Source organism: Centrocercus urophasianus, unplaced genomic scaffold (assembly GCF_019232065.1).
Source record: "Centrocercus urophasianus isolate 14NV4802_14NV808 unplaced genomic scaffold, USGS_Curo_1.0 seq_9, whole genome shotgun sequence".
NCBI lineage: Eukaryota > Metazoa > Chordata > Aves > Galliformes > Phasianidae > Centrocercus > Centrocercus urophasianus.
The window spans coordinates 37286279-37344846 of NW_024885532.1; the positions used below are offsets into that span (position 1 = coordinate 37286279).

The 58568-nt window shown below is 39.6% G+C and overlaps 2 protein-coding genes across 2 annotated transcripts; one reads left to right on the top strand and one right to left on the bottom strand.

The window, feature by feature from the left end:
- Positions 1 to 1590: 1590 nt before the first annotated feature.
- Positions 1591 to 37489, bottom strand: CEP126 (centrosomal protein 126). The gene is made up of 12 exons (XM_042838724.1): positions 37353 to 37489; positions 36582 to 36707; positions 26471 to 26616; positions 25005 to 25110; positions 23340 to 23538; positions 10250 to 12353; positions 6877 to 7038; positions 5712 to 5836; positions 5308 to 5395; positions 4554 to 4763; positions 2638 to 2702; positions 1591 to 1680 (listed from the first exon to the last, which is right to left on the bottom strand). The coding sequence occupies exons 1-12, from the start codon at positions 37487 to 37489 to the stop codon at positions 1591 to 1593; spliced, it is 3558 nt and encodes a 1185-aa protein (XP_042694658.1).
- Positions 37490 to 40651: 3162 nt separating this feature from the next.
- On the top strand, positions 40652 to 54627 carry ANGPTL5 (angiopoietin like 5). Its single transcript, XM_042839105.1, has 8 exons — positions 40652 to 40750; positions 42527 to 42674; positions 43532 to 43635; positions 44194 to 44287; positions 45840 to 45940; positions 51791 to 51911; positions 52999 to 53184; positions 53563 to 54627. The coding sequence occupies exons 1-8, from the start codon at positions 40652 to 40654 to the stop codon at positions 53880 to 53882; spliced, it is 1173 nt and encodes a 390-aa protein (XP_042695039.1). The 3' UTR covers positions 53883 to 54627.
- The last annotated feature ends 3941 nt before the right edge of the window (positions 54628 to 58568 follow it).

Below are 58568 nucleotides of genomic sequence, written 5' to 3' on the forward strand. Positions count from 1 at the left end.
TGGTGAAGAGAGGTTTGGCCTCTTCTCCCAGGCAACGAACAGGACCCGAGGAAATGGCCACAAGTTGTACCAGAGGAGATTTAGGTTGGATGTGAGGCTTTTTCTCTCAGAGAGTGGTCAGGCACTGGAATGGCTGCCCAGGGAGGTGGTGGAGTCGCCGTCCCTGGCAGTGTTCAAGAGGCATCTGGATGAGGAGCTGTGAGATATGGCTTAGTGCTTGTGGTGGCAATGGTAGTAGGAGGATGGTTGGACTGGATGATCTTGTAGGTCGTTTCCAACATTGTGATTCTATGATTCTGTGATTCTTTAAGTTTATCAGCAAACAGGACAAATCCGTTGACGCGTTAATAGTCACACTACAAGTAAACTTAAAATCAAGGGACCAATGTACAATCTACCAGTCCAAGAGTGCCAAAACAGAACTGCCCTCCAAAATAACCTCTTACAAAGATAACTGCAAGTGGACCAAGCTCTGCAGAAGGTCACCCAGACATGTTCTTAGAATCTGTATGTCCTTATGCAGGACATATTCGTACTTGGCTCCAACTATGTATGTTAAGAACAGGAATGAGCCTCAGCTCTTAGTCTGTTGTCCCCGCTTTTGGTGCTTGTTACTCCGCTAGCATAGAGACTGTGTAACATGTAACAAAGCAGGTGAGGGAAACAGAAAAAAAAAAACCTTTTGCTGAAATACGATGCTGAGGGTACAGTCAGCTTGAGAGCCATCACATGTGCCTACTGAATATGGGCAACAGACAGCACACAGCAATTTGCAATGCTGCCGCCAATATAAAGAGCAAAGGTGAAACTTTAGGCATTATTGACTGACAATCAAATAATTTGACGATTTATCACTTACAGCTGTAATAAAATATATTAGGAAATCTTAAAAAAAGAACACCAGGAAATTAGGAGAATAGTTTACACATAATCTTAGTAGCAATTTTTTCCCCTTTTTTAAATTATGGTTATAGGAAATTTATACTACCAATACAAATGCTGAAAATATGAGAATATTTTCATTCTTTTAATATGCAGTACTTCAAATTACAGTTCAAAGTAAAATAGACTTAATTATCCTAAAATGCTTACCAATCAATTAACATTTATTATTTAAATTCCTGCATTCATCTTTATTCTGTGCCTAATTTTACAGTGTCAAATAATATACAGATGAAATACTAAAGCTGCAATATCCCAGAGCAGCTTGTAGAAAACAGTATTTCCTGCACAGCTGCTAGCTGATGTATTCTGGTACTGCTGTGAGGTTACTGCAGTATTCACCAAGGACGAGGAAATATACTGCCAAATACTCTATAAGAATGGAGAATGATGAGAAATACAAATGTAAAAACAGAAAACAAGAAACCTCCTTTGATGATTTTACGTGATCTGTTTTCAATTACACATGAACAACTGTCCAACCTCTGGATTTAAATGCTGGCTTTAAAGGGCATAATGCTATTCAGATGAACATCCATTCTTTATCTGGATGCTCTGAAACTAAGCTGAAAAAGATGGTCCTCACAATGAAGAAAAAACTGAAAAATTCCATTGCTTCTCATAGCATAAGAGTAGACAAAATCTCAGTTACCCGTTTTCTGCAGCTGGGAGCTTGCACAGCAGAAGTTCACTCGTCATCAATAGTTCCAAGCCAGTACTTGAATACTGCTTCTGTATCTACAGGTAGACACAGCTGTTTGAATGCTGAAGTACTTTTACACTCGTACACACTTGTTGAGAAAGAAGGCTCTTAAAGATCCATCGGAGAACTTCGAGAGACTGGGCAGCCTGAGCAGTACTTAGTGTTTGTATCTTATTCCTGCAGTCATGTAGCTGACAGATTTGTGGGAGAAAGCCTTGTCACAAATCAGCCATCCAAGTCTGACTACTGCAAGACAGGAAAATACAGTTGTGTGGAAAGCAGCCATTTTTTCTAAAGTAGGACAGGCTTTGAAAAAATCCCCAGAGATACCTATGGGCTCAAAAATACTTCCGTACAGGTCCAATAAAGGCAACTAAGCTACGTTAACTGCTGAAAAACACACTTTTTTTTTTTGCTTGTTCAGCCATAAATTTGTAAGATAGGAGGCAGAGGAGGTGAAACTGAGGTTCCATTTCACATCTACTAAGACCCAGAAGCACAGAAATAACAGTGAGTTGTGTGTACTTTTTACAGCCCCACTTTAAAAACAGGCAGCTGTTTTGAATTGGTGGCCCTCAAAACTTTTCTTTTTTTTTTTTTTTAGTTTCAAACTCTGAGAGCATTTTTTCTAATATTTTTTGTAACAATTTTTCCAGTACAGTATTTGAAGGATGTAAAAGTAAATTAATAAAGTATATGAAATTGATGAAAGACTCAACATGTGCCAGCAATGTGTGCTTGCAGCCCAGAAGGCCAACTGTATCCTGGGTTGCACCAAGAGAAGCGTGACCAGCAGGATGAGGGAGGTGATTCTGCCCCTCTGCTCTGCTCTCGTGTGACCCCACCTGGTGTCCAGTTCTGAAGCCCCCAACACAAGGACATGGAGCTGTTGGAGTAGGTCCAGAGGAGGGCCACAAAGATGATCAAAGGGACAAAATAAGCCATCAGGTCAGTTTGCAGGACAGTTGAACTAAAACAAGTTAAACACTTACAAAAGGGGTGATTTTCTGTAAAACTCCTGAGACGGATGGATTTCTGGCCATAGCTTCTTGAACATCTAAAAATAGCATCAAAGTATATGATAAATTCTATTTAAAGCAAACATTAACATGGAAAAATGATTCCACCAAATATTCAGCACAAACGTTCCCAAGATTATAGAAATGTAGTCTAACAGAACTGTTCTTCCTTCCTCTGCTAATATCTGTTCAATATATGCCCACTGCTATTTTAAAAGATGTGCAGCTAGATACTGGTATCTGAAACATACTAACAAGTAAATAAATCAGCATGTCTGCAAAGAAATCTAGAGCTATGGGAAAGAGTGTGAGCTACTCTAAGCTAGCAGCAAAAATTCTGGGCTTAGACTGGGCAGTGATTAGTTGTCGTTCATCAAAAGTTACTGCGATGGAGCACAAGCTTGGGCATTTAATTTGGTAACAGATGAAAAACGTAGTCAAACATGTCAGGTACTTCACTTCCAGTTTACTTACTTAGAGGAACATACTTGTGCTTACATATCTAATAAGCCTACCTGTAAAATTCCGTAGCTTCCTATGAAAAATTTTTCTAATAAAGCAAGCTAAATTTAAAATACATACATATGCATATCTCTTTAATTTGCGGTTATTTCATTAATAATCTTTAACTTCTTTCATTGTTTCTTCAATATTCCTTATGTACTATTCTTATAACTTTCAGTTTTACTTTTCACACTTCCTAAACTCCAGCTTTATTGCTTCCAGTTCCTTTGCTGAATTTACTTTTCCCTTTACTTTCTTATAATTTCCCTGTTATTCATACAGCAATTTCTTCTGCTTTTTTTCTTGCAATAAAGCTCATAGCTACTTTCTTAACTTGAATACATCATACCAAAACTCTTGTCTTACAAATGAAAGAATTCTTTACTTCTATTTGCTTCAAAAGAAAAGCAGTGAGGTGCGGTGTATTGAAATTCTGACCCACAGCCAGATGGGAGGAGGAATTGTCTGCTGCAGTTGCACAAAGTTTGTCAGTAGTCACAAAGTTGTTTTCTCCTGTGGTTGCATTTCACAGAAAAATGAAGTCTTTTTCCTCAAGGTCCAGAAACCCACTGTTTGATGTAGTGATGAATAGTGGGCAGGAGCTTAATGGCATAAAGTAAGCCCAGGTTTGTTATGATTCCGCTCAATAGGAACTATTGGGGTAAACTGGTTAACTAATGAAATTATACAGACTTTAAGAAAAATAAGTAGAATAGTAAAATAAGATCAGTGGACTTCAAGGAAGCAGAGTCTTGAAAACTTCCATAATTGGCAAGTGAAATCGTGTATAAAACAAATCCAAATAAAAAGGAAAGTCAGGGAGATTTGTCAGTTCCATAAAGGGCAAAAATGACAAGCAGAAGTTATTGCAATGATACAGAAAGCCATGCAGACCAATGAGGAGACTCCATGGACAGTTACAAGCTTCCCAGTGACCTCCAGTACAGGACCACAGAATCACAGAATGACAGAATATCCTGAGCTGGAAAGAATCCACAAGAATCACTGAGTCCAACTCGCGGCCCCACACAGGACCACATGGCTGAGAGCATTGTCTGAATGGTGCTTGGAAAGGATAGAGTGCACAGAATAGAGAAAATGTCCATCTACTGAGAATTTGTATCAAAGATCTGCATGACCAGAGAATCACTGAATTTGGAAAGGACCCTCAAGGTCAATTCCAACCATCCACCTAACGCCACCAAGTACACCACTAAACCGAGTCTCCAAGCAGTATATCCACACCTCCTAAATTTAACTCCAGGGACGAGAAGAAAAAAGATTTTATCACAAGATTCTTGTATTTAATTCACAATAACACATGACAACAAAATATAAAGTTACTTAATCACTTGATGTAGGATTCTTTTTATTATTAAACTTACTTCGTAGCCTTCGATTGAGACGATCAAGAGACTGGAAAATCTTCTCTTCTTCTATTGAAAGTGCACCCATGCCAGGCCGTGGAGCTGTGTTAAGCAGCAGGGGCTGTCTGGCTGGTTGCACACTTCCCATGGCTGCCAGGATTTCATCTTCTGCAAGTGCTGTACTTGTAAGTTTTTCTGCCATGAGAAACTGAGCAGTGCTTTCTGAAACTGATGAGATTACATGGTAAATGAGAAGAATGATGAGATTACAGAATAAATGAGAAGAGCTCATGACATTTAAATATACTGCTTGCTTTCAGGAGTATGAGTGTCTGTGAAACAAAATTCACATTATAAAAATCAAATAGGTGGCAGTCAAGGAGCAAGATATGTTAGAAAATGGTAAAGTTAAGGTCACTAATGTGTCCTACAGTGGAGATCACTGGGGTGAGAGCAAGCTCTACTAGCCTTGCTAGTATATACGTGTAATGACAGCAACCAGTATCTGTCCATATTATACTGCCATGTATCATACACACAGCTATCCTGCAGTCAGTTAAATACAGACTGTAGGTTGTAATGCATTTATAGAACTATTAATGTCATGACACATGATGCCATATCTTATGTCTCTCTGAAAAAATTAGACCTAGACAACAAACCACCTTTCTTACTTTGAAGCACTGCTGCCAAAAGATGCTACAAGAGATGTTACACTATATTAGGTCAGTACTTCATGTTTAGAAGTGATTGAAGAGAGATGTTACTATACCTTCCTCAGCCTTATGGGTGCCATTCATTTTTTGTGCTGGATCAAATGCAGACTGAACAGGACGCAGCTGGGCGGTACGTAACAAATTCTATCAAAAATATTTTCAGAGTTTTAAAAATGTAATTTAAGGTAACAGTAATTCTTTCTGACCATTTTAATTTATTACTTCATATTGCTAGATGTTTTCAAGTGCGAAAATATTAGTATATACTAATACAGTAAATGTACTGTAATTGGTTTTATTACTTTTATTAATTGTGATGGCAAGTTGACTTAGCACATCGATTCAAAATTCTGTGACATAGAACAAATATTTGATATTCCTGAAACTCTTTCAATTTTGAGGGTAAACAAGCCTTTTTTTTTTTTTTTTTTTTTTTTTTTTAATAGTATCCAATATTTACCTGTGTGTGATGAGCAGGCTTCCATCGTTTAGAATCTACAGTTTGCCTTCTCTGTCTTGTAAAAGCTCCGTGTTTGTTTTCAAAGCTGTTAAAAATCTGCCTTTGTTTTGCAACAGGAACAACACCTTAAATAAGATGCATGCAGAAATAACATAAAAAAAATGTAAAAACATGATAAAGATACTAGAAGCAAAACTAGTGATGGTGGGTAAATTTCTGTCTCAGAGCTTCAGAGTTCACCTTACGTATGCTTACAGCATATCTTGCTGAAAGTATTTTCTTAATGTGAAGAGAGAAACAGACAAGTCTAAAGCATGTTTAATTTCATCTTAGGATAATACTATAAAATCCAGATGTAGAATAGCATGCACTCTGTAGTCGTTTTCCTCAAATAGGAAAAGACCTGACTTAGATATTGAACCTCAAATTTATCTCCATTTTGTCAGTGCATTTTCAAAATTTAGCAATCAGGTTTCAAACTTAAAAATTAAGTTTTAAAATAAATTTCCATGCATACAAACTGGGGATGTAAATCATTATTTCCACATGCAAGTCAGGATCTGCATATTCAAGGATACATTACATTCTCATTAGTAAATACAGTTACTTGATTTTTACTTGGAAATATAAATTAACTATTTGTTCCTCTAATATCATGTGCAAATGTATGTACAAATCTCATGAGGAGCAGCTGAGAGAGCTGGGATTGTTCACTCTGGAGAAGAGCAGGCTCAGGGGAGACCTTATCACTCTCTACAGCTGTCTGAAAGGTCGGCCTCTTCTCCCAGGAACAGCAACAGGATGAAAGGGGATGGCCTCAAGTTGTGAGGGGAGATTCAGGTTGGATATTGAGAAAAGTTTCTTTTCTGAAAGAAAGAGGCATTGGAGCAGTCTGCTCAGAGATGTGGTGGAGACACCATCTCTGCAAGTGTTGAAGGACAGAGAATGTAGTACTTGGGGACATGGTTTAATGGACAACATTGGTGGTAGGTGGGTGGTTGGACTACATGATCTCAGTTGTCTTTTCCAAGCTGAACAATTCTATGATGCTGTGACTCTATAAACAGAAGTTTATGATTAGGCCAAGAGGTCTTTCAGTGATTTTAACAGAATTTTATTTCTTCACTTGTTATTATAGTGATATTTAACAATGCAGAATTCTTACTGTTTGCCTGGAAAAAGCCCCATTTGTTCATCCTAGAAGAAACTTTGAAACAAGTCTTCTGGCTGCTGTCCCCAGTGGGAATATGGGATACAGGAGCTTTACAGGGCTGGCATTTAGTTGGATGCGAATTGTTGTAATGTGACATATGATGTTGAGTGATACCTGAAAAGAAAGAGAAATGTAATTGTGTTACATTGTATGCAGGCAGAAATTTAACAATTAAAGAAACCTCTTGTTATATTAGTAATCATGCGATCTTTTCCTGAAAAATAAATTCCAAAGTTATTCTTAAATCTATTGATGCACATCAATCTTTAATTGAATCAGTTCACAAGGCATAGTAGGTCTGTGACCAGGAAATACTCATGTAGGAAATTTAATTAAAAATATCATAAGTAATAATATCTGTAAGGGCATGAGATACTGAGATATACCTGTTTATCTATAAGCATGTGAACTAGGGCCAGTATTATCATACAATCATAGACTCATTTAGTTTGGAAAACACCTTCAAGATCATTAAGTTTGTCATTAACCCGTCCTACCGAGTCTCATCACTAAATCATGCCCCTTATCATGCCCTCAAGGCATTATTTGTCTCAGGCTAAATGCTAAACACATTTTCAAACCTTACTGACTGAATATTAAAGAACTTAAAATAATTCTTGCGTTTATCAACAGAGAATAACTCATGTCAGCCAGGAAATACAGATTTTAAGCCTGGAACCACAATATGAGGAAGATCCGCATGTACAACAATTTTATTTACTCATCTTGCTCTCACTTTCTGTAGCCTACATGTGGGCACACACTGCAACAGATGACATTTTCTTATGTCCTCAGAGACCTCAGTGAGCTCAGCAACAGTGTCACAGCAGACAATTTACCCAAGAGCAAAGCAGCATTCATTCTCATAGCAAGCACTTCAGGACAAAACTCACGGTGATCCATGTGCATTTGCAGGCAATAGAAGAAATAACAGCCAGCCATTAAGAGTAATTTAGCGCATTTAAATAAATAAAGCTTTCAAACCACAAAATGTAAGCAGATACTGAGAAAGGGCCACCCGCCTATACCTTAAAGAGAGGTTTCTCAGCCCCTCCTCTAACAGAGCTGGAGCTCAGTGACACCGGGACCGCTCAGTGATCTGATGTGCAAATCAGGGCATCACCTCTGCTCCAGGCCACGTATGGTAATGGAAGGCTTCATTCATTTCCAACGTAAAATCAAACAGGTTAACTTAAATCACGCATAGTTAAGCTCATCTCTTTGCCTTTGAACTGAATGGACAAGGAGATAAAATTTCTCATTTCTCATCTCACTTCCTTCAGGCCAAGAATATTCATCTAGCTCTGTTCCCATCGTTAAAACTATGTGTTTACTGTAGATAAAATGAGAAACTTAGTTTCTTAATCCATGGGAATCCTAATTTTGCTAGAAAGTGTCTCTGAGCTGCACACCGATCACAGCACGGTACCGGTTGGTGCTGCGGGCCTTTCGGGAGCCGGGCCCCAGCTGCTGCCACCAAGAGGAAGCGCAGCAGAGCACAGCGCACATTGCAGGCAGAAGCTGCCGCAGCTGGGCTGCAGGGGAGACAGAAGGGAAACTGCAAGTCTGAAACAGTTCTGAAATGTAGAAACCAAGAGATGAATCTCCCACGGCTTTTCTTCACCTTCCCCATCACTCTCTGCAGCACATTGTTCCCAAGGTAATTCTTTTTTTTTTTTTTTTTTTTTTTTTTTTAAATAAAATGTGAGACTGGTCCTAAAATTTCTTAATTTTTGTAAATCCGTATTTTAAAATTCTTTACAAATCAGACGTTTTTCAAAACAGCAGCAGTTGTCTGGTAGAAGCTTTTAATTTTTTAAGTTTATATGCAATCTTTTTGAGCATTAATCATACTAATGAGGGCAAGATGTAATGATTTTAGGCATATACAGTGTCAGCATTATAAAAGCGAACAGATGTGCACTTCTTTCACTCTCAGCTGGCAGTGGCTGTCAGACTGCAAGCTGTGGTTCCCAGTTATCACAGAATCATTCCTGAGCTGAGCTGGAAGGGACCCATGAGGATCACTGAGCCCAGCTCATGGCGGCACACAGGACAACTAAAGATCACACCGTACGAGTGTTATCCAAATGCTCCGTGAATTGTGGCACGGGGGCCGTGCCCACAGCCCTGGGCAGCTGTTCCGTGCCCACCGCCCTCTGGAGCAGCCCCTTCCCCTCACCCCCAGCCGCCCTCCCCTGACGCAGCTCCATGCCGTTCCCTGTCGCTGCCACACAGTGCAGAGCTCAGCGCTGCCCTCCGCTCCCTGTGAGGAGCTGCGGCCGCCATCAGGCCTCCCCTCAGCCTGCTCTGCTCTGGGCTGAGCACATCCAGGCACCTCAGCCGCTCCTCATACGCCTTCCCCTCCAGGCCATTCCCCATCTTTGTAGCCTTCCTTTGGACCGTCTGTAATAGCTTTACATCCTTTTTGTACTGCGGCATCCCAAACAGCATTCAGTGCTGGTGGTGAGGCCACACGAGTGCAGTGCAGGGTGGGACAGCCCTCCCCGCCCAGCGGCACTCTGCCCTGGCACCACACGGTTTGGTTGCCCATCCTGGCTGCCAGGTCACTCTGCTGACTCCTATTCAACTTGCTGTTGACCAAGCCCCCCAGATCCCTTTCAGCAGGGCCGCTCTCCAGCCTCTCATCCTCCAGTCTGTATGTACAGCCCAGGTCTCCCCTTCCCAGGTGGAGAATCCGGCAGTTCCCTTGTAAAACTTGCTTATAAAAGGCCACTTCCTCTTATTTCATTATTTAGACCACCTGTCACGTCTGCTCATTACTCAGGATCTCAGGGAAACAACTTCATTTAATATTGTAAAGGACTTATAAAAACAAGGATCCACATTTTTGAGAGGGCCCTGGGCACCACTAGAACAGAAATGATGACAAATGGCAGAAATCTGTTAAAGCTGGCTGCTTGGTGTGAATGGATGACAGGCTGAGTGTTTTAACTGAGAACCAATCTGTGCAATTTAAAAATCTGTTCTTATGAATGTCCCCAACCCACAACCATCACTTTTACTCAACTCAAAAAATCATAACTTTGTTTTTTGCCCAATTCTCTCCCCTGAAGAAGTGAGACTTTGTCTTCCCATGTCATGTTGTCAATATGAAAATTTGAGACTTCCTGTTTTGACCTTTTTCCACCTCAAAAAAGTGAGATCTTGGGTTTTGATGTCATGTTTCCAATGCTAAAAAACAGAACTTTGGGTTATGCCCAACACCAAAGATCAGAACTTTGGGTTTTACCTAATTCCCACCCAAGTAAGTGGGATTTTGGGTTTTGATGTCCCATTCTCAATGCAAAAATGTGGGACTTACCAGCAGCTGGCTCCTTGGGAGTGAGGGCAATACACTCTCCTTTCCATGCAGTTGTTTCCTCAGCAGTTGGGATACGATCAAGATGCAGTCTGTTTTCTGTGTTAGCACACTGCTCAGCGCAGGTTACAGAACAGTGCTGGCAGCCAGTTGTTGGCCCACGGCTCACAGAACCACTATGTTTTGCCAGAGGTTCACAGGACGTGCTGCAGAAAGGTGTGGACAGCACAGTTGCCACCTCAGAACTACAAGTTATGCTCTCACAGCTTCCTGGTGTACTTTTATTTAAAATTTGATCTGCCAACAAAGCTTGCCTTTGATTTAAAGAGTTCCCATTTGTAGAGGTAGCTTGAGGACAGGAAGAAGGCAGGGGCTGTCTCGCAGCTGGGCTGGCTCTGGTTTTGCCATGTTTGCTTCCCGGCGCAGGTGCAGATGGTGGCTGAGGTGCCAGCATCCTCCCCTCAACTGCTTGGCCTTCAGTGGCTGACCGCAGTCGAACTGCAGTTCCAGGACCTCTGCTGCTCCTGGGCACAGAACATAACAGGTCTCTTATAGGTCTTGGTCTTCTGATTGTTTTTGCCTTATTTTTGTGTTGATTCTCTCTGTGAATTTCATCACTGTTACAACATTCTGGGGATTTGCCTTCTTCATGTTTCGATACCATCCAAACTTTTTTAGGACAAGAGGATCCAGTAGACATGAACGTATTCAGAGAGGTGCTTTCTTTATTTGATTTTGCAGAATTGACATTTGGTTTTGATATATGCAAATCTTTATGACGATTTTCTGTGCCCATGGTGTTTGAAGGGTGAGCACCCATACATGAATTAGCATAAGGACCATTACTTACAGTTTGAACACAGTGAAGCTGTGCAGAAGATATTTCACTGGTGCCCTCTTCATAGCGACTTTCATTATTTTTTGCTATTATTGAGTTAATTTGATCACACCATTTTAGCTTTCTACTGTTTTTTGTATTTTCTGCACTTTTCTTCTTACTTTTTGCAAGTTCTAAACTGTCTCTGATAGAAGACACAGGCCGAGTTCCAAACACGATCCCGTGGTTCATAACCACAGCTTTAGCTTCCTTCTTTAAGATACTTCTGACTAGTTTTGCTCTTTTTCTGTCATAAATGTTGTTTTTCTGGGAGTTGTGCTGTGCAAGAGTGCCAAAACCCAGCTCTGTGTCAGACACCCATGACATAGTTTCAACCACATTAGCCTTTTCTTTCTCTTTGTTATTCTGTTTCTTAACATTGCACAGAGCTGAGGCATTTGGTACATCCTGAAGCAAAAATGATCCTTGGTCAACGTCATCAATAGATTTAATGTTTTCTTCTTTTCTTCCAATCACTTTTCCTAAAGTATTTTTTAAAAAATCAATGCTGACATTTATGTCCTTTGGCACCACATCAGCTGGGCTGGAAATGCCAGAGAAACACCTCTGATTAGGAAGTAAGATTCTGGATGTTGCAATAGGTTCAGTGGAAGTTTGCACAGACTTACTTCTTTTTTGTGGGGTCATTTTAAAGCTCTGATTTTGCATCAGATCCTGAACTCTTTGTCCTGGAACAGAATCGGGGCTGGCCCAGGCTTTGCTAGAACTGAAAACAGGATTAGTTGCTAAAGTGCTACGAACTCCAGAAGATGAATCATTCCTCTCTTCTTTTATATTTTGCAGAAAAGGAAATGCTTTATTTGTAGAGCTTTCTTGGTTGCCAGAAGTAGAGAACTCTGCAACTTTTTTTCCAGATCTGTGAGAAACAGGTGGTTCCTCTTCTGTATCATTTGTATGTTCAGCAAGAGTAAGAACGTTACGTTTAGCTAAAAGGTCCTCAGTAGGTAAGTCATTGTGGTTGCTTTGGAAATCTAAATTTCTCTGACAATTATTTAGATGCAGGTTTTTAGAAGTATTTTGAGCTGCATAAAACGCATCGTTACTCCTAGTCTGTGACTTTGCTGGACTATATGGGGCACAGTCACAACCTGTAGTCAAAGTTGATTCACTCGCTGGAGTGTAATTTCCGTTTTGTTCTCCGGCCTCAAGACTGTCAAGACTTGATAAGCTTTCTGAATCGTCTGTCCTTTTGACTTCTTTATGAAAATTCTGCAATACAGACATAAAACAGGACTGCTAAATTTATCAGAAATGCTTGCTGCTTTTTTTTTTCCCCACTAATACTAGCTTTTCATTAATGAGAGCTTAGACCAAAGCACAATCAATAGTGTACCAGGTGCTTTTATGACTTAAGGGCATAGCACCAAAGCTTCCATCATGTCAAAATTTATCTGTGTTCAATTACAAAAGAAAATGATGTGCTTTGTGGATCAAACTGAGACAAATGAGCTGCACAGTTCAACAAGTTTAATTGCATGTATTATATCAATTCTTCAATATAAAAATGGAATACTATTTGGGGAATCTAAACAAAACTACTGTTTCTGGATTATACTGTGATACACAATGGTTCATATGGTCAGGATAAATTAATTCCAACATGCAAAGGAGCTTACAAAATGAAAGAGAATCCAAGAAAATAGAGATTTGTTATTGAATTTTCTCCAAACTAGATTTTTTCTAGACTGTATGGCTATGTTTATTTTTATAAAGACTGCCGCAAGTGAGGATGATTTAAACCTCATCATAGCAAACATGGCAGGCATCTCACAGCTACCCTAATCACACTGCTTAATCTCCTTCTTCTCATCTTTCAGAAAAAGGGAAGTACTGTTTTCTCAGTGAGAGCAGACCAGGTCTAAGGGTGTGGGAGATTCCACCCACTCCCCAGCCATTTCATCAACAATAACACAGTGATGGGTGAGAGTGACGGGCACTTCCGAACTGCCAATGTGAGCACTTCATGTATTTACTGTACAGCTAATTTCTTCACTAATACTTCTCCATCCAGACACTGAGATGCATGATATGGATGAAAATTGTAAGGTTTGAAAATGCACATAAACATCAAGGAAAAGAGCATTTTATCTATTTTCAGATTCCCGTATTCTCTCTCTGTTCCACACAGCTGAGCAGCTGAAGTATTTGGTATCACACACTAGAGAAAAGCCTAAGAGAAGCTGTCTTAGATATAAAACAATGACAGTTTTTTTATTAGTGACTTTAAAACACAGTGGTTGCAAGTAGCAAAGTCTGTTCACCTCAGTAAGAGATTATATACTCTCTGGAAATAACAACAGAATTAATGTTTCAAAAACTTACTAAAAAATGCATAAAGCTAACTAGTGCGTAAGAACATATTTTCGCAGTAAAACTGTTAATTCTGCCAAAAATGTTGTGCCATAGTATTGCATAGTTTATAGCTGCACAAATATTTTCAATTGCAGAATAAAAAGCTCAGTGAATCCTGAAAGACTTTTTATGATTGAATTAAACTGTATCTTGCATTAGGTGTTCAGAAGTTGCTGCAGTCCTCTACTACAGTTGTGATCTGAGATAAAGAAACTAAATACAAGAACAAAGAGAAAGATCTCTGTAGGGAATGTTTTCAAATTTAAGCTATACAAATCAGTGTCTTTCTAAAATAGAAGAATAAATAATGCTTCATTGGTTATTTATTAACTTTCATGTTTGGCTAAATTATATTTTTAACCTCTGCTTGAACTTAACCAAACAAGGAAAAACCACATACCCAGAGATTTCTGTACCAGGTCAAATTTAAGAACTAACTCTGGAATTCCCAAATGGGAAAAGCAAAGCCAACCAAACCAAACAGACGACAAAAAGAAGTTATCCATGTTAGGTTATTTCTTGTTTAAACTAGAGATTGCACCAGTAAGATGACTAGGTTAAATACAGGAGAAAAATTGTAATTGCTGAATAAAACCCAACTCTGTATCTATAGCAGGTAAGCTTAAACTACTACATCTAGAGGGTGTAAGAAGAGCTGCAACAAAAGACAAAACCAAAGCAATTCAAGCACTTTTGCTCCAGAGGTTGAAAACAGAGTTTATTCTGCATTGTATATGACTTTATTGTCCTTGTAAAACAGAACTCACGAGGACAAAAGTTCCAGTTGAGACAGCCTCCAGAAATAGGTTCAGAACAAAAGGATAAAGATGTCCTCCTTGAAATGCACAATCACTTTTAGCTACTTGTGTAAATTTAGTTCATATACATTTATTTTGTTGTATTGTGCAGTTTCATCATTTCACACAGAAAACGCCTAATCATTCCAATTACATAATTATGTACTTTGTTTTGTTTTTGTAGCTTGCTATGCAATGATAGCGAATGCCAAATTTACTGCTAAAAATGCATAACAAGTACTATGTATATAGACCTCAAAAAGCATTCAAGAATTATTAATTCTTTTAGTGGTCAATAACTGCTCAGAAATAAAACTGAAAATCCCAAACATTTCATTAGGTTTCATCTCTAAGAATATTATCAGATGATAAGGAAGCAAAAATGTTTGTAACATATATTATCTCTTTGTTTTCTAGATTTGCATATCTGTTCTCATAGAATCACAGAATCACAAGGTTAGAAAGGACCTACAAGGTCATCCAGTCCAACCGTCCTCCCATCACCATTGCCACCACAAGCACTAAGCCGCATCACGCAGCTCCTCATCCAGACCCCTCTTGAACACTGCCAGGGACGGCGACTCCACCACCTCCCTGGGCAGCCATTCCAGTGCCTGACCACTCTCTGAGAGAAAAAGTTCTTCCTCGTGTCTAACCTAAACCTCCTCTGGTGCAACTTGTGGCCATTTCCCTGTGTCCTGTTTGCCTGGGATAAGAGGCCAAACCCCTCTTCACCACAGCCTCCCTTCAGGAAGTTGTGCAGTGCAATGAGGTCTCCCCTGAGCCTCCTCTTCTCCAGACTGAACAATCCCAGCTCCCTCAGCCGCTCCTCATAGGACTTGTGCTTCAGACCCCTCACCAGTTTTGTTGCCCTTCTCTGGACACATTCCAGGGCCTCGGTGTCTTTCTTGTACTGAGGGGAATACATAAGTACAATTTATTTTATCATCTGCTGCCTCTATTAACTTATGTCCCTTATAGATGAAATCTAACCCCAGCCTATCCGCACACCTGGCACTTTAGGAAAGGGAATACTTATCAGGAGTTACAGAGGTCACTTGTATGTCTTAGGCCGCAGAACAGCTGTGGCAAACAATTTCATGTTGGTAACACACTAAAACAAAGACAAAACATGACCCCGAGGAAACTTTGATGATGACAGTGAAGGAACAACATTGCAGTAAGTAAAATTTTAAGAGAAGCTGACAAGTGAATTCTCTGCCACTGCAATCTGTCAGGACTCCATTACACCAAAGGGCTGCTCTGTGTGCATTTGACATTTTCTGCAGAAATGCTGACAGCTCACAGCTCCAAGAGGTGAATAAGGATGCTCGTCTGAAGATGAACGCTGTAGAAGTATTACCTGTTCTGAAAATCCAGGCTCCTCACTTCTCTCTTTACTTGCAATTTTTGGTGTTTTTGACTGTGGCTTATTTACAGGAGTTCTTTGTGTGTTATATGAAAATAATGCTCTCCCTCGCGTTCATCATGAAGCAGAAGACGTCCATGTTCATGATGATACAAAGTGCAAAGCCAATGGGGTACATAAACACCTTCACTGACTTTGAGCTCATCAAGTATTTCTTTTTCCAGTAGTTAGTTCATTTTATTCAAAGGAGATTGCAGTGCAAATGCCTTAGTAGCAATCATAATCACTTCATATACACTTTTATAGCCATATTAGAAAAGTGAACATTAATTAGAAGCTTTGTATTTCCACTATAATCATGACATTGTTTAAGCTAGTCATACATTTACTACTCAACATTTGGCATACATAGTAAGGAAGAGGTTATCAGAGAAACTGCCTCTTAGAAAGGACATGCTTGTGCTTAAAAGGGTTTAGAATTAACAGCTTTTCAACCTCAAAGTTCTGTTGTTGGTGAGGAGTGAGGAGTTCTTGCCACAACACAGGAAGGGAAGTTTCATTTAAATAAACTGTTTTAAATAAACTTTTGTAGTGGAATGTAGAAATTAAACCGGAATGGTAAAGTCCATTAGAAAATTAATAATGCTGCCAGTGCATGTTTGAAAGACATGTAAAATTAATGGCGCTACACTATGTCGATTTCACAGAAGATTTGGGCTGAGCCAGTAAAGCAAATCCCATTGAGGAAGGACTTTGGTGCTTGTGTTACACAAAAGATTCAGAATACTCCACCAAACCCACCAAAGAAGCTATGGAGCACAGGATGACCAGAGAAAAACTTCCTACCAATACCCTTGTCTTTCCTGGACTAATTCCAGCTTCTCTCTCCTCCACCTCATCTAGGAAACAGAAACTAGCTGTGAACTGATTATTTAACAGGACTTGATCTGTTTGTCTGAAAAGCTCTCAAAGGATGCTACAAACACAGTCTCTTAACTCCTTGCAATGAAAAGAACTCCTTTCAAAACTCTTAGGCCATGCAGCACTTCAGTAATTGATGCTGAAAGACTTTGAAGGCAAAGTGACCCCTATCAGGGTTTTGAATCTTAACTTACAGATGTAATGAAGTCCTGAGACAAGTGTACAAGACCATGTAGGGAACGTATTCAGCCATATATTTCTCTCTGTTGCTCTCTGTTAGCAAATACAGCATTCCTGTACTGAGTGCTTGTTCTCAGGATCTCTGCTCCAGATGCTTAATTATCTCATGGACTAACACAGTCCTTCAGCCCCAGAAATGGAATTTATAATACTACTTCTTAGATATTATTTACATTATCAAATGATTAAATGTTGATATTCTGGGGATCACAATGCAGGAGTTCTCTTTTTATTTCTAATCCATTCATAAATTTTATTTCAGGAAGTGGCACCTATTATGAAAATTTAAGAGAAGTCATATAAAAACTGTATGGAAAAGTAACCTGAAAACTATCAGAAGGCAAAATTTAGAAGAATTAAGCTCACATATGCAGCATAAATTGTAAGGCTACTTAACTCAGTTGCTTTATAGTTGTTTAAATGTTATACATAAAATGCAAGGACATTGTTTAATGAGCAGATTCTTAATTGTTTATCCATCTATGTTACATTATATTCCATGTCATTTTGGTTATCCCAAAAAGGAGAAAGGAAATCAACTAATTCCCATCCACTTACACTTTTTGGAATTTGCAGATTGCAGGATAAATGTTTTAAAAAAGATTTTGTAGATAAAGCTATTTCTAGACAGTATTTTAAACAGAAAGGAAAGCAAATAACTATAACAAATAACCAATTTATAGCAAAGAAATAGTCTTCTCTCTCTCACTTATGTTTAAGGTTTCAATGATGGGATATTTTCCAGAAAATGTTTCCATCGAGATCTGATGTGTGGTGAAAGGAGGGAAGAACAGCTGATGGAAGAAAGCGTTTCTTCATCTTCTGTAAAAATCAGAATCTGCCTTTGCATCCTTATTCGGATTCTGATGCAATGCATACAAATTAGGCAAAGCTGACAGATTGAATCAACTGGAGCTGTAACACCAGAAACAAATACAATAATACTATCTGAGCAGTACAGACACCTCCAAAAACACTCACAGCCATACTGTGTGTGAATAGCATTTTCTGAATTATTTGGAGTTCAGATCTCTCTGACTTGCAAAAAAATTACTATAAATTCATTATAAATTTTATTTATGAATTTAAATGCTATAAAAATGAGAATTACCCTTTCTTTTGCAAATGTAAATACATTGCAATGATAGAACAGTTTCGCACCTGTTTCCATACCATCTTGTGTACTTCACAGCAGTAGCCATGGTAAGAGGTGAGTTTACATCAGCAAATCCTAAAGGCCAGCTATACAAATGCTCTTCTAATACACATTTATGCCTCTTTAGAGACAAATTTATCTAACTAAATTTCATGTAATTGCCAGCACTCATGGCATGTTTCATTTATCTCATCACTTAAACTAGTTACTGTTACACATTACCTGCTTTACAAATCTGTTTTTTTATCAGATACTTTTCAAGTCAAATATTTCTTTTAAAAACTTTGCAGAATATGATTTATAAGAATACGGGTCATAGTTTTGGCCAAGGAAATGTAAAAGATTTCAGCTTCTACCTTCCCCTAAAAAAAGCCTACTGAATTCAAGAGCTGATATTTATGTGCTTATTTTGACACTATCTGAAAGCATAATTATGTTGTCTGTTAAGAGATCTGTCAGCCTCCTCGGACCCAGCTGCTCTGTTTGTTCCTGTCCTCTGAATTCGGAGTGTCTGGTTTAAAGCTTTGTCTCCCAGCTGGTGACTCATGCTTCCTTATGGAGATGTGCAACTACCAGGCATGAACTGCACATCGACCTCAAGCTACCAAGTCCTACAGTAGTGCTGCTAGGGTTTGATAAGAATTAATATAGTACTAAATTGAAAGAGGTGACCAAGTTGCTTGGTTCCTAGGCCACCATGAGCCTACCAGGATAGAAGATGAAAATTTGAAGAAAATGGTTAAATTTTACTATGCTTCCCACTTCACAAATAGGGGTTTATTTCTGGTAAAATGAAAAAGAAAAAAGAAAACCAAAGCACAGCTCTGTCATCTTCAAAGTCGAAGTTCTCCAGACAGTGATACTTCAATCTTGGTGGGAAAGCAAGAGATCTCCCAACTTTCCCTTGAGACACTGGTATATGCTCTTTCTGACACGACCAAATTATCATAATTAAAAATAAATGTCAGACCAGAATGCACAAATTTTTTGTTTTCCACTCCCATCTTGAAAGCAAACGTTTTATTATTGCTATAACTGAAGTAAACTACAGAGCAGATACTGATGTTTTTCCTTCTGTTCCTGTCCTTTTTCTACATTGATGAACATTTTACTTTATTCCAATAAAACAAGTCACTTCAAAAAGATTCTGAGGTATAGGAAAAATCACTTAGTGCATATCCATACATATTTGGATGCATGTGAATATAAAAAAAACGAAGGCATGGTAATGAACAATAGCTGTTCTTTTGAAAACGTCCATGCATAGAGAGGAGGTGCAGGTATATATTAGGTGACAATTCTCCATTTCTCTCTTTTTATGCTTTGTGATGAATGTTGTGTGTGTAACGATCACAATGTTCCCACAGAGTCCTACTGATGTATTAATCTACCACTGAAACAAAGCCTTTCTGTAGTGAAAATGCTGTTTCAGTACAAATCCTCTACTGCCATCAGTTAAAGTAGGGCTTTCTTGAGGCAAGGTGTTCTTCGAATCACTGAACAGCCAGATTGTTAGATATGAAGCTTCTAATGTCATTTTCTACAGCACCAACTTGGAACAAAGTACTACTTTACCTTAAAAAAGACTACTTGGAGGAATATATAACCAAAACAAGTCCAAGTATCCAGGCAGAGTAAGTTAGTCTAGAGATAAATTTCAATTTGATTAGCAGCCCTTACAGCAAATGTGAACTTATTTTGAATCAGGTAATAATGTGGAAGATAATGGTATGTTGCAATACTGGTTGAAAGCCAATAAAAACTGCAGCCCCTGATCTTGCTAAAAGAAAACTAGTAGGGAAATCACTTGAGTTTGTTATAAAATTCAAGTAACCAACGTAAGAGATGTTAACATTCACAGTTAAAAGCTAAAGATGGTCAGAATGTTTTGGTTTAAGGTGACTGCAGAAAACTTCAAGTCTTTGAATGGTCTCCCCAAAACAAATTCTGAATTCTACTCGGATTCCACTTTATCCTAACCCTCCCCTTGAAATCTTTTTTCCTGCTAACTAGCCCTGACCATTCTAGAATGTCATGACTCTTGGGAGAGATTTTGTACTCTGACACTCCTTTTTTCCATGCTGGCCTTGCCTATGCCTCTGAACAATTTGAATGATACAATACATAATGCAAAAGGAACCCTTGTTTATCTCATTCCAGTCATAACAGAAAAGCACCTGAAAATGAATTCAGTGATTCCATCAGCTCACAGGATCACAGAATTGCAGGGGTTGGAATGGACCTCAAGAGATCACCAAGTCCAAGTGCTGCTAAAGCAGGTGCCCTGTGCTTCTGCATATTACTTGATGCATTTTCATTTCACAGACACAGTCCAACCTCAAAAACCAAGGGACGCAAACAGCTAACACTGCAGGGCAGCTCATTCATGCAAGCAGGGCTATGTCCATACATGTCCAGTAGATGTCCAAACATCTATTGCTTTCACTCACTGTAACATCACAGCTATTCTTCTGTATTTCCCAGATGCTTACTTAATCCTACACATAGCATGAATAAACACATACCATATAAGAGAATACAAAATGTTACTGGATTAGACATAAGCCTCGTGGTTCAGTTTGCAGTTTCTGAGAAATTCTATGTGTTCAAGTCCCTGCTTCAATAATGAATATAAAAAAATAATAAATAATAACTTCAATAAACAGAGAATAATTTACTCCACGAGGAACCATGGAAGGACCAATAATGAGTACTTCAACGGCTGCACAATATGCTTGAAAACAAAAGGAGAACCAAAGTAAAATTTCTGTTTCAAATCAATCAGAAGAGGAATCTGCATTTGGATTTCACCGACCCTGCTTGAATAACCTAATTATAGTCATCCGGAGGAAGGAAAAGGAAAATGTAGTCTCCATCTTGTCATCTATACCTATTTTGTTTGTGAATTCATTCTTCCAAGTATTTTGTTTAAAAAGTGCAATGATAGAGATAAAATGTCAGTCAAACAATTTCTTCAACTATAATGTGCTTTTCTGGAATAACATAAAAAATACTAAACTGATCAAAACAGTTTTAGATGGTCACTGAATTGAAGAGGTGATAAAAAGACAAAGATACATGAATCAAATTATTCCTGAGCACAGCTGAACCATTCCGAAGGGAACTTTCTAAATTATTCAGTTCAAGGCAGGTGCTAGAAATGGAAAATTTCAACATGTACAGTTAACATTTGGCAAAATGATATGCAGTCGTGGGTTATGTCTTCCAGACAAAAGCTGCAGCAGCCTAGCTAAAGACACTGCTATCAGATCAAATTTAAAGATTTTATTTATGCCTGAAAAGCAAACAGAAAAGTACTGTGCAACAAAACCTTTGATTGTGAATGAACATTAATAATATTAATGTCTTCAAGATGGAGCATATTTCTGGACATAAATAATAATTTGATATATTGGCTCAGTAGTAACTGTTGCACAAAATATAAACTATCGCTCTCAATGTTTTAAGCTCAATAGTTTTGGAGAATGGTGGAAAAACCTTGCCTTACTGCTGAAACTGTACAGATCTTTGGGGTTGGAAAGCAGGGAACACACCAAATCTACTGGTAAGATTCTACATAGAACTTTATTGCCCTTTAGGAAAGAAAAGAATTTTAAGAATCCTTCTAATCCTGCTGGGCCTGTAAAAACAGAAACATAGAGGTCAAAGGATGTCAATGAATGGTTAGACTGCAAAGCATGTCTCAGTGCAATACTTTGACATCCATTTTGGAAAGGCAAGTGCTGTTGAAATGGCTTTGGACAACAGACAGTAACAAGGCTGCTGAAGACCATTCATGGCAGTAACATTAGGAAGAGCATTATAAATACTGCTTCAGTTTGCAGAAAGTCGTAACACACATGCACACTGCCCAGTCCCACTATTACACATCCAAACCTCAGACATTAGAAAAATGACAACAGCTTTCTTGACTATTTTTCTAATCTGATTCCAAAACATGAAATTTAAAGAAAGCACAAACGTTTCAAGTATAAGTAGTTAGAACTTGAAACTATTTGTCAGAGGGAAGAAGCTGAGCAACCCCTAGTGGTGCTAGAAAAAATAAATTCTGAAAAAAACAGCAACACTTTGGATAGGATCAAAGCATTTTCAAAAATACACAAATTTGAAAACACATTAATTTGTGAATTCCTATATTACATTCTGTGTCTAAAGCTGATTACAGAGCATAAGAATGAACATTAATCAACAACTTTTCTAGTACAAACTGTACCATCTGCCTCTTCAACTTTTCTGAAGTCTACTCCAGTTGAGTGAGATTTTCTCTATTGGCCATCACCTTCTCAAGGTTCTCACAAACACCCATTGGAACAAAGTGGGTACAATGTGCTTGGAAAGGCCAAGATCAGAGAACTCCAAATACAAGAGCTGCACTCAGTTCTTCAAAAGTTTTCCATACAGATGCATTAAAAGGAAAAGCCCTTGCTCTGTTGCTACTAAAGATCCCACATCTCCAGCCATTGTCAATGTAAAAATGATTGCTCCTCATTATGTTAAGGTGATTTCAGGTCCACAAATCCATGCACCAGTAGATAATATTATAGAAATATGAGTGAGATCAAACTTATATACTTGTTTTTGGAAAAAAAAAAAAAAAGTAACATTAAAGAAAATACTTCCAAAATCAAAGACAACATTGACTGACCTAAAGTCACACTTAAAAGCACAGCTGAAAGAAATTATTTTGAATCTCATTTATTCTTGATTTTCACTGTATTTCTAAAGTAGCTTTTGAAATTGATTTGCATTCTAAAAGTGAACATGGGCACAAAGTTAAGGAGTATTCTGGGCTTTTTACAAGAGCACCTGCGTCTGTATCAAAGATGACAATAATAGACTTAGAATCTCAAGAGACATTAAGTGAATGCACAAGAAATCACCACTGATCACTGGGAAAGAAAAATAATTAACTCAACCTTTGATCTACCATAGTTGTATTGCTATAGCACTGTAGCAACCAGCAAAGCAGAAACTTAAGTGTGTTAGTGGAAGCTGCCAATTTAAGGTTGGAGCCACCAGAGGACCCTGTACAGACTAAAGCCTAGCAGCTACTCCAGAGCCAGGAATTCTGATATACAAATCTTAGGTTCTTAGAAAAAGACAGCATGACTGACATCTTTGAGGTATTTATGGAAAAATCCTTACAAACATTTTTAAAGACTTCTGAATTCTCACTGAGTATTTGCAAAGTCATGCTATGAATTATCTATTGGTACAGCCTGGTGCAGAGCGCTCGAATTGTTAAGTTGTGCTTAACAGCTCTCATTTTTATTCCATTCAAGAAAGTTCATATTATATTTAAAAAGCATTCTTTAACAAGCCAGATAAAAATATCATACCTCCAAGTTGCTGAGACGCTGTTTTTCAAGCAGCTGCTGCATTTCTTTCAGATTTTTCTGGAATAGAAGTCGGTTATTATCCACACTTGTTCTGCTGCTCTCCTGCATTGTTTTGTCCAAGCCAACCATTGCTGAAATCTGCTCCTGATGTGAATAATCCTTCCTTGATGCTGATGAGTATGAAGTGTCATCTGTGGTTCTTGATGAAAGTGAAAAAATTATTACTTTGGCTTATTTCTATGTGCCAACTATACACTTTCAAGCACGTTGCTTTCCAAAAGTAAACATCATCAATAAATGCCTGGCATGTGAAGGACAGCGGAACTACGTGTAACTCCAGGTGGTGCTGTTTGTACTGTCCTGCGTTAAAACTGTCCAGCACTTTCCATTTTAAAGCTTCTCTAATTTATAAATTGTCAGAGTTGTGATTGGATTGTTGGGTGACTGCCTCAGGCTGAATTAGTCTGGAAAATGTCAGCCAACAGTTTGGTCATCTGCAGGACTGGAACGTGGAAGTCTTTTGGTTTTGTTTTTGTTTTTTTTTTTTTTGTTTTGTTTCTTTTAAGAAGGAAAATGGCCTTTCTTCTTGAATTTTTTTTTTTCTTACACGTGGCTGGTTTATATAGAGGATGACTATAAACTGATGCTGTCAGATATTCCCTTACTTCAAATAGCAAAAAGGCTTAACTGTATCTGAAGAGCCCAACTCTACTGATAACCTGCAATGGCATCAATGTGTGACATTAAGGAATTTGTATTTGCTACCTGAAATAAAAGTCCGCAGAGTAACTACTGTAGATGGGTACTGTGGTCAAGGTGAGCTCAGATGAGGATTGTGGAAATCATAGGTTTACAGAGGTTGAGAATTATCTAGAACCGTAGGTCTGGCTGACACTGGGAATTAAAACCAAGATGCATGGGAAACCAAATGACAAGTAAATGTGCAGTCAGAGACTGGGAAAGCAGGAAATCTATAGCAAGATACATTCAAGAACAAAATGTGGACAGAACTGGAACAAGGCTGGGTAAGATCAGTAGGAATAGGAATTGAGTCCTAGAAAATGACAGGCAAAAACTAGGTAGCTATCAAGAATGACAAAACCAAGAAACAAGTACCTTTAGTGAATAGAAAATGCAGGAGTTGGACTTGGTGATCCTTATGGGTCCCTTCCAACTTGGGATATTCTATGATTCTGTGATAAGGCAATGCATCTTAGAAAAAGTGCTCAGGGAGAGCGAAGTATTGATTTCAAATGGTACGTGATGTAAGAAGAAATTACAGGGGAAATTGTTATATGCAAACTGCACTATCTTTGAGTCCAAAGAGTAAAATCAGGATGAGAATAAGAAAGCAACCTGACAGAATGCTTTATTCTTCATAGAATAGCTTGGTGACAATGGCAGTCTGAGTCAGGCATAACTGAATGTGGACTAGGTTCACCCTGCCCATTCCCAAAATTCCCCCGAAGAGAAAAGATTTGTGTCATCAGCTCTTCTGCTATTTTATGTAGTGGATGCAAACAACTTAACGATGTTTCATAATATTTTCATTGGAACAGTCCACAGAAGCACTTCCTTTCCACAGAGGGAGTAATCATCTGCTGTTTTTCGAACACAGTAGGCAACTTACTTTTGTTGATCATCATAGTAAATGTTTATGCTTACCTGCAGGCAGTTTTATTTCTGCTTGGCAAGCACAATCCTGATGTTAAAACTGATCCTTTAATTTGTTCAAGAGCTTCCTTTAACTGAAAAGCTGCTTTTGTCTGGACTAGAGGTATTAACAGAAAAAACAAATTGGAAAACAATCTTGAAATTAGAATATTTAACCATGATGTTTTGGTTAAAATTCTTAAGTTTGGAGAGCCTAAATTCAGACTGTTACAATAAACTCAGGGTTTTATCATTGTTAGGCATGCTGGAACATCTCTAGTTTCTGTGAAACAAGGTACAGTCTGTTTAAATCTTTATAGTAATGAATTTATTCAGCAGTTCTGATATTTGGTTTTAGACTACACAATTGAGAAAGTAGGTGGTTAAAATATCCAGCACTAACTTTGTTTTTACACCATGATTATTACGGTCATTCACTAAGCCAAAGTTATGGCTTGCAAGCATTTTACAGAGGCCAAATTGTGACTTAGGAATTGAAGCAGTGGAGAAAGAAAAAGCCCAGATTGGCCCAAGGTGTTGCTTCTTACAAATAAAGAAAGGTAAGACAGAAAGGGCCAGAGACAGAATTACTATTAAGAAAACCAACAAAAAGATTGTGATTCGTCATATTGCTACACAGTCCAGTCTGTGAGGAGAGCTCCAAAGAAGCCCTAAAACAGTACTGTCCTGTTTTGTTATTTTATTCTGACATTTGATCTTGAAGTCAGAGACGTTACCTCACAGCTGGCACAACTGCAGTTGGAGGAGTAAATCCTCCAACTGGAGTTGAAGGATTACTAAGTATTATACCATGTCTTCAGAGTTTCAACACTGGAAAGTTGACTGGAAGTCAGACTTGGCTGAAGCTATTCAGAACTCCTGCCAATCTGCACTCATTCCAACAAAGAAAGCAGGAATTGAGTTGCAGTGATCACTTCTTTCCAGCAGTGAAAGTACAGCTCAAAAAGCTGACTAATTCAGCAAAAGTTATATAATACATTAATATACACTAGGACTGCCTTTTCCTAATGATAAACAAAAGGCATATGCTTGAATATTTTGTATTCAGGGCTTCAAATAGGGAACCATCCGAATAACTCACAATGACTTCTAACATCTTACACAAAACTCTGAAATTACAGTGTTATAAGCAATAAAGACCCTGCAGCAAAACAAGTGAGAAAAAAAAGGGAGCTGCAATACCTCTGGGAGATGATTGCATGCTGCGATTGGAATGAGGTGAAATATCTCAGTTTTTAGAAAAAAAGAAAACACCAGCCCTTATTACTTCATTTGTTTTACCCACTGTTGTTATACATATCAAATCCGTGCTTCTTGTCACTTATGTTCTGCTGACACTAATTAATTCAATGAATTTGAGTGAAGTTGATTGTTCTATTTGGTTTCAATAATGTTCTATTAATTAAAAAAAAAACAACACACTATACTGTGAACAATGAACATTTTCATTTACAAACCTATCTGCTTGTGTTGGGAAGCAGGAAGATGAGCACGCTGAAACTTCTCAGTTGTTTCCCAAAATTTGATTTTCCTTTGTTGCAAGACTTGTTCTCTAAATCTTCGTTCTTTTTCTTCTTTTTGCTTCTGTCTTTCTTCAAAGGCTCTGTATTTAAGAAGAAAAATTAGATGATATTTATGCTTTCTAATTACATTTGCAATAATATCAGCAACTTGTCTATTATCTGGTGGTGTTTGAACAAAAGCTTGTCCATGAATTAAATGCTACAAACCTCAACACAACTGAATTATTATAGTCAATATGAACCTGAATGGGACGGTGGGTGACAAAGAAATGCACTATAATATTTTTATTTTCTTAGCTTCAGCCAGAGATGTAATGATTTCTTATATGGGAATTAACATGCAGGCTCATTCAGCTCATCACTGATATCACTTTCACCACATTCCTTACATTACCACATAAATGTGTAACAGTGGGCAAACACACAGGATGATGAACTTCAACTACTGTGTGTCTGTAACTTTCAAGAGCTTAAGAGTTGTTATCCAGAAGCAGCACACAAGAGCAAGAGCTTTAACCTAGAAATATGTAGGAATTGTACTGACTTCCAATTGTTGGGAAAGACAGTCAGTTCAGTAGGACAAAATGGGATCCAAAGCTCTAATTGATCCTCTCGGTTCTCAATACCATACATGCTTAAAATGTGTCCTTCTACTGACTGGAAAGCAAAGCAGGATCCAGTTGAAAACAAGCATCACCACAAAGCTTACCTCCTGTAGGCACAAGCTTGATGAATGTGGAATTTTCATTCCTGCTGACAAATGCATCAGCTTTTGCTGACAAACTTACATTGGCTCCTTGAATGAAATCTACCCTCTACCTGTAACCTTATTGGCACAGTGCCTGCATAGGCAAACTATTGCATAAACACATAACTTATCAAATTCAACCTCTACAAAGTCTGCCATGCAGGGATCACTACAACAGAGCTACTCTGTGACTCAGGCTTTTTTATTTATTCTTCCTTTTTCTTCCAAGGGAAAAAGTTTGAACTGGGAAAACAAACAGAAAAATAATTTGAAACAGGTACTTTTTGTTTTTAGAAGCTTAAAGGCTGTAATTGCACAATAGTAAAAAAAAGGAAAAGAGCCAACTAATTCTCAAATACTCCCTTTTACAGGCAGATCCTCTTTAGTGCACTTGAAAGACAAAGCGTAGCAGACATTTCTGCTATTTTGAAAATTTCTGTAGGTCTGGTTGTCAAAACACACTGAAACTAAAACCAAATCTCCCAGTTTTGTGGACCAATTATTGCATTTTGTTAGTAGAAAGTGATGACAAAAGATGCACTCCTATAAAATTGGAAAAGCACTGTGAAGAGATTCCATGCAGCTACCCAAACCTGAAGTCACATATTTGCTTTTCTGATACCATGGCTATAATTATAAATGCACCTTAACACTCTCCCCCTATGATGAGGAGAACAAGAGGTTGTTATATATGATCTTCCAGCAAGGTGGACTGAGTTGACTTGAAGCATGGCATGAGGCCCTAACAGCAGTTATCCAAGAACAGACCAAATCTGCAGAGAAATACAAGCATAAAGGACACAACAATTTGGTTCAAGCTTCACAGGAGCTTTAATTGTTCATACACTCCAGAAATTTCAGTACTAGAACTAGAATTTACTGTCAACTTTTAGTATTCTGATATTCACTAATGGTAAATACAGAAATCTATACTATTGAAACCCCTTATCCTGACTGAAAATATAGGAAAATCACAATAGAAGAAACAGATTTGCTTATCCTAGGAAGTATTTTAAAATCATTCTTCTACGTCTCCTTAATTTTTCCAGAAGTTGCTCACTAAGGCCTTCAGTTGAACTGTAGCTGTCAAATTCAGATGTGGGAAATTATACAACTTTGTGCCTGGAATAATTCCAGAGTATAACTCCAAAAAGGAATGAGTAAATTCTGACAGAGTCTTTCACTATTGATTTTTTTTAAAGGATTCTGGAATATGACATAGCTGCACTGTTTCACATTCCTTATATTTGGAATCACCGCTACTCATCATGATCTCTGTTTGGCTTGAGTAAGACACGAGGCAGAAATGCATTAGAGATATTCTATGAAGTCTGTGTCATTAACTTCTTGACCTCACAGAATGTAAGTTGGGAAATCCAGGTGCATTATGTAAAAGAAATAATTCTACAAATGCACAGTGACATCTTACAGGAAAGTACTGCAAAACAAATGTTTGTTCATCTACTTGCCTTAAGCCACCAGCTTAGGTAACACTGGCAAAAGAAAGTAGCTTTAAGATGAGGAGTTACCACAAGAATTTCCTGACTGGTGTTCTTTTAACCTTTTTTTTTTTCTGTCCTATTAACAACCCAGTGGTGCAGCAATTTCTGCAATGGCTGCCCCAAATGTTTATAGCAAATGTGGAATATAAAGCTTAAAAGATTTAGCAGTTTCGCATACACAGACATCACGTGGAAAGTATTTTCAAGCTAAAACCAGTATAACCAGATGGTGAAACTATTTCCTTGTTAATGTAACTAACTTATCTTCACAGTGAACTGATGGATGCTACATTTGCAGGTGGACTGAATGCTTATTACCACCTAAATGCTTATTTCTACACAGTGCACGTGGAATGCTATGAAATGAGTTGTTTGATGCCGAGATGATATTCATTGGGATACAATTATTCACTGCCATAGCTTCTTTGCAGATCAGTGCATGTTAATTTTAAAATGGGTATGCATACAGTTGATGATGACTACGGCAAGATCAAGAAAAGGGCAAAATGGGATGTTACACTCTAAATCTCAAGTGAAATACTTACCAGGACCATAGGAACATAGATTAATTGTATTTCCTCATCTCCTCTGATTATCGTATGCTGAATAAGGACTGCCCAAAATTGCTGTAAGGGCTTCAGAAAGATCAACCCTGAGGGCTCACAGAAAGCTGTCTTCCAAAATGCCCTAATGGTTCACAGCAGAATTGACCACACTACCCAGCAATTTGTTCCACTCCAAATCATATTTACTAGCAAAAAGGAAACACTCCTCACATAAAGCCAAGATTTTTGTTGTTGTTAGCAAAATTCACATCTTAAGGGACTAAACAGGTCTAATTGTCACAGAAAAATAAATATTATTCTGGAATATTTCTAGCCGAAGAAAGCCTCAATAATGGTTATAATAGTTTATAGTTTTATTTGTACTCTTATTTTCTCCTCCTTTTTCTGATATGCTCATTCTTCCAGTGCTCTTCTGGGTCCCAATACTGGTAATTGCATTCTGATGGTCTTGGTGTGTTTCAGTGAGTTGTCAGCATCTGGAATCCCTTCTTCAGAAGCAATGAGATGTTCATATTCATGTTTTCTTCTTTCTCACCTCAGGACCCCCTTGGAGTCATTTTTATGCTTCCTACCACACTTTTACACCTTTGCTCTTCTTTAACAGATCCACAGGTTCACAGTCCATCCAAATATTTCACACAGGGTGCCTTTAACATTAATTTACATGCCACTTCGTTGTTCTCTTTGTTACAGCCAGTTTTGTCAGATCCAGGTCTGCACCTCCTTAACAGACTAGTGGTGAGTTGTTTATAGCTAAGGGGTCTTCAGTACCAGACCTGCATTCTGTCCACTATCATCTGTGCTTGCACTTCTCTTTGCCACGCTCTGTGCTTCCAGTTCTCAAGACCTCTGCTCTTGTACCAGGCTTGGACTACTCTGCGTCGATACATTAGTCATAAATATTCCATTCTACATAGGATTATAGCCTGTAACTGCTGCCTATGTAAAACTATGATCATACAATAAAAGGATAAAGAACAGAAAATAAATTAGCTACTGGCACCTGATCAAACTAGAGAAATTGCTATTATCCCTAAACCAAGGAAAACAAAGGTCTGGGAAGGTCAAGAAAAGTTCAGGCAGAGAAAAGACAGTACAGTCCTGTGGCTGGCAACCAGCAGTGGCAATTCTGGATTAGAGGTCTGTGTGGTTACAGTCACCACTGCCTTCTGAATTTTCATTCTAATGTCGAAGGCAGCACCGAATTCTTAATACTCTTCCTTCTCTGTTTACCAAGTGCTAACATCTTTCTCCTGTCTCTTGCACTAGCCTGCTTTTTGTCTTCTCTCAAAGAAAGATGTTGATGAATAATTTAAATAATCAGTGATAATCAGCCAGTAGGTGGAGCACAAAGCTTGTGCATATATGTTTTTATTCTTCTCTTTCTTTAACAAAAAAAGAAGCAGTGAATAGATTGAAAACTGATACAAACTTGGAAAATATTTCCTTCCCAGTTACAGCAGATGGATTAGCTATTCAGATTCAAGGTAATGCAAAACACTCAGCCAGGGCAGCTGACTGTAAAGTTTAAAAATGCATGCAGACAATCACAGGAGATTTTGTGTTTCCTGAACCTACCATCTACCTGCAACCAGTAACACCACAGTGAAACTCAACACACGTTTAGCACTGAGCAGTAACAGCAGGATGCTGCACTTCCAACAGGGTGACAGCTGGTATTTAAAATGCACTGAGGTGTACGAACACAAAATACGATACTCTATTCATCTGTATCAAGAATGTGCTTAGGCAGTGCCTCATACTTCATAGAATAGTAAAATCATTAAGGCTGGAAAAGGCCTCCAAGGTCACCCAGTCTAACTGCCCGCCTACCACCAATACTCACTAAACCATGTCCCTAAGTACTGCATCTACTGTTTAATGAAACATCTCCAGGAACAGTGACTCCCCCACTTCTCTGGACAGCCTGTTCCAATGCCGCACCACTCTTTCAGAGAAGAAATTCTCCCTAATATCCAACCTGAACCTCCCCCTTCAACGTGGCACAACTTGAGGCCATTCTCTCTTGTCTTATCACTAGTTATATGGGAGAAGAGGCTGACCACCACCTCGCCATAATCTCCTTTCAGGTAGTTGTAGTAAGCAATAAAGTCTACTCCGAGTGTTCACTTCTCCAGACTAAATTTCCCTCAAATGTTCCTCATAAGATTTGTGCTTCAGACCCTTCATGAGTTTTGTCTCCCTACTCTGGACACGCTCCATGGCCTCAGTGTCTTCCTTGCAGTGAGGGACCCAAAGCTGGCCATAGTATACAAGATGTGTCCTTGCCAGAACTGATTACAGGGGAACGATCACCTCCCCAGTCATTCTGGCTATACTGTTTTCGATATAAGCCAGGATGCCTCTGGTCTTCTTGGGTGCCTGGGCACACTGCTGGCTCATGTTAACCAAGCATCAACCAACACTCATAGATCCTTTTCCTTCAAACAGCTTTCCAGACACTCTTCCCCAAACCAGTAGCTCTGCGTGGGGTTGTTGAGAGACCAAAGTGCAGGACTCAGTAACTGCTCTTGTTGAACTTCATCCCTCTGGCCTCAAGCCCATTGAACCAGCCTGTCCACATCCCTCTGTAAGGCTCACCTACTCTCACTGCAGGTCAACACTTCCCCTCAACTTGATGTTATCCGCAAACTTACTGAGAGTGCACTCAATGCCCTCATCCAAATCATCAATAAAGATATTGAACAGGATGGGTCCCAATATCCACCCACGGGGAGCACCATTCGTGACTGGTCACCAGCTGGATTTAATTCCATCACCAGTCTCTGAGCTCTGCCATCCAGCCAGCTTTTTATCCAGCAGTGACTGTGCCTACCCACTCCACAGGCTGCCAGTTTCTGCAGAGGAATACTGTGGAGACAGTGCTTTGCTGAAGTCTAGACAGGCTACATCAACAGCCTTTCCCTCATCCACCAGGTGAGTCACCTGGTCATAGAAGGAGATCAGACTGGTCAGGCAGGACCTGACTTCTATGAACTTATGCTGGCTGGGCCTGATCATCCGGACGTCCCACACATGTTGTGTGATCTCACTCAGCTTGCTCTGTTCCATAACCTTCCCTGGCACCAAGGTCAGGCTGAAAGGCCTGTCATTCCCCAGATTCTCCTTTATAGATAAGGATCACGTTAGTAAGCCTCCAAACCTCTGGGGCCTCTCTGATTGACCAGGACTGCTGACAGATGGTGGGAAGTAGCTTGGCAATCATGTTCACCAGCTCAGCATCCTCAGATGGATTGCATGTGGCCTCATGTACTTTTGACAGTCCATGTGGAGTAGCAGGTCTCTAACTCTCTCCACCTGTACTGTGGGGAATCCATTCTGCTCCCATATTTCAGTACAGGCATCTAAGTCATAGAGGTAAGCCATTATGTCCGACATAATGGCTTCTACCTCCTCCTGCTTGTTGCCATGCTGTGTGCACTGGTGTAGAAGTACTCCACCTGAGCCGTTAGCCCTGCACCCAAACCTGGCACTGTCTCACCAGGCTCATCTCTCACCAGTCTCATTTCGTCTCCCCCCCCTTTCATACCTAGCTTAATTTCTGGAATGCTGTTATTTAAACAATATCTGTCACCTACTGCCACAGAGGATGTTTGACTATTAAACTGATCTTGAAATTGCAACTTCATGTGTGAGACAATTAGTGAGACGATAAAGGAAGGATTTTATTGTTACTCAGGAAACTTGTGTAAAGGTAATCTGGCTAGTTCATAATATTGAAGTGCTGCTGTTAATACAAATTCAAGAATTCAAGATGCAAAGAAACTGATGCTATCAGATATGATATAGATATGAACACTGATTCCTTTAAGCCTTCACCTTGAAGAAGATCTCTGATTTTTGCTATTGAGATTTTGCTTTCCAAAACAGTACCTGCTTTTTTATATGCAAGTGAACTTTTGTTTTTCACTAATACATTAATTAACTGAGCACATCTTGTTAGGATTTGAACATTTTTAATGTTGAGGCTGTTGCATTTTAGAGGTATTGTTTGAAAACAAAAGACTTCAGTCTGCATCCTGTCTGTATATGGAGTTCTCATTAGCTTAAAAAGTGCATAAAACAAGACTGAGAACAGAGCAGAGGTTCTGCTACATAATTCCTAGGTCTGTTAGAGGAAATTCACTGCTTTACTTTTCAAGAGAGGCTTTGTAAATTTAAGGCTGGCCTTAAATCTGGTCATGCTCAACCAACTTTGCAAGCTTCTATGATCAAATGACCAGCTTTGCAGATAAGGGGATAGCAGTGGATACTGTCTACCTAGTAAGACAGTAAGTCTAGTAAGGTAGACAGTAAGACTCTAGATACTGTCTCCCATTAGATCCTTATAGAGGAGCTGTTGAAATATGAGCTGGATGTGCAGACAGAAGGGTGGGCTGAAAACTGGCTGAATGGTTGAGGCCAGAGGATGGTTACCAGTGGCACAGGAAACTAACCTCTTTTTCCCAGGAGTCAGTACTGCATCCAGACCTGTTCGACATCTTCACAAATGGCCTGGTTGATGGAGGAAAGTGAACTCAAAGCAAGGTTGCAAATGACACTAAACTGGAAGGAGTGGCTGATAGGCCAGAGGGTCCTGCTGCCATCCAGAAAGATCTCAGAAGGCTGGAGAAATGGGCTGACAGAAATCTCATGAAGTTTGACAAGAAGTACAGATCCTGCACCTGGGGACGAGCAACCCCAGGCATAAATATATGCTGGATTGCATCCAGCTGGAAAGGAGAATAGCTGAAAAAGTCCTGAATGTCCTGCTGAACACTAAACTGAATATGAGCCAGAAATGTTCCTCTGCAGCAAAGAACCCTAACAGTGTAGCATTAGACAAAGTACTGCCAGCAGGGTGAAGGAGGTGATCCTTCCGCTCTACTTGGCATTGGTGAAGTCACACCTGCAGTAAAGGGCTGGACTCCTCAGTACAGGAGAGACATGGACATCCTGCAGAGAGTTTAGAGGAGAGCCTCCAGGATGAAGAGGGGACTAGAGAACTTCTCCTGTGAGGAGAGGCTGAGTTGAGCCTGTTCAGCCTGTACGTGAGCAGGCTCTGGGGGATCTCATCAATGTCCAGTAATACCTGAAGGGATGGTGCAGAGAGGAAGAGCCAGACTCTTTTCAGTGGTGTCCAGTGCCAGGACAAGAGACAATGGTCACAAACCGAAACACAACAGGATCCTTCTGAACACCAGAAGCACTTCTGTGCTGTACAGGTGATGGAGCACTGGCACAGGCTGCCCAGAGAGACTGTGAAGTCTGCTTCTTGGAGACCTTCCAAAGGCACCTGGATGTGGTCCTGAGCATCCTGTTCTGAGGCAACCTGAGCATGGGTTGGACTAGATGGCCTCCAGAGGTCTCTTCCAACCGCAGCCACTCTGTGTGAAGGCTAGAAGTAGCAATTAAATTGCTGTATTTCACACAGTACCCATCTATGCTGCATATGTTGAAAGAAAAAAAAAAAACATTGAAAGGAAATCCCAGTTTTGAGAATATAAGGGAGCAGTGCCAAGAATAATTTTTGATGCTTGCCTATAAGTCCTGCCGGAGCATATTTAAGGTGCTGCCATGTGAGAACTTGGAGCTTAAGGAAGTCACACAATCCTTGAGAAGCCATCATCAAAGCTAGCACCTTTACAATATGTTACAAAGATAGCATCTCTTGGCTCATAAGCAGAGTTGAGACATAACCTGATGGCTGAACCATTAGAAGACAAATCACTTCCTACCTGCATAACTTTCAGGAAAAAATATTCAATTTCAACCAACTTTTAAATTCCAAACCACTTTTCACTATATATGCTCTTGGTTTTGAATTTTATATCACAGTTTATTAATACTACATGCACTTAATACCTTTCTAACATTTGACAACTACCTCATTTATAGCTAGCAGAATACTTGTCCTCACAGATTTCCATCTGAACTGCTTATGACACTTATTCTCAAATATCACAAATGGAAATAATTTTCTAATTTTTTAACTGACTCACTTAGGTAACTTGGATTTATACTGCATAATACACTTAAGGCCATAATGAAATTCATATGGAAACGTATTTATATATCAACATGTATTAGTTTAGCTACTTCAGTCTGTCAAAAATATGCAGGTTGTCTGCTGTTTGCTTTTCCATCAGCGCATATATCAAGATCAGTAATATGATAAATAGCATTCATCTGAGAAGAGCAGTGTTACAGTGGTGCTGTTCCATAAAACTAAAGAAGATATTTAATCTTTCAACTGAGGCTTGGTATATTATCTGCAAGGGTTGTGGGTCTTTAATCATACCCAAGTGATACTTTCTCTTCATTCTTCTTTTTATTTCAAGATGTGTGCTGACAGCACAGCACGTCAATCTTTTGTGAAGCTAAAACAGCAGTATAAATAGTGTCTGCTGCCCCTGATGACTTATCATCTTATCATCCTATCATCCTATTTCAGGAAATAAATGTTGTACAAAAAATCACCTGATATGGAACTAAGGGGGAAGTGTGTTTCAGGGAGTTAACAATGGGCAGAAGTTGGTTGGAGGCTGAGGGCTTCTTCTGAAAAGACTTCAGTAGGAGCCCATCCATCTGTATGTTATACAGAGCCACTCTCCTGCACATGAATGCTAGGGAAATGCCTACTACTTACACCACTGCACTCAAAACCTCAGTGTACGTTTTACTCAACCCACAGGTTGTAGAATTTTTCATGACTTTGCGCTTTCACATATGAGGAAATGCTGAATATTCAAAGCTCTGTTTAAAATGTCAATACACAATAACTCCATTACAAATATACTTCTTTTCTAGAGAGGCTTAGCACTGCCTTTACTGGGAAGTGGGAACACCAAGCCTTATCACAGGGGAAGCTGTGCACTGTCATTGCACGTGCTCAGAAGCACATACACTTCAGCAAGCAGTGACAGCTGCCTGCCTGCCGACTCCTGGATGCCTGAATTCATTTGTTACAACCCATCAAAGATAACAGAAATGGAAGAGTAACATAAATGCAGGTCAGAGCCATGACGTGTGGTTTTGGTTCAACAAATAGCAGCTTGGAATGTTGCTCCCTTATAATTTATTTTAGGTTTAGTGAATTTTTTAAGCCTAGGAAAAGCAGTGAGGCTGCTTAGCAAAGTGAACATGCGCATTGTAGAAACACACTGACCTGTCTCAAACTTCTCACTCTGCTTTTTCTAACCTCCCACAGCACAGCCCTTGTTACTCACCTCCTCCTTCTGTTGGTCTCCTTTGAATACTTCCGCGCTCTGCTCCGACACAGCCTTTGATCTTCTTTCAGTGCCCAGCGCTCCTCTTCTAAATCCCATCCCACAGGAAATGCTAAAGCTCTGTCCCTGGCGCTGTGTTAAGGACAGTGCTGGTTGTATCTCCAGAGCTCACGACAGATGCAGAAGCTGCTGGATGGACTTCACGCACCTTTGTGAGCAGCAAAGGTCAAACTTCATCCCATTACATTCAAGATGCTGATAGACTGTTTGGTTAATCACACAACAGATGCTACCATAAATATGTATTATGGTCATAACTCATTCAGTGTTCATCTGGAAAAACATGTACTTTACTGTTTACAGTCATTTTAACACATCACAGAATCACAAGATTGAATTGGATGGGACCCTTAAAGGCCATCTGATCCACCTCCCCTGCAGTGAACACGGACACCTGCAGCTCCACCAGGTGCTCAGAGCCCCATCCAGCATCCCTGGAGCGTCTGCAGTGACGGGCACCACCACCCCCTGGGCAACCTGTGCCTCTCACCATACAAATGGCGCCCCTTATCCCCCACACTGTCAAAACCGTTTTTCTTCTACCCAGAAGAGAGAAAAAAAAAAAAAAAAGGTTGGGGAACGCCGGCTGCCACACCGCCGCTCCGCACCCCCGTCCCCACAGGGCCCCACCCCGCCCTTCGGCGAGGAGCGGGCAGCCATTCCCGGGCAGCTGCCTGCGGGCGGCTCGCGGAAGGATACGCGGAAGGATACGCGCACGGATCCGCGCCAGCGCCGCGTCCCGCCGGTTGCTGGAGGTCCCGCCGCCACAGCGCTCCGCCGCCCGTCCCGCCGGGCTCCACGCAGCGCCCCGGCACTGCCGTACGCTCCTGTGGCCGCACCGCCGCCATCATAGCAACGAGAGACGCCGCTTCCTTCGCGACGGGGCGGGGCGGCGGGGAGCGGCCGAGGGGACGGCCGAGGGGCGGCGGTTTGTCCCGAACAGCCCCGGTTGGGGTTCGGGGTGGCGCGGGGGCACGACGGGCGCTGGTGGAACGGCGGGAAAGACCTGGAGAGAACTGTATCAGCTAGATCTGTATGTGAAAAGTTCTGCCGCCTTAAGACGGAGAGGATATGCTGGAATGGAAGCGCTTCACCTCTAGTTCAGAGGAACAGCTCCAGACTCACCGCTCTGCCCAGTGTTGCAGGCAGAAGGCTGGTTGTTACTTCTCTGCCTCCCAAGCAGACCTCTTCAGTTCTTTTCACACTCCGAAGACCCCAGTCTGTCTGATAAATGCGGTGTTTTACTGAGGAATAGACTCGTTTGAGTTGGAGAAAACCTTTAAAGGTTATCTAGACCAACTCCCCTGCAATGAACAGGGACACCTACAGCTCCAGTGTGTGCTCAGAGCCGTCCATAACTTCCAGTGTCCCAGGGATGAGGCATCCAACATCTCTCTGGTCAGCCTGTCCCAGTGCCTCACCACCATTACCATAAAAATATTTCTTCTTATATCCAGTCTCAATCTCCCCTCCTTTAGTTTGAAACCATTTTCCCTTGTCCTGTCACAACACACCCTGCTAGAGTCTGTCCCCTTTAGATACTGAAGATACTGCTCTCAGGTCTCTGGAGCCTTCTCCAGCCTGTACAGCCCCAGCTCGCTCAGCCTGTAAAGGATACCTTAAAAGACTTTACTGAGAACAGTCGTGCAAATGGGACAAAATCATAGCTGTGAGACAGCTACCAAATTTGAGCTTATGTCATGCTTAGAAAGAATTTAAACTTCTTAGGCTTACTGTGAATTTTGACCTTAGCCAGCAAAACTCGTAACTGAATTGTAGTCATCTTCTGAAATTCAGTATTAAAAATGCCTTTAAATCTTTCTCTCTCTCTCTCTCTCTCTCTCTCTCTCTCTCTCTTTTAACAGCTTTTTTTTCTTTGTTCTTCTTCATAGCCCCACTTTGTAGCTCCTCCAGGTCATTAGCTGCTTTTCTTGGTAAATAAGCTGAGCACCATGTACTGCAGAGCTGTATGGTTATTCTAGGACAGCAAACAGCCTGGTCTCAAGTGGTTACAGAATGGAAGATCCCACTCTGGCAGCTGATTTGGAAGAGGTTTCATAAATTTTAATGTGAGCTAGTGACTGATATTCCAGTAAAGGATAAAGATCAACTTTTAAATCTTTGTGGGACAGACTGAATTTATTACTAATCTGATTTGAAGGCTGGAGCACAGCTATGCTGCTGCAGAAACACATTTTTCTTTCCTTCTTGTTCCAGAAGGGATTCATCTGCTAATGCCCTTTAGTTTTCCTCCAAGCTTCAGTTTAACTGTATAGGGAAGGGGTTCAGCCAAGGTTCTGCCCATCATAACCATTCCTTCCTGAAATTTGCCTTCTCTTCCTACTTCTGCGTATAGGAAGAGGAGTGAAAACCATTTGTTCCTCCTTAGTGTCATATGTAGTTAGCAATGAAAATCTTTTCTCCTTAACTCCCTGAGTCTGTGAAACAGATCATAACCTGTGACTTCGTAAGCAAGCATCAACTGATGCACTAGTAACATTCCAGAATTCTTGCCTTGGAAAGCTACAAAGTACTCCAGAACAGGTTAAATATTTGATCACATCAGATACTGACTAGCAGAAGTTGCTAAAAACTTCACAGAGAACTTCGTGTGTGCTGGCAGGGGCCAGTTATGGGTGCTCAGTGCCCTGTAGCTACCAATTTTGAAACAAAACATTGCATTAAAAACATGGTACAGTATGTAGATTTAATACTGAATTTATCCCCCTCTTGCAACTGCTGTTAAATCTCTATTAAAGGCAATTTCCAGTGTATGCCAGCTTCGGACAGGGAGGTGAACACAGCACTGAGACCAATGTAGGGCATTGGCTGTGCTAGTTTGAGGTGACACTCAGGAGTTTGTTGTGAAAGTGATTCAGACATGACATATCCTGGAGGTGTGGTACAAACTGAGGTTTAGAAATAAGCCATATCTAGTATTCTGCCACCCCACCAATGAAAACACCTTCAGTTTAATGATAAAAGTCTTTTAAAAAGTTAGAATCATAGAATCACAGAATCACAATGTTGGAAACAACCTACAAGGTCATCCAGTCCAACCGTCTCCTCGTCACCATTGCCACCACAAGCACTAAGCCATATCTCACAGCTCCTCATCCAGATGCCTCTTGAACACTGCCAGGGACAGCGACTCCACCACCTCCCTGGGCAGCCATTCCAGTGCCTGACCACCCTCTGAGAGAAAAAGCCTCACATCCAACCTAAATCTCCTCTGGTACAACTTGTGGCCATTTCCTCAGGTCCTGTTTGTTGCCTGGGAGAAGAGGCCAAACCTCTCTTCACCACAGCCTCCCTTCAGGAAGTTGTAGAGTGCAATGAGGTCTCCCCTGAGCCTCCTCTTCTCCAGACTGAACAATCCCAGCTCCCTCAGCCACTCCTCATAAGACTTGTGCTCCAGACCCCTCACCAGTTTCGTTGCCCCTCTCTGGACACACTCCAGGGCCTCAGTATCTTTCTTGTAGTGAGGGGCCCAAAACTGAACACAGTACTCGAGGTGCGGCCTCACCAGTGCTGAGTGCAGGGGGATGATCACCTCCCTGCTCCTGCTGGCCACACCATTTCTAATGCAGGCCAGGATGCCGTTGGCCCTCTTGGCCACCTGGGTACACTGTCAAAAATGTTGAAAATTGATACCTTTTTTTTTTTTTCTTTCAATGAGCCTAAATCACTCACTACCTAATACAAATACCAGGGCTCAAAACCAGTGTGTAAGAAATTGTCGTGCTTTTATCACAGTGCAGAGATATGTTTGGTGTGTCATGTGCAGGTAATGAGCAGGAAGTGCTCTCAGGAGACAAGCAGTGCATGTATATAAACCTACTGTGCAACAGAGCTGTGTTTTATTAAATGCAGGCATTAAAGGAGTGATGTGTTGGCTGCTCTTTGTGCTGTACACATTCCCGAATAGTTAGCTCAGCACTCTGTAGTGTACAATTCTTTCCGCAGAAATGTGAAACCCGTCAAAACATTTGCATTGCTGCAAGGAAAAGATGAAGAGCTTTGGGGTAACTTCATTAATTTCTCTTAGTGTTCTTTTGTTGGGCTGGGGAGAAACTGTTATAAGTGATGTCAAGCCTTGTTCATCTAAGGTAAGACTTTCAATTACTTTGCTGAGATAAGGCAATGAATGTAACTGAATAATTTCTTAGACAAGCGACAGAGAAATAGATTGCTTTGTTCAGGATAGGTATGAGAATATGGAAGAATTAGGTATTTTCAGAGAGAGTGCATTGTAGAAATACAGTACAACAAGAAAACATTTTTGTTTTTACATCTTTTATAACAGTTTGGTTGTTGGGATGTATTTTTATTGTCATCTGCATCCCTGCAAAGACACAGTAACTCCTGGTGTAGGCACAGTCCAACCTGTGACAGGAACTCCCAAGGTCTGATTTAATGCCTGTTTCATTTTGCCTTTAGAAAGAATTAATACTGATTAAAGTATTTTCTTAACATTACTTAATTGAACAGCTGGTGGATAGCCGTGATAAAGCCCCGAACAACACTTGGCTCCACGTGGTCTATTTATATGTTTCAATTGGTCTTTTTAGAATTGTTGCTGTTCTTTTCTTCCTTTATTTTGTGCTTATTTCAATATCAAAGAAACATATTGTTTCTGTTCTCTAGCATTTATTCCTCTCTAGACACAAAGTGAAATCAAATTAATAATTCAGAAACTTTTTTTTTAAATCTGCCTGTTAACCATTTAATGTAACATTTATTTTCAATTTTAAAAGGCAAAAATCAGGAATAAACTGTTCAGAGCTTTGTCAGTGTAGTGCCAAAACCAGAAAGAGAAATCTGAAGCTGGAAAGGAGAGCAAGTAGTCAATTTGGTCAAGACTAAGTAAGTTTCCTTTTTAATTAGAATCTTTAAGTTTCTAAGGTCCTATTTACATCTACATGTACATGAAAGTACAGTATGAGCATGTTACAGTGCCTTGCTGAGATTATGGAATTAATAAACAAAGACTTAAATGAAAATATGTTCCTTAGCCTTCTTACAAGGAGATTTTTCAGGGATCATTTTGGCATTTCTTTAAGCGATGAATCAGAGACAGCCCTGTGTTTTATGGCACCATGGAAGAAAAAATGTTAAATATGAAAATACTATTTTGAAATAACGTTATTAGGTGTAGTAGTATGAAACTACTTTTACTGATGCTTTTATTGTTACTATTTCAGATAATTCTATCCCTGAAAATAGTGTCTCTTGAAACCTTCCCCAGCAAGAACATTTGAAATATTTTTTATATGTTGGATTTGTCTGCAAATCTGTTTGAGACTACTTGTGTGCCTCGATTAATAACTTGGGGAATCGTTTCCACAAACAAACTCTTAAGTTCTGAATTTGGAGACTTTGCAGAGTGAAAGGGTTTTTGTACTACGTGGTAAATCCCAAATCCCTCTCCTTTCCAGGGAAAATAACTTTGTGGGCATTTGAGATGTCTGTTGGGTGTGGCAAGTCTTAAAATGCGAGCTTCTAAATGCAAGTATTTGCAAGTTTTGGCCTGCAGGTCACTCACAGAGTATTTTAGCAGAAATTTTGGTGTATTTTAAAAATTTGTGGAGGTTACATACCCAGAGATGTGGTGGATGACACTCAAGGTCAAGCTGGATGGGGTTCTGAGGTTTTGATTCTATAATTCTGTGATTCTCTACTTCTGACACCCTTGCAAGACATGGCTAAGTAGAAGATGCATAACAAGCCTTAACCTCAGCTCTGTCAAGTATTGCTATAAAGCTTTTAAGAAAGCAGGTTTTAAAGGAAGATCCATGGGGTAATCAGCTTCATTTTGACAGACTGAGCAGTTTAACATGTGTTTGTGATCAATTTATTTCCCCCTCCATTGTCTGGTACAACAGGGCACAAGGAATGTTGGAGCTGTGGAGGAACCACTCAAGGCAGAAGAGAAAAATAAATCTGCAGATATTTCAAAACAAAAAGAACAATGCCTTGTACCATGTGATGTTCAAGCTAAAATTTTACGAGGGGAAAAACAGTATATGTGCAGTATGTATTCATACAGAATACTCTAAACAACAAGCTATGCAATGCCCTGCTATGCATTCCTCTGCTACGCTACGCTATGCTGTGCTGATTTATTTTTTAATCTTCTTGAGCACATGTGGCAGGCTTTGACCAAGCTGCCCACTCTGAATGTTGTTCAGATTTGGGATGCTGTGTGCAGCTGGGATAAATGAAGTTAATCATGCTGCTTTCTCTTCATAATTGCTGTTGGTACAGGCAAATCCAAGCAGTAGCTCATCCCACCTGTCTGTGTTATCCTCTGAATATCAGCAGGTCTCTCCATTTGAGAGAAAGGCTTGAATGTCTGTTCCTTATTTAAATGCTGTACTTCAGTGTCCAAAATTAAGTGGGAAGAAATCTGTACTTGAGCTTGCCTTTTGTAGATATATATGCAGGACGTATGTTCTGTTCATCACCTGGAAAAACTAAACAGCAACTGACATTATCCAGCCTCAGAAAAAAATGTGTCAAAATTCTTGCCTTTCCCATATGATTTTCATTATGTATTATTGATTACATGGCAAGTGTAGTTTCTATATTTTTAGCATCAGGGGAAAACAAGGAACCTGAATAAATAGCACAGTGAATAGGCAAAATGCAGATGGCAGGAAACCTTACATATCTATCCTTTTTTCAGATGTATTTAAATTTCTGTGTTATCCATTAACTGGTTATCTCAGTAGCTGAAGGTTAGGATGGAATTCATCAAATCTTACAATTTGTAAAGCTGAAGTTCTTAGCATCTTTGGGTTTAGATATCACAAATAGATGGTCATGATTTGATCAAGACTATTTCTAAGTTTGTGCTAACAAGGTGAATGAACATATTACTTTTAAAGGGAATTTGCAGAGCTCTCTTGTTGAATATGCAAGAAGCACAAAAAAACTGGTAAGAAACATGATGGATGATCAACAGTCTTCCTTGGATTACCTTTCGAATCAGGTACTTTTTTCTTTATCATAAATATTTTTATTTATTATTTACACTATGATTACCTTCTAACTGAGCTAATTAATTATTTACTTTGTCATTAACACAGTAGGACTGGAGTCTCTGTTGCATTGACTTCAGGAGTGATGTCTTGTAGCCCGGCTAAAGGGGGAGGCCCAGGGAGCGATTAGCACCAGGTGTTACACGACCTAGTGGCACATGTGGCAGTAGGGCAAGAGGCTGTATGCAACCCTGTTGTACTTGTGCACGTGACAAGTACACACAATTACATTATCATTAACTGGCAGTAGTTTGTAAACACCGTGCTCACTCAGTGAAGATAAAAAGCCTTAATCAAATTGAAGGGCTTTCCTCAAATTAATTGGAGTTGTGTCTGACTTTGGATGCAGAAAGTAAAAAATCTGACAAATTCACACTATGAAGTTACAACTTACTAACATACCTCAAAAATGACCTTCAGATTTTGTTTACTAGGAATCAAAAAGACCATCCTTAGAATATAAAATACTTCACTGCAATCTGTTTTAAGATATTTATTTAAACTTACAGGTGAATGAACTCATGAACAGAGTTCTTCTTTTGAATGCAGAAGTTTTAAGAAAGCATTTGGATCCACTTCCTTACAAAGCAGTTCAATCTCATGGTAAATATTTCCTACATTTTATCTTGAGCTTTTTCTTTTTATCTTTGAGAGAGTCTTAACAAAGAACAAATTACAGGTAAGCAGTTTTAACATGTACAATACTTATTCTGTGCTAGAATGCACACATAAAATCTGAAAAATTAGTGAACTATATAAGAATCTCGTTGGAAAGGGCTGGTTTAAATAATTGGCAAGAGGATAATTTTGGGCATAGCATCTTGTCGTCTTGTTGATATTTATGCAAAATACTAAGCATTAGTTCATAAGTGATTTAATGTAGCTAAACAGCACTTTCTTTTGTAATGAGATAAAGCATGCTCAACATTTGCAATATCTTTAAAAAAAACAAAACAACAACAACAACAAAAACCCAACAGAAGTCAAACTGTGCACTGGACAGTTCATATCCTTTACAGTTCCCAACCCAACTACAGTAAACATTACCTTCTTCAGTCCTACCAGCCTTAGAAACTTGAGTCTGACACACACTTAGCTTAACACTAGGCAAAAGATTATATGCTTATATATAAATCACGATAGAAGGGCTTGTATGAGTACATATACAAACATTTGCAGGAAGAAGACATCCTTCCTTGGGTAATATGTGTTTTTACTCTATACAAATGTTAACCAAACCAAATCTATGAAATAAGACCTGGATATATGTAGGCTGCTCTGAAAGTAATGCTTCCTATGAAAACTACAGCAGATACAATAGGCATAATGACACTATTTGATAGAGTAAATTCTTAGCCACAAAACATATTTTTCAACATAGTCACCATCAGCCAACTCGTGCAGATGAGCTGATCAAGACACGCTTCATTTCGTGGTGTGAAAGCTGTGTATGGCTTCCTGGAACACATCACTGTCACCTCTGCTGAAATGCACCACACAGCACTTCACTCACTATGCTTACATCCACCATTTGCTTTCCATAAATGTTCAGCAAACATCAGTGAATGTCAATGGATGCCATTTTTTCCTCATAGAGGAATTCCATTCCACACCTTTGCTTCGTATACACTTCCATGTCAGACAGCATTTGTTAGACTGCTCCTCTGCTGCCATCTGTCACACAGCAACAAAATGGAATGAAATACTGGTGGGAAGGTTCAGGCTCTACTGCCAAACCACCAACATGCACCTCTGATGTTGTGTGCCAACAGAATAAAATAGGACACATTAGCTTTGGAGCAACCATCATATAATCTTTCTGTGTATCAGTTAAGATTAGAATGAACTTTCTCAATAAAATGCAATTTATTATTCTTTCCAAGCTTAGCAGATCTCAGAGAATTATCATTCCATAGAATCATAGAATGGTTTGGGTTGGAAGGGCTTAAAGATCATCTAGTTCCAGTTCCCCCAAGGTGAGGGTATATAAGGTAAATTCCTGAGAATGCATATTTTAAGTTTGCACAACAAAAAATTGTATTTGAGATCATTCAAAAGTTCCCAACAAAATGTGTATTTCTCCACTTTAGCTGTATCTGTGCTCTTTTTTAAAAAATATGTGTTAATAAGCTTCATCAAATACTTTATTCTCCAGGGTTGGATTGCACTGATATTAAAGATACCATTGGTTCAGTTTCAAAAACTCCAAGTGGTCTGTACATCATCCATCCAGAAGGATCAAATTATGCATTTGAGGTAATAAATTTCTCTCTCGTGATAGCTGAAATTTGCTTGAGAATATCCACTTAGAATGTATTTAATAACGCCTTCCATGATAATTTTCCAACCGATGAATAAGAAGTGTATTAAATCATCCAAATGAGTCTGCCTTTGCTACAGTTTTGAAGAAAAAAATCAGTTTCTACATTGAAATTTAAGCTCTGATATAATATCTCATCATCAGTTTTCGTATGTAGTGAAAAATGTACCGAAGAGGAAAACTGAAGAAAACTCTCCAGCCCTGCTTTTGGTGACTGAGAACTGCTCTTCTCTTCTGTATTAGAGATGGAAACTGAAAAGACAAAAGACTGATCTACTTGTCTTCTAAATTATTCTACTGGGGAAGCTTCAAGGGTTGCCTTCTCTTGAGAAGTGATGCTGCTGGTAACTGTATCTTGAACCATGTTTTTTCTGGACATCTAAGTGTAGATACAGATGTACATCTATTTGAGGAATAAGTGCTTAGCTTTTGTCTGAGCACCATTCTACTCAGCTGTAGGGCAGAGAGCATCTAAACCTTCTTATTCTTATTCTGTCTGTGGGACATATGCAGCTAGGATTAAAAAAAAAAAAAAAAAAAAAGAAAGAATGAAATTAATTATTATAGAATCATAAAATGGTCTGGGTTGGAAGGCACCTTTAAGATCATGTAGTTCCTACCTCCCTGCTATAAGAAGGGATACCTCCCTCTAGACCAGGTTGCTCAAGGCACCATTCAGCCTGGCCTTGAATGCTTCCAGGGAGGAGGTGTACACAACTTCTCTGGGCAACCTGTCTCACCACCCTCACAGTAAAGAATTTCTTGTTAATATCTAGTCTAAATCTATTTTTTTCCAGTTTAAAGCTGTTTCTCCTTGTCCTGTCTCTACATGCTCTTTTAAAATGTCCTTCCCCAGCTTTCCTGTAGGTCTCCTTCAGGTGCTGCAAGGCCACTGTGAGGTCCCCCCAGAGCTTTATCTTCTTCAGGCTGAAGAGCCCCAGCTCTGTCAACCTGTCCTTGTAGAGGAGATGCTCCAGTCCACTGATCATCTTTGTGGCCCTTCTCTGGACCTGCTGCATTGGAGCTGCATGTCCTTGTGTTGGGGGCTGTACACAGTACTCCAGGTGGGGTCTCATGAGAGCAGAGTAGAGGGGCAGAATCACCTCCCTCAACCTGCTGGTCACGCTTCTTTTGGTGCAACCCTGGATACAGTTGGCCTTCTGGGCTGCAAGTGCGCATTACTGGCTCATGTTGAGTCTTTCATCGATGGACACCCCGAAATCCTTCTCCTCAGGACTGCTCTCAATCCATTCTCTGCCAAACCTGCATCTGTGCTTGGGATTGCCCTGACATGCAGGACCTTGATTTAGCCTTGTTGAACTTTATGAGGTTGGCATGGGCCCACCTCTTTAGCCTGTTCAGGTCTCTCTGAATAGCATCCTTTCCCTCTAGAGTGTCAACTTCACTATTCAGCTTGGTGCCATCTGCAAACTTGCTGAGGATGCACTCGATCCCACTGTCCATGTTGCCCACAAAGATGTTAAATGGCACCGATCCCAGCACCGATCCCCAAGGAACACCACTTGTCACCAGTCTCCGTTTGGATACCGAGCTGCTGACCACAACTTCCTGAGTGTGACCATCCAGCCAGTTCCTTATCCAGTGAGTGGTCCATCCACCAAACCATTTTTCTCCAATGTGGAGACCAGGATGCCATGCAGGACAGTGTCAAACGCTTTGCACAAATCTGGGTAGATGGCATCGGTTGCTTTTCCTGTTTCCACTGATGCTGTAACTCCATCTCAAAAGGACACCAAGCTTGTCAGACATGACTTGCCCTTGGAGAAGGTGTGTTGGTTGCCACCAATCACCTCATCTTTATTTTCCATGTGCCTTAATAGAGTCTTGAGGAGGATCTGCTCCATGATCTTGATAGGCACAGAAGTGAGACTGACTGGCCTGCAGTTCCCTGGATCTTCTTTTTTTCCTTTCCCGTTAATGGGGTTATGTTTCCCCTTTTCCATGACCTTTCTACTACGATGTATAGCGGCTTGGCAACTTCATTTGACAGTTGCTTCAGAGCTTGTAGGTGGATCTTGTGAAGTACAGCAGTCATGTTTCCTGTCACCAGATCCACGCAAACATCAGGAAATTTTTTTTTGGATGTTTACTTCCATTGCAGTCTGTCCATAAGGCTTCCTTAAGAAGAAAACAGATATGGCACTGACTTATACTGGTGATGATAGAGATAAGGCTGACAAGCCTTTTATTTTGCAATACATGTTGGGGTTATTACTTTTTGGAGGAAAAAAATGTAGAGTTTTAGCCAGCAAGTAAACAGCAAAATGTAATCACTACTTTTAAAGTCCTCTTTTGTATATAACAAAGGAAGAGTGAATCCCTTTATCTCTGGCCAATTGGAACCTTTAAAATGCTATGAAAAAAGAGCTCAGTATTGTTATGAAAAGACTTCAGAAGTATGCTGGGATCTCAAAAGTAAAAATAGGTGCTGGTTCTGCAGACTGCTGATAGAAAATGCTGTTGTTTTCTCTGTACAGTGCAGTGAGTGAAAAAATCTGTAACTCATCATCACGTTCTTTCCAGGTAAAAGAAAGGCAAAGACAGATAGAATTTTTCGCAGAGAACTTATGTGTATGCCTAGTATGAAGAAAATGCTGTCTGCCTCACTCCCAGCTAAACTATAGTACAAAATGCATTTGTTTCAGAATTTCTCTTGGATTGAGGAAGATTCCATTGAGGAAATATTCATATCTCACCCAAATTACTTTTACTAGAGATGGTGTGACTTAATCTATGTGAGAAAATGTAAAACGGTAAATCTCCTTTAACTTTAGAAGTATTTTTGACACTCGTCCACATTTGAAATTACTGCCAGTGTCCCAAAGAACTAAGAATCAGTTATGTGAGTGGAAAGGTTCCTTAAGGAGAACAAAAAGCAAAAGGAAAAACTGTAATAATTTGATTTAAATCACAAGGTAATAATAAATAATAAGGAAACTCTGCACTCCTGAAGTGAGTGTCTCATTTCTTGCCTGGTAGATGTTACACAGAAATGAAAAGACAGTGCCAAAAAGTTCTCAGAGAAAAATATCTAAAGGATGTGTGTTCCTTCCAGAATGTTATTTTAAGGAAAACTGTTTAATGCAAATTTTCCCATGTGTTGAAGAGCAAAAAAAGTACCACAGAAATGGTGGATGAGCAAAAAAAAGTTAAGACATTAAAATGAACTGAAATGCGTTCAAGAGACTGATAGCCAGGAGTTTGGAAAAGTTTGAATACTGGAACAATAAAACAAAATTATAAAAAGGCAGAGAATCATAGTAAGAGAATTTAAAACAGAAAACAAAGCCACATGAACAACTCATTTGTAGGACCTTTTCAGTAACGAAGCATGGGTATTTCTTTTCAGCCCCTTAAATGTGTTTGAAACTGTAACAAAGTGTCTCTAGAATGATCTGCATAAAGATATCAGATAAATGAAGAAAACTGTTTTAAAAATGTCTCATGTTTTCATGTCTTCATATTTTCAGAAGTGAGTGTTGATTTTGGATGCTTAACTTGAACTGATCAAAACTAGATTTCAGGAGCTCTGAGCATATCCAGTTTCAGCATGGGCTGCAGGTTCTTGTAGTCTCAGAAAATTAGTCTCAGATGGGTTTTTGTGTGAGCATTCAAACATGAGGCAATTAAAACCAGTTTCACTTCTGGAAAACTGATCTGTGCTCACTTTCTGCTGCATTTTTGGATGAGTACGTTTAGATCAGTGAGTTGGAGAAACTGAATGGCTGTTTGAAATGTACTTGCTATACACACTAAATATGAAAAGGGAAAAATACTCAGTAGAAGCCCCCTCGTGCTCATTTAATTTAACACTGTCACGCCCCTGGTACCTTGCACAGTATGAGACATAGAGCAATTTGTTAAGTGGATTGCAAGGCTTTAAGAAGGGAAACAATTGCATCGTTTACAGCATGTAAAAATTAAGAAATATAGCAGTGACTGTTTTTTGTGTACCTATTTCATGTTCCTGCTTAGCTGGTGTCTGTTTGGTGCCATATCTAAGTAACATGCTGATGACCTCTCTTGTGGATCCAAATCTTGTTCTTCTGAAAATCACCACCGCTCCCACTGATTTGTGTAGGCTCAGAGCTTGATGTTGTGACTGAGCGGGTTCCTCTTTGTATTTCTGGCTCATGGCCAGTAGCAAAGCATGCCATCATTTCAAGACGGTGACTGAGTCAATAGGATTATTTTAATGCATTTTAGATATTTGTATCTAAATACCCATTTTGGAGTCGTGGGTATTTCTTTTTATTCCTTGGTTGACTGAAATAAACATGTGACACTCCAGGGAGAAAAGCCCATCATTTCCCAGGTGCACTTGCATGAACACGATCCTTACTGTGATTCCTCCAGTGTTTGGGTTGTAAGAATTGCTCAAGGCTTCCAATGGCACCTCGAGTAATGAGGACCAAAACTTGCCCAAGCTGTATTAATTAGATCATGCTGCAGCTCTGTGCTGCTGCTTCCTGTGCTTCACAGAGAAGATGTTACGTGACACAAGTTCTTAGTATGAGGTCAAGGTATTCCTCCACAGAGAAAACCTTTTGTTTTGTCAAAAGTATCAGAGTTGTACCAGCCAATGGAGAAGCAACATGTAAAACTCAGACTGCTGCTTGGTTGATTGTAACGTCTAAATGTGCAATGCACAACTTTCTGCATCAGGATGACAAGAATTGCTAATTTGTGTTACAGCTGGTCAAGCAGTGGCACTGCAGACACGCTTGAAAAATACCCAGAGTGACCTGGATGCATTCCATTTAATTTTAGACCCTTACCTGATATCCCAAGAATGCAGCCAAGGGTCTGAGGGCCCTTTTTTTGCAGACAGTGCAGGTAACATCTGCAGAGGGTGATTTAGATCTTACTTTTCCAGACCCACACTGTGAGTGCACATTTTTCTCTATGAGGGGGGATTAGAAAGCAGACAAGGACAATTTGATACCCAACTTAGGGTGGTCAGTCACGTGTCTAACGTTAAATGGGCTGAGGAGAAAATGTGCCCTGCAATGTGATACTCTGTAGGAGAGCAGAGAGCAGCTGTACCGTTGTCTTTTGACATACCACTGGGCACAAATTTTAGTGGTCTTAGTGGTTTCATCAATCTTAGAGCTGATCCCAGGTATTCAGTGGGACTGCTCAGCTTCAGGCTGCTAAATGCCCATACTGAGACTTCCCTGGATTGAGGCCCCCTTTTATGTGATGTTTTCTACTGCTCCAGGATAAATTATTGTATATTGTGTTATCACTATCACTTCATTCCCTAACCTTTATTAAATGCTCTGCATTTCTCAGGCATCACAAACAGTGTTTCTGGGTGAGAGGGTATGATGGTAGAAGAGAACACAGAAGAAGTTTTGACTCTTTGCTTTCCTGAAATAAATGTATATTTGCTATTAGTGCCCCCATCTGTGTTTCTTGCAGGAAACCATCCCCTTGCTATCCCACGTTGCTTCCACTTCATGCTATTATTAATACAAAGTAAAATTTAGCAAAGGACATTTTTTATATTTAATGTGAAGAGGCATTTGCACATGACAGCTTACACTGATTGAGGTAGTCTCCAAATTAAAGTCTCCATAGAACATAAAAGAAAACACTGCAGTTTGTTTGCTTAATTTTCTCTGAGCTTTTTGTTAAAATGTTGGAAGGGTACATTGTTTGGCAAGAACCTAAATAGTCCACTTCTATTTCATTTAAAAACTTCTTATTTTCTTCATTCCAGATGTCTCAAGTGTGCTTAATCGTGCCTGTGTCTGTTTTAGGTATTATGTGACATGGATTTTCAAGGAGGTGGGTGGACTGTGCTTCAGAAAAGAACTGATGGAATCATTACATTTCAGAGGACGTGGTCTGAATATCTGGATGGATTTGGTGATCTTTCTGGTATGAGTTTTAAATACTCTTAAGTGCTTTGGATCCAGTGTTCCTGCTGTATTTTTGAGAGCTACATTCCCACTAAATTGTATTGCAGTTTTAGTAGCATGCAGAGTAAAGTTCCTGTTTTTTAAAATGTATTTTGTTTAATACTCAGATGCTTTGTTGCTTCCCCAAAACTATTGTCTAACCTTCTCAACAGTGACCTTCACCCTGCTGGAATCCTTCACCATTACCCATCCTTAGTCTCACAAGAAGAGGTTAATATGATGGAATATTTTATTGCTGAAATTATGTATAAGTTGTATTTCTCTGTGACTTTTTTTTTTGTTGTTGTTATTGTTATTATTATTTGTTTGTATGTTCGTTGAGATTTAAGAAAGACTGAGTTGCTTTTAATCATGCTTGCAAAATATTTCTGTGAAGGAAAGAACAGTCAGTAATATTTCAGCACTGGGAGTGATTAGAAAGATAATGGAAATATTTCAGTAGCTAACACCAATACAACAGTTGTATTATTTTTTTTACTGTCAGCTGTAATCTGTCAAGTCTGAAAGCAGCGGCTGCTTTTTCAGTTGTCCATTTGGAGTAGAAATAAGACTCAAACTTTTCAAATTTACGAGCAGCTGCAGGTCAGATGGGGCAGTGTTTCATGGAAAAAAAATGTGAGGAAGCAAATCTTTACAATTAGATTTGATTTTTGTTGCATTTTGTTGCATTTCACATAATGCTGACCTTTGTCATTTCTCAGTATAGTCTTTTGGAGCACCACTGAATTCTGTCTAGTTAAGTGGATATTCAGCACATCCAGTGTCTGTGGCCTTACAAAGTGTGTTAAAGTCGAGCACTTGAAAGTTATAAAATTTTCTGAAAATGTCATGAGGAAAAAAGATGGTGCCCTTATGTGAGTTCCTTCCATGCATTTTCCCAGTGAAGTAAGGAGACAGCTCTGTCCCTCTGTTGGCCTTTCAAAGGAATACATGCCGATCAGATATTTTTGTTACACTTAGGTCAGGAAGGAAAGTAGGAAAAATAGAAAGCATTATACTTTTTGTTTCTAGATGTTTATTGAATGTACATTGCATTTTTGCTTTAGGGGAATTTTGGATTGGCTTAAGGAAGATTTTCTATATAGTAAACCAAAAAGCAACCACTTTCAGTCTTTACGTGGATTTGGAATCAGAAAATGACAAGCATGCCTATGCATCATATGATGCATTTTGGATAGAGGATGAAGCATGTTCTTTTAAAATTCATTTGGGACGTTATTCAGGAAATGCAGGTAAGAACTTCCTTTCTTAATATGTTTAAAGATACCAACTCTCTTTTCTCTTAGTGTATTCAAGAGAGTAATATTTGGAGTAAGGGTCTTTGAGGACAGAAGTCTTTACCTTCATAGTTAGCAACACTAAAAGCACCGAAGCAACAAGAAGATAAAGATTTTCCATCATTTCTTCCATACTTCTGAGTATTTTGTACTTTTTTTTTCCCTATGTCTTCAACACATACCAATGCAGTGCTGCCTTGAACTGCTTTTGAGGAAATCCATTTTTGTAATAATTTCAGATGAAATGTTTGTGAATTATGAAGTAAGCAAAAAATATTCTTTTTCTCATAAGTAACTCCTTTATCATCATTCCATTTCATCTCCCGTGATTAGGTGATGCATTCAGAGGATACAGAAAAGAAGATAATCAGAATTCGATGCCTTTCAGCACATTTGACGTCGACAATGATGGATGTAGGCCAGTGTGCATTATTAAAGAACAGCCTGTAAAGAGCTGCAGTAACTTCAGTGATAACACTGGATGGTGGTTCAACCAGTGTGGCCTTGCAAATCTTAATGGTATTCATCGTTACACAGGTAGATTTCTTGCAACTGGGATTCACTGGGATACATGGACAGTGAACAACAAACCAGTGAAAATTAAATCAGTCTCAATGAAGATTCGGAGGAACTATGACCCATATTTCCATTAACCTATGAAAATAGAAATATATCTATTCTTGCTGTTACGTGGGATAATGTATCAATGCAACATCTTCCATTTTCACTTAAGCAGTTCAGTCTTAAATCTTTATTAAATATTTCCGTAATACAGTTACTAATTTTTATTATGAAATATCAGCATCTGTAGTGGTTCCACTTGAGAAAGAAGGTCCTAAGGAAAGGATTTCCAGAAAAACGACGAAGCTCAGTGTTTACAAGCTTTTATTTAGCTGCCTCATATGTAATCACCATGACAGGTCCAGTGGAAAAGTTATAAAAAGAGAAATGCTGACTTTTGAATGTATTTCTTCTATGCTCTCTGCAAATCTAAATTGCCAAGAAACTGCAGGAAATTTTCTTTCAAAAAAGTAATATATCAGTCATTCTAGTAATTTCTTTTCATAAAAATACCTTTTCTTCATGTTAATTTTCCAGAACCAGCTTTTTATACTGTATTCCTTATCAGGCAAGATAATATTAACTTATGTCAGCACATGTGTAAGGTCCTTACCTGTAAAGCTTGTAATACCTTACCTGTATAAAAAATGTTGCCCTGAGAATACTGTCCAGAGCCTGAGTATTGCATACTCAAGGATTGATTCTTAGAAAAGTAAGGTACACTGTAATATGCAAGAGCTATGGTCTATTTTCTATTTAATTTTCATAGTCCATGTATTTAAGTTTCAGTTTAAGATTTGTCATTTACACAATTCACTAAAAATGAATACTTTTTCCTCAAAGAGAAAGAATAACATCTCAGATTTTTGGAGTTTTGGTTTTTGGATGTATGGGCATGAAATTATCTTTTTTGTTCTTACTGTTACTCACTTTGTGAATGTTTTTTTGTAATAATGAACAAAAGATTGGAGTTGTATAATTACATTTTAAATATGCAGTGTTAAGAGTTGGAATTACTGTCAATAAAAATGGAGTAATATGAAAAACACGTGTTGTCAGTACAGCAGTGTTTGTGGAACCTACCATCTATTCTGTAGCAACTGGGCATGGAATTTGTCATACTTGCTTCTATTTCAGAGGATCAGGTCTGTGGCAATATGTGGTATTGAATCAGTTAAAAACTATTATTCATTTTTACTGCCTCACACTTTGTATAAGCATTAGGACAGTGAGTATACTTAAAGAAGTCTTTCTTCTTGTCCTTGACATCAGTGATCAGATTCCATTCCATTTAGGCTTTAGCTTTCCTAACTTCATGCTTGGATGCTTGAACAACGTTTTGGTATCCTTACCAGGCTACCCATCCTTGCTTCCACTCTCCCGATGCTTCCTTTTTGCTTTACAGTTTGGTCAGAAGCTATTTGTTCATCCTTGCAGGATTCCTGGTGCTTTGCCTGACTTCCTAATCGACCATTCTTAAGTTTGAACTGCCATGTTTTAGAAAGACATAAATTAGGAGGAAATGAAGCTTCTGATAGTGTCTATGTTCTCTTACAATGCTAAGGGAGATGAGTTAAAGAGTAGCTTAACTAGCTTAACCATCAAATATTGCTGCACTAGCAACATCACAAATAGACTCTGTGTTCACTGTGGCTTAGACTTCCTTCCCTTTGCAGATATTTTAAGTTAACCCTGGTAGGTATCTGGGCCCCACAGGGCTGCCACACTCCCTCAGTGGGATGGGGAAGAGAATTATAGAATCATAGAATAAAAGGTTGAAAGGGATCTTAAACACCATCTAGTCCCAACACCCTGCCATGGGCTGGTTGCCATGCACCAGCTCAGGTTGGTCACGGTCCCATCCAACGTGGCCCTGAGTACCTCCATGGATGGGGGACCCACAGCTTCTCTGGGCAGCCTGTGCCACTGCCTCATTGCCCTCTGAGTAAAGAATTTCTGCCTACCAACAAACCTAATTTCTCCTCTTTTAGTTTAAAGCCATTCCCCGTCCTATCGCTACGTAAAAAGTTGGTCTCCCTCCTGTTTCTAAGCTCCCTCAAATATTGAAAGAAAGCAATGAGGTCTCCCCAGAGCCTTCTCCGAGCTAAACAAGCCCAACTCCCTCAATCTTTCTTCATAAGAAAGGTGCTCCAGCCCACTGTTCGTCCCCATGGTCCTCATCTGGACCCAAGGCAATGAGTGAGACAGACAGTTTGATAAATAAGACAAAAACTATTCAGCATTAAGTGAAACATTTGTGTGTTACCAACCTAAAATGTAGGACCATACAAGCTACTTTGAATAAAATTAACTATCTCTGTCAAAACTAGTACAATGAATCAATTTTGCTCCAAGTTTGATTCCAGAGGGTTTTGTTCAGTATTTAGTGCACCCTCAGCAAGTTTGCTGATGACACCAAGCTGAGTGGTGCATTTGACACGGTGGAAGGAAGGGATGCCATTCAGAGGGACCTGAACAGGCTTGAAAGGTGGGCCAGGTGAACCTGATGAGGTTCAACGAAACAAAGTGCAAGATTCTGGACTTGGGACAGAGGAATCCCAGGCATCCATACAGACTGTAAGGAGCGGTGCTTGAGAGCAGCCCTGCAGAGAAGGACCTGGGAGTCTTGATGGATGAAAAACTTAACATGAGCCAGCAATGTGCTCTTGCAGCTCGGAAAGCAAATGGTATCCTGGGCACCATCAGAACAGGGGTGGCCAGCAGGGACAGGGAGGTGATTGTCCCCTCTACTCTGCTCTTGTGAGGCCCCAGATGGAGCATTGTGTCCAGCTCTGGAGTCCCCAGTACAAGAAAGACAGAAAGCTGTTGCAGAGGGTCCAGAGGAGAGCAACAAAGATGATCAGGGGACTGGAGCATCTCCCCTATGAAGACAGGCTGAGGGAGCTGGGCTTGTTCAGCCTGGAGAAAAGAAGGTGACCTCATTACAGCCTTTCAGTACCTAAAAGGACCCTACAAATAGGAGGGGAATCAACTCTTTGAAAGGGTTGATAACTGCAGGACGAGGGGAAATGGTTTTAAGTTGAGGGAGGGGAGATTTAGGTTGGATGTCAGGGGAAGTTCTTTACCCTGAGAGTGGTGAGGTACTGGAACAGGCTGCCCAGAGAGGTTGTGGATGCCCCGTCCCTGGAGGTGTTCAAGGCCAGATTGGATGGGGCTCTGGGCAGCCTGGTCTAGTGTTAAATGTGGAGGTTGGTGGCCCTGCCTGTGGCAGGGGGTTGGAGATTCATGATCCTTGAGGTCCCTTCCAACCCAGGCCATTCTGTGATTCTGTGATTTATAGCTAATGATTCCCAACCCATTCATTAGCTTTTCATTAACTTTTATTTAGGACTGCTAATGAGCCATTACTGACCGAGCAGACTTGTCGCAACTGAATAAAAATGAATGTGTGTGGTGCAGGAAATAGTGTGTTCCAAATGAAAAGGAGCTTAGTTAAACTACATTTAGTAACTACTGCAGGAATGAAACTCTGCACTATGAAAAACTGTCTTTAAAGGATGATTAATCTCTGATGTTATGAAATGGCATTTCTTTTGTTTTCTTTTTTCCAGGAGTGTCTTCAATTTGTAAACCTGGATTTGGTGAACTCAAATGATTTGACCCAGTTCTTGATGCTAGAGAAATACAAACGGCAACACAGTTTCCATAGCCTGAATACTACTGACGTGGCAGTACAGAGCATAAGACATCTGGAAATAAGGAAACAGTACAACCAAAGGCATTTTACTTTCCACTTGGAAAGGCCTTACATGGACAGTGAAAAATCCTCTAAACTACTTAGATTACTTGTTTCTCTCTTATTTATTTATTTATTTATAACTGTAAATTCTGTTATTGATTTAAAACTTTGTAATCAGCTGTGTTTCATTTATTTTACTGGTGTCTGTTACAGAACCTATTAATGGAACTTAACATTTATATATATTGTAGTCTTTCTTTGCTACAAAATATGTAAAAAAACCAAAAAGTAGTGTTTATGTACAGTACTCCAAGCTGTAAGTCAGAAAGTCAGATGCAGAGCTCAACTACTTAGCTGGTTGCATGCAAAAAAAAAAAAAAAAAAAAAAAAAAAAAGTTTTCCAAGTTATTTAAGGATCTTTAATGTAATACACAATATGCAGTAATTTACACAACCATCTCAAGAACTCTTGCTACAATCTCTTATGTTGGATGTTCTACAAATGTTGGCAGTGTGATCCTTGACACTGTTGCTTGTTCTTAGTGTCCAAGATCACTATTCTTTTAATGGAAGCTGTAAATTCCTATTAAATATAATCATGTAAATGCTCAGTTCTAACCTCAGCTTCATATGGGAACTCTGTTCAGTGGCTGGCTGGTGTAGAGCTGGTTAGTTTTTCTACTTAAGTGAAAGTGTACGAATGAAGCTCACAGCAAGCCTAATACAGGTGGGCTCTCATTCTCCTCAGCCAAAGCTGTTGGGTGATCCAGTAAAACAGAGACAGTCCTGACTCATCTGAATCTTCTAAGAAAACAGCGATCCTGTTTTGTACAAGTCATCCAGAAATACCAGTCCCAGCAGGTTCTGTCAGCCTTCATCTTCAATAGAAATCTTTAATAGGTTCTAGCAGCTGTGGTGAGATGTGACTGCCGGACAGAGGGCGGTTCTGAAGATCCCCCTTGATGCCATCAGGTGTGCAATTGAGGAGGCAGAGCACAGGGTGAGGAACTCAAGGAACGGGGATGTTTGTGCCAGCACCAGCTAAGCCTGGAGCCTAAGCAAGCAATGGCACTCTTTC

Bases quoted from the DNA above. Each gene is read 5' to 3' on its own strand.
- CEP126 (XM_042838724.1), bottom strand. From the start codon at position 37,489: ATGGCGGCGGTGCGGCCACAGGAGCGTACGGCAGTGCCGGGGCGCTGC. The intron at 12,354-23,339 runs GTATGATATTTT...TCTGTATTGCAG, and splicing joins AGCGTCTCAGCAACTTGGAG to AATTTTCATAAAGAAGTCAA. The intron at 5,396-5,711 runs GTAAATATTGGA...TATTTTTGATAG, and splicing joins AGCCTGCTCATCACACACAG to AATTTGTTACGTACCGCCCA.
- ANGPTL5 (XM_042839105.1), top strand. From the start codon at position 40,652: ATGAAGAGCTTTGGGGTAACTTCATTAATTTCTCTTAGTGTTCTTTTG. The intron at 44,288-45,839 runs GTAAATATTTCC...TTTATTCTCCAG, and splicing joins CAAAGCAGTTCAATCTCATG to GGTTGGATTGCACTGATATT. The intron at 45,941-51,790 runs GTAATAAATTTC...TGTCTGTTTTAG, and splicing joins GATCAAATTATGCATTTGAG to GTATTATGTGACATGGATTT.